Source organism: Equus caballus, chromosome 15, assembly GCF_041296265.1.
Source record: "Equus caballus isolate H_3958 breed thoroughbred chromosome 15, TB-T2T, whole genome shotgun sequence".
Lineage (NCBI taxonomy): Eukaryota > Metazoa > Chordata > Mammalia > Perissodactyla > Equidae > Equus > Equus caballus.
The window spans coordinates 102,059,451-102,131,539 of record NC_091698.1 but is presented as its reverse complement, the minus strand read 5'-3'; the positions used below and the strand labels follow the sequence as shown (position 1 = coordinate 102,131,539).

The 72,089-nt window shown below is 40.8% G+C and overlaps 3 long non-coding RNA genes across 4 annotated transcripts in view; 1 reads left to right on the top strand and 2 right to left on the bottom strand.

Moving 5' to 3' along the window:
• Positions 1-32,979: 32,979 nt before the first annotated feature.
• On the bottom strand, positions 32,980-39,133 carry LOC138917768 (uncharacterized). Its single transcript, XR_011426216.1, has 2 exons — positions 38,942-39,133; positions 32,980-35,176 (listed from the first exon to the last, which is right to left on the bottom strand). It is a non-coding gene; the product is annotated as an uncharacterized lncRNA (long non-coding RNA).
• Positions 39,134-47,945: 8,812 nt separating this feature from the next.
• Positions 47,946-65,308, bottom strand: LOC111768236 (uncharacterized). 2 transcript variants are annotated; one of them, XR_002800416.2, is made up of 4 exons: positions 65,127-65,308; positions 52,541-52,653; positions 52,353-52,429; positions 47,946-50,060 (listed from the first exon to the last, which is right to left on the bottom strand). It is a non-coding gene; the product is annotated as an uncharacterized lncRNA (long non-coding RNA). The 2 variants fall into 2 exon arrangements; XR_011426625.1 differs by lacking the exon at positions 65,127-65,308 and adding an exon at positions 53,315-53,766.
• A 2,105-nt stretch (positions 65,309-67,413) lies between these two features.
• LOC138917767 (uncharacterized) overlaps positions 67,414-72,089 on the top strand; it is an 11,206-nt gene continuing 6,530 nt past the window's right edge. Inside the window, exon 1 of the long non-coding RNA XR_011426215.1 lies at positions 67,414-67,540. This is a non-coding gene — a long non-coding RNA (uncharacterized lncRNA). The remainder of the gene's footprint in view (positions 67,541-72,089) is intronic.

Sequence of the window (72,089 nt, the reverse complement as noted above, 5' to 3'; positions counted from 1 at the left end):
TATGTTTTTGACATAATAATAATAATAATGTTATTATTAATTAATAATAATAATAATGTTTTGACATAATAAGGGGAATGGCCATCAGATTCTGGAAATCAAGTGAAAGATGATAATTAGTTAAGATCCTTAAGGAAGAAGTTATATAAGTGACAGTCAAAGGACAGAGAGGGGCTTCTTTGAGAAAAAGCTTATTTTTAAAGAGATAAGGCCAGGAAAGGGAGGACCCAAAACCAAGGGAATCATGCTTCTCCCTATGCACCCAAGTTTCCAAGGAACCCGTGGTCTCAACGTGAGATGCCGCACGTGTGTTGGGAAGAGGCAGGCGGTGATCAGTTACCTGCTGGACATTCATGCCTCTGTTCTCACACACATGTCCAATGAGGACAAGAACAGTCACAGAATTGCTATAAAGGTTAAACAAAATAATGTATATAAAGAGCTTAGCACAGTGCCTAGCCTGTTGTAAACTTTGAGAATGTTTTAACTCTTATTCTTTAACTCTTATGTAATAATTATTTGACAATTTTCTGCAGTAAAGTACTTGGCTCACTTATCTTTTTACCCTTAGTGCCTTGCAAGTAAAAAGTCCTTAGTAAAGATTTATTACATTGATTAGATAAAGTGTTATAAACCAAAATTTTCTTTGAAAAAGAAGAGGAAAAAAAGGCCCCAGTGTAGAGAGTGCTACTGATATAAACGGTAGAAAACCTGTTCAATAGCTAAGCGGGGAAAAAAAAAAAAAAACCCCACAGCATTCTCTAAAGTGACTTACTTTCAATTTTATGATCGACATTCTCTTTTCTCTTAATTCTTTAGAAAAATTCATTCTGAAGTTCATTAACCTGACTAGCACTGAGGGTCAGACGAAGGATCCGTAGATGCCTGTCCCCCAAAACTGAGATTTCTTTAAATGTTTGGTAGAATCTGCCAGTGAAGTCTTTGTGTTTTCCTTTGTGGGAAATTTTAATTGCTAATTTAATCTCTTTCCTTAATAGGTTTCTATTTAGACTTTCTATTTCTTCCTGAGTCAGTTTTAGTAGTTTGTGTCCCTCACAGAATTTGGATATTTCATCTAAGATATATGATTTGTGGGCACACAGTCGTTCATAGGATTTCCTTATAATCCATTTTATTTCTGTAAGATTAGTGTTAATGTCCTCAATTTCATTCCTGACTTTAGTAATTTGAGTCTTCTCTGTTTTTTCCTTGGTCAATCTGGTCAAAGTTTTGTAATTTTGCTGATCTTTTCAAAGAACCAACTTTAAAAAAATTTCTTGTTTCTCTGTTTTTCGTTCTATTAATTTCTGCACTAATCTGTAATATTTTCTTCTTTCTGTTTGCTTTAGGTTTCACTAACTCTCTTTCTCCCAACGTCTTCAGGTAGAATGTTATTGATTTGAGACAATTCTTTTTCACTGTAGGCATTTATGGTTATAAGTTTTCCTCATAAGCGCTGTTTTAGTTACATGCTGTAAGTTCTAGTATGTTGTATCTTCACTTTTATTCATCCCCAAGCTTTTTCTAATTTCCTTTGTGTGTGTTTTTTTTCCTTTGACTCATTGTTTGCTTGGGAGAGTCTGTTTAATTTCCACACATTTGTGATTTTTTTGAATTTCCTTCCATCATTGAATTTTAATTTTATTCCGTTAGGAGTGGAGAACATATTTTCTATGATTGTTCAGTTGTTTAAATTTCCCTTCAATTCTGCTTTTCTTGGAGCAATACTCCTGCTTTTCCAGAAGGATGTTAAATGGGAACTGCTGCCTCTGGTCTTCTCCACTTGTCTCTCCCAACATGCATTCTCTGCTCTACAGGCAATCTGGGCTCCAGTGATCTTAACCAGTTGAGCCTGGGTAGAGATTCTGCCTATGAGTAAGGGCTGGGTGGAAGAAGAGAGCCCAGACCTCTCGGCTGCCCTTGCTTGGAATTTAGCCTCTGCAACAAGGAACTAGGTTGAGAATAAAAATGCTGCCAGTCTGACCCTCTTTTGTCTGGGAACTGGGAGACAGAGCCTTTTCTTTCTGTTCACACCCACCTTGAATAGAGTTTCTGTCATGGTGAGCTGGTGGGAGAGGGGGTACAGTAGGAAGGGAGTCATAACTCAAATGCCAGAGACTTCCACTGTTCTTGCCAAGCTTTAGCAGATTTTATTGAATAAATGTTGCTTCATTCGCTGCATATCCTTAGGACAATTTCCCATGACTTTAAAGTTCTTTTTTAAAAAATAACTTTTACAAATTATGGCTATTCCACTGGGGATTGTGTCCATGGAGGGAGCTCCTCATGCCACTGTAATATACACTATCCTCCTGACACAACATATTATATACTATCCACATTTTCCTTAGGAGTAAATGGGAGAGAGAAGAAGAATTTGATGCTAATGTTATTGTTCATAGTGAGGGGTAGTATACTGAGTAATATTATAGGCCAGGAATTGTGCTCATAAGTATGTTTTACTCCCATGATTTCTAATTCCTGTGCACAGTGACCTGTTCTTGCTTTATGACAATTTCTTTATTGTGGACGCTAGTCTCTCCAATCTCATTTTGAGGATCTTCAACCTTCTTATTTCAGGTCGCTTTCTTATTTTCAGAGACTGAATTCTCCCATTTAATTGATAGGGGGGTTTTTTCTCCTCTTAGATCTCAGCGCATGCTTTACGTTTGAATGACTATCTTAGGGAGGTCCCTCTCTTACTCACTCCCATCTTAACTTCTCCATGAAGTCACACGTCTTGTGGTTGTCTTCCCAGTTTAGACATGTTTTGTAATGCAGTTTGGGGTTCCGTCTGTAGGAAGTATTTTAGTTCAATACCCGATTGAGGCTGCAGCTTGGGCGGCTTGCAGTTCGTGCAACTCTTCCTCTCTCTCCTTTCACACTAAGCAAGCAGCTCGTTCACAGCCACACTAACGGTTACAATTATTTCCAGCCTTGATTTAGGAATAAAAAACCCATTCACCACCCATTCAACCAATGAACAGATTACGTATTCATTTGAGAGACCTGTAGACCCACTTTAGTTGAATTCCTGGCCACCATTGACTGGCTCTAGTTTCCACATTCAGAGCCTAATAACCTCAGAGCTCCAAACCAAGCTCCCCAGTGTGTTTCCATTCTTTTCCTGGTTGGGAAGTTGTGTGTCACTTCGTTGAGTTGTTTTGTGCTCATATGTGCTTTTTTTGGTATATATGTATGTGTGTGTGCTTGTACATATACATATAGACACACACATATTCATGTATAGTAACATGTTTTATTGAAAATTGTTATATGTTTGGAGTGTGGTAGAGTTCATACCTTTCCTATGAACTTATATGTCATCTTGACTGGAATTTTCATAAGCACTCTAAATTATTGTTTTCTGTAATGTTTGTTAAAAAACACTTTGAAGTAGGTAATAATCCGCCACTTTTACAATTGGACAAAATGAGTCTAGACGAGATTATGTAACTTGCCTGGAGTTATAATGCTAGTTTTTGCTAGAGCCACTATTTGATACCCAGTAGGTTTTGATCAATTATCCATGATCTTTCCATTTCACTATGCTGAGGAGGAGTCCAAAAATAATCTTTCAAATTAATACATATTTACATTTAAATATTTTCAAACCAAATTGCAAAACATGCTTTTTCCTGTATAGGTAAAAAATTGTTATTTCAGATCTCATTTTTATGAATTGTTTCATTCATAATTTATTTGCTTTCTCAGGTAGTCAGTATAGCTCTCTCTAGACAAAGCAGAAGAAAGCCTACAGCTGTCTCCTTGACACCTACTGAAGAAGACAAATAAAATTAATAGTCATCTCTCGCCCAGGGAAGGTTAGTTTTAACTGGTGCAGAAAAGAAGAATCTTGCAAAGAAAAGGCATCAGTATTTACAACTGTCAAAGCCACAGGAGCAGTAATTTAAACAGCGTGAGCTGCATCTCTTGCACACAATTTGTGCACCTCTCTATTCCTGCAATTCTCTGATCCCCATGGTTTCAGCACCAAACCCAAATGGAAATGGTAAGGAATTTTAAGGTAGAATCCAACTCATTCCTTCAGTGACTCACCTCCAGCATGAACTAAGTCTCTTGTTTAATCAAGGTGTTAAAGTTAAGGAAACACGAAGAGCCAATGCCTCATGCATTTCAAAATCCTCTCTGGGGTGAAGTGGCCAGGTGTGGGCTCACTGACAGGTCGCTATGATTCAGGCTCACAGCAATGACACTGGGCACAATATTCAAGGTGGCAATTAATGCCTAGCACTGGCTTCATAGCTGAGAAACCACAGCTTTAAGCCAGATTCAGCAGTGATTAGCTGTGGACAGAAGACAAGTTACTGAATCTGGCTGACCCTCCGTGAACTTACCTAGGAAAGGACAAAAGCAGGTCACACGGTTATCCAGAAGGTTAAGAGTCATTGCAGCTCCAACAAGACTGGCACTTGAAGGGACTCAGTAAATGGTAGCTCTACCACAATGACTATTTTCACTTAAGAGGAAAAGATTTATCCTTCTGCCTACACTTGTTCCTGGATATTTTGTGGAAAGAGGTAAGATATGTTTATATGTCTGTCCAAGAGTAATCTCAAAGATGTGCTACTTGTTATTTTCATGACATAATAAAAGTGGAAGTTAAAAAGGGGAAATGCCATCTCATTGCTATGATAAAAATGGGTAGATTATTTCAGAGAAGGGAAGACTATCAGACTAACCAGAACACACACACACACACACACACAAGGTGATGAAGACCAGTTTTCAGTGGCTTCTTGGATAAAGGTCATACCCAGTTCATAATCTATTGGCTACCAAGGCCATTTCTGTGTAGCTTCTTTAAAGGTGACAAGTTTTATTTTAGGTTACTTTCAAATGAGCATGGGTATTCCTTGTGTGTAAGAGGGCTGGGATGTGATAATTATGTGGACATCTCTGGACTGAGTTACAGTTACTTCCAGGTAGGTAAAGGGAAATGGCCAAGGGAGCTGGCATATACTAACAAGGCGCACCTTCCATTCCAGCTACAAGTTCGGAGCCCACCAACGTGGTGCAAGGGACCCACACATGCAGACAGGTCACCTGAGCCAGAGCCACCTCGCTGATTCCTGCTGAGCCAGGATCGCCAAATGCACAAACTGAGCCTCCTCTCCTTGGAGAGAGCCCTCCAGGGCACAAAACGTTTTGCTGAAATCTTCCAAGAGAAAGGAGCTATTCTGCTGAAATTGTTGCCACTTGCCTGTCCCTATCCAGGAATCCTTCTCTGAAGGATTGCAAGCTACTAGGAGTCATGCAAGGCAATGAGAAAATGCAAGTGAATGTTTTTCTATATGTCCTGTGACAAGCCATCATATGCATTCTTGTGTTTTAACATCAAAACAAAAGAAACATGCTATGGCAGGGGGAAGATATCCATAACTTTTTATTTCCCAGATGTACAAAATTCGACATTGTAGATTTTTTTGCTAAAACATGGAAATTAATTTCGAGATTGTGAGAGAAAAAAAATCAACACAAGCTACTTTGAAAGGAAGAATTTGGCCAGGATACACATTGTTTCTCCCTTTTCATGGGCTGCTTTCTCGGTTTTTAGAGTGCAATGAGCAAAAAGGGTTTTAAATATCATCTAAATAACAACATACCACATTGAAACCCCCCCTCATTCTCAACACATATGACTTTTACACAAGTCCATATTGTCAATCAAATGCTACCAGGAAATCAGTCTGAGTAACAGCAGTTTTATATACCACATTTTCACAAGTCACACCATTTTATGATTACATATCAAAGACATACACGATGCCAACCAATCTGTCAGCATTTAAATGAGGCATTTTGGAAAAAAAGTCAGACCCAGCGTAAATGCGCCTAATGCTGCACCATCATAAACCATGCTCTGGTAGGAGTTTAATGTACCTGTGGCCCCATCAGCTGCGTGCGGTTTCTTTTGATGAAGCAAGATTAATTCCTCAGCATTACCTGTGGAGGGCAGATTGCAGCCCCTTCTAAGAACGTAAGCTAGACGTATCTCTCAAATCTTGCCCACTTCCTTCTCCTTTTTAAATACCTATATCCAGGGCTTGCTTCAGGCAAAATTGTGAAGAGGACAACTTTGATTTCCAGGACTGTGTTTTGAAAGCAAGTGGCATTGTGTTTGGGAAAGAATTTTGGAGACAGACAGATCTAGGTTCTATCTGGCTCTATCACACACTAAATAAGTGACTTAAGGCAACTAACTCACTGGAGCTCTCAGAGCCTCAATTTCCCCTTCTGTAAAGTGGAAATTGTTCTGTCAGCTCACGGGGCGGGCATGTCTAAATTCCCTTATCCTATTTATCATTGAATAAGACTCTTAAAATCAAAATTGTAACACACAGATGCCTTTTTTTAGGTAACACCTTTCTTCATTTTGATTAGTCTTTTTTACGTTTATCATTACTTTCCACATTTTAAATGTATTTATTTCACCGTGTTACCAAATTTTATTGTAGCTTCATCAAATCCATGTGGAAAGGGAGAATGTGTAAATAAATGTAGACGAAATGCCCATGGGTTCTTAATTCTCATGATGGTGTAATGAGCTGCTAACTCAGAGTTGTACGTTTTTCCACTGGGATATTCATTTTCACTGATTGTTACACCTAAGGGCTAAAACTCTCATGGCCAAACTTCAGACAAAAGCAGAAAACACAAAACCTTACTGGCCATGTGGGGGAGGGATGGAGCGGGAGAGGCGCTTGATCCCCCCCACTGCCTCTGAAATCAGACCAGATGGGAGAGCGTTTGCTCCATCCTAGAATTCGGCCGACCCTGCCAGTATGTGATAATGAAACCACTGAGATTTCATCTGCCCAATTGAATCAAAACTGAAAGGATCAGTTCAGACCAGATGGACTGGGATGCTGCACCAATTGCCCATGAGGACTCTGGATTTAAAGAGCCCTGTACCTCCAGGGTTTAGGGGGCAGCATAATCCCAAATCCGGCACTCTAGCTCACCAGTCACCACCGCAACCTAAGCTGCACTTTGGTCAGCCGCCCTGCTGCCTCCCGAGGCTGGATTCACAGCTTCTGGAGCTGGACTGGGCTCAGGGCAGTTTTAGAGCTGGAGCAGGAGTGGAGAGATGCATGGTTGATGAAAACTTGGTGGCAGCTAAGTCCAGTACTTTCAGGGAAATGTAAGACTCAGATGTTGAAGAGATTAAATACAAATGCCAAGCTCATTGACTGGAGACGAAAGAGGAGTCATGGAATTTGGACCTAGTGGAGAATCCAGGGGCTAGAACACCAGGAAGAAGAAGTGCATTCCAGACCCCACAGCGTCATAGCCACCATGGGAGTTGCAGTCTCTCGGGTGTTAGCAGCTGTCCCTGTAGGGCTGTGTGTGTATGACCTGGGTGGAGCTGATGTCAGAACCTAAGAAAGCACAGGTCTTACTGCATGCTCTCCTTTCCTGGGTGGAGGATGAGAGTGTGGCCCATGAATAGAGCCCAGAAACTTGGGAGTGAGGGTGGTCAGAAATAACTTACAACTGCAGAGCAATGAGGAAGGAGCAGTTTGAAATTCCAGACATGGGATTAAAGCATTGTATCTAACGGCTGGGAGGCAGCATGGGGTCTGTTATGGACTGAATGCTTGTGTCCTCCTCGATCTCACATGTTGAAGCCCTGACCCCCAGTGTAATGGCATTAGGAGTCAAGGCCTCTGGGAAATAGTTAGGTCCTGAAGGCAGGAGCCTCATGTGGGGATTAGTGCTCTTATAAGAAAAGGAAGAGAGAAAGACCTCTCTCCGAGTATGCACCGAGGAAAGGCCATGTGAGGACACAGCACGAAGGCGGCCATCTACAAGCCAGGAAGTGGGCTCTTACCAGGATCCAACCCCGCAGACACTTTGATCTTGGACTTCCAGCCTCTGTATCTGTGAGAAATAAGTGTCCGTTGTTTAGACCACCCAGTCTGTGGTATTTTGTTATAGCAACCCAAGCTGACTAAGATAGGATCACAGGCAAAGAGTCAGCAAATCTAATAGGTCAGATGGGGACCGTGGGTTGGAGACTTGGGGCTGAGTCAACATCTCTCTTGGAGAAGAACACGTTCTGTGTATCTTCCATGGATGACGAGGCTGCATGAACAGTAGAAGACACACCTTTTGAGATGCAGAATACAAAGCCAAGTGTTTATGGCAAAGCAGCGGAGAGAGGGCTCTGCCACCTCTACCTGGGAGAGGCTTACTGGACAAGGATGAGACGCCCAATGCAAAGAGATTTGGGTGGACTGAATTTAAAGATTATAAACAGAAATACATGAGGCCAGATGAAGAGAGCGGCTCCACGTGAGGAGGGGATTGGGAGAAATTGAGCCTCATCACAGCTCTGCAAAGATGAAGTGGGAGGAGAAGCCACTCAAATGATGTGAAGGAAAGCAAGACACAGCACAATTAATGCAGGAAGGCCAGTGTGGGGCCGAGGAGATGTGAATCCAGTGGGTACCCCTATGCATGAGGAGAGGAACAGAAGGACAGGCAGGGAGGCAATGAGTGATGATCAAGTCTCTTGGAGAGGAACCGGAATGGGGCTGAGGACTTAGAGTGAGGGGGTGGCAGAATTCAACTAGAGGGAGAATGAGGAAATGTCAGGCTAAAAAGAGAACCGAAGATGATTTCAAAGAAGGGATATTCTGCCCTGTACACAGAGTTAGAGATTCATTCCAAAATGAACTGAAATCTCTAGCAATGGTTTCAGGAAAAGAAATATGCTAATTATGATCAAAGAGAATGGCTTTGAGTGAAAATACAGATAGTGTGCTGCATTTATTTGTTTATTCTTTCACACGTGTGGAGCCCCACAAGACTGCAGGCCCGTGGTCATTGTCTCGTATCAAATATAGAAAAATATAGAGACTTCAGGCTCAGAGAGGCTGAGGTACTTACTCAAATACCCACAGCAAGTTAGGAATGGGCCTGGTACAATGGCTGGTACTTAATAGTCCCTTAATAAGCATGTTGATTTGAATTTGTTTACTACTGGAGCATGCTGAAAATTTACCATTAAGTTAACATTTTTCAGAAAATATAAAATTGTACTTCTTTAAATTCCATATTTTATGAAAGCATCAAAATAAAGATATTATTTCAAAATATATTATGTAGAAAGAAAAGTAAATAAATATATTTGTGGTCAGTGTCCATAAACAAATTGTTCCTAAGTTATCCGAACTCATCCAGTTTCTGTTACAGATCTTTTTGTATATTTCATATTATAATAAATTTCTAAATGTTTCATTTGTTATCAGAAACTTATCTTTATATCAGTCTCACTAAAGTGAGCTTTTGGTAAGTTATTTAATTCTAAATGTCTACATTCTTCTTTAATATATCTTATTAATAGTAGATGAGTTTAGTAGATTTTTTAATTTAATGAAATATTGTGGAAACCAGTAAAACCCTGAGTGATAAAGGGTAATAAAATGCATTTATTGTAAATCATGTTATCCAAATAAAGTATCTGGTTTCATATATCAAACCAAACACCCATAATCATAAATTTAAGAGTGATAAACTTTATTACCTGGTTTTAGAGATATCAGTTAAAACTTAGCATTGTTCATATGGCTATATTTTCCTTTATTACGTCATTCTCCTAATATTTACTATCTAGGGTATGTAGCATTTCAGAAGTGATGTTGTGTTCTTCTGGTTATTGTCAAAAGCTGGTTTTCTCATGGCTTTACTGAGTCAAATAAGCTGGATGACACTAACGTACAAAATGTATGTCATATGATTTCGTTCTCATCTCACGTTGGAAAAAATTTATATTATGATGTAAGTGAGACTTTGGTAAAGCTTTTGGGAGAGGACTCCTGGCCGCCACGTCTGCGCCTGGGCACCCTATCACTGGCTCGCCCACGTGCGTGCTCCTCTGGGACAGCGGCAGCCCTTTCTCCTCCTCCATTTACATCACCTTCCTAACAACCTGTGGAGACCTTACGGATTTCCTCAACCACCTTGTTGTGCCAACAAAATGTCATTTTTTACTTTTTCTGTAATTTCTCTAATCTTCTCTGCAAACCCCAGCCCTGATGAGTAGCATAAGGAAATTACAAAGTTCAGGCCAATTCTGATTTCAATCTTCTTATGCTTCATTTACATAACTCCATGTAGATTATAGATTTAGGTGAAGGTTCTGTGTGTTACACCACCCTCCTTTTCCCCACGCTCTCTTCCGAGAGGGGGCCGAAGCCCACTTATGCTTAACCACCTCGCTTGTCACCAACTCTCTGATACCATTTTTCTTCTGATCTTGACTTTCCCTCTGCTGACCTCGGCTGCTACCCCATCCTCCCTTTGTCTCAGGGGATCTGAAAATATCTTCTCCTTGTTTCCTTCATCTCACTCATTGTCCCTAACCTTTCCTTTACTTCCTCACAGCAGAGAACAGACTTTAACTTTTAGTGAAAGTTTACTAAAAATCTGTGTTTAATAGAGACCAGAGTAAGAGAAAATAATTTGCATGGATTTCATAGCTCCAAATTTCCCCTAAGCTTCTTACTGGAGTCTGCTCTATCTCACCACTGCCTTCCAGAGACAGCAGAGAGTAGCTCATAACCCACCACTACAGGGGCCCCGTCACACCTGCCTCCACATCCAGAGAAGCCTGGTTCCCTGTCCCCAGAAATGGCAGGGAGGGGATTGTGCTCCCCCAACCCCACATATCATAGGTAGTCTGCTTCCTTTTGCTCTATTTCCTGTCCCTGGTTGTTTTGTTTCTTCTTTCTCAGGATAACTGACATTGAGATCATCTGGGGGAAAATTATTAATGTACGTAGAGAACAGCCTGGCCTTTGGGGCTCACCAAGAACATGGTGCTGGTTTGAGATCTCCAAGAAGCATGAAAAAAGATGGGATTGCATAAGCAAGAAATTTATCGAGAGAACTGTCTGTGAAGGGTAGAGGAGGAAGGAACAGGCAGGACAGCCGCCAGGCCTGGCGCAGGTCTAACACCTGTGAAAGGAGAGAGAGGAGGAAGGCCGGGGTAGGAGGAGTCTCAGCACACAGCGGAGCTCTGAGAAAACCTCCACCAAGCCAGTGTAGGGCCCCCGAACATAATGAGCCTGTTGGAGGGATCCCAACCATGCTCGGTCGGTGGCCAGGAACAGCCTACAAGGAGCATGGCTCAGCATGCACCGGTGCAGTGGTTACCGGCCTTCATTCAGCTCTGTCTCCTGCAGCAGGTTTTCCTGATGATCTAAGTGGCCATCTCCATGGCTACCACACAGTCCATATCAGAGTAAAATTAGCACATTCCCCAAACTCTGAATTAGTCAGTCTTAGTATTGCAGCACATTGGCTCTCAACAGCCTGGTCTAGGGTTTCTGTGTCAAACTCACTCCATATAACTTTCAGTCTCTCTTCATTGAATGTATATATTAGTCAGGTTATAGGTGGTAACACACAAGCCGCACAAGCTCAGTGCTTATCAAAATTAATATTATTTCTGGTTTATGAAGAGTTAATTTCAGCTCAGGCAACTCCCCAGGGTGACTGTCCTCTAGTTGGGCCTTAGCAGTCCAGGCCGTGTTGGCTGTGACGTCTCGTTCTCTGTCCGGTCCTCCACGGATTACCATGGCAGGAAAAAGTGCACAGGAAGGTCTTCGGCTCAGGAGGGCACAGACAACTTTTACGCACATTCTATTTTCCAGAACTCACCAAATAACTAGTATGGAAACATAGGGTCAAGATGTACCTCTGCCCTTAGAAGGAGATGAGAACTGTTACGGCTTGGAAGTCTTTACCCCTAGACGCAAACAGTTGCAAGATTCAGTTGATCCCCAGAGTGACCTTACAGACCTTAAATGGGAGTTATGAGGAAGTCATACCCTGCCAACTACAGTGGATCCAGCTTTTCTAGAATATATCTAGAAATTTCTGGAAACACCTGTCCTGCTAGTGCTAGGAGGGTTACCTGGAGGTGCTTCAGGGTGAACAACGCACACACTTAAAGTGATCGGTGGAGAGTATTGCAAAAACATATTATTGGAGAGCTAAGAGGAATCAAAATCTCCATCCCAAATGCTTACTATATACAAAAATATTTTCATAAACTTGTCCTGCTTTTAATTTTGAGAAAGTTAATTGGTATTTATACAGTCAAAACACTTCTCAAAAGACCCCCACTAATAATGGTGATGTAAACTGGAGAAAAGTGTGCTGTGTTAGGAAAACCAACCATATGTTTCATATTAAAAAAAATCCTAAATATATCTCTTTCCATTTGCATTTCCACTGCAGTCCCTGAAGAAAGAGGCGAGAAAACAAATGGTGTACCTGGTGAATACCCAATTAAGCTATCTCTTCTCCACCTATCAAGTGGTGGCTCAGACCGCCCACCCAGCTGGAAAACGCACCCTGGTTAGTGTCCGATGCCACCTTGTTTCAGCTCCCCGTGGCCCAACGTGTCAGCACCTCCTTCCACTCGCCCCCCAACCATCATCAGCACCCCGCGGCACCTATTGCCTGACTGCTTTACAAGCTGCTGTCAGGAATTTAGTACCTTAAGGCTGACTTCAACACCTTTCTTTCATGTTTTATGTTTTTTCCAGTTTTATAGTCATTACCCAGCTGCAGAAAATGGCTACAAATCAGGTGAGTGACTTAAAGTGCTGGAGGAGGGGAGGATGCTGCTAGGCCTTTCTGTGCTGCACTTTCAGAAATACTTCCACGTTTATTAAAGCAATAAGTAACATTTTGGCCTGCAGTAGGATGCATATTCTGCTTTCTCTGCTGCATGTTTATTGTAAATAAAATGAATGTCTCTTTCCTCGGTGTGGTTGGAGGGCAGGCGGTCGGTGCCGCCAGCCAGGCTCAGCGATGCTTCAGTCCCCGGCAGAGCCTCTGGCCGAGGGGGCTGCTCCTCCATCTGCAAGGATGGTTGGTTCTCTTAAACACATCCCTCACTGCTTAGCAAGAGCACTGATGCAACATTTCCACTGAAATATTAATAGGAACCTTACCCTTCAAAAATTTACATTTTCTCATCTCAGTATCTTACCTGTAGCGTGTCTAAAATCCCTCCCCTCTTTTTTCTTTTTTTTTTAAAGAACGTGGGATTAGGAGGTGAGGACGCACTGCCGGAGCCTGGGGAGCAGCCTCAGGCAGCTTATTTGCCTGGGGATTTAAGAGCTCCTGGGGAGAAATCCTGAAGAAAGAGGAGCCATACATAAAATATTCTGAGAGAGAAGGCAGTTCTGAGTGCAGCTTGGTCTCCGCCAATTGAATTTATAACTTTGCCAGCGCCCCGTCTGAAGGTGCAGACTGCAGGAAAAACACGGAGCTGCTTCAGTAAAAACTGAACACCGCTGTGCTGCACGTCCATATAGGAGAGGGGGAAGTGGGGACACCAGTGGCACTCTGCGTCCCTCAGTACGGGTGCAAGTGTAAGAGCAAAGATGCCCAGCTGGGTCCTCAATGTCCGGGGAAGCAGTGCCAAGGTGAAAGGGACAGAACGTGACTAGATGGGGCATTTATATTCCTAGGGCCTCGGCCGAGATGGGGTGCATGTGAAGAGAGCACATAAAATTCAGCCATCACTGCACGCACGATGTTGAAAACTCTAGAAGAGAAAAGCACAGGATGTGAGGAGAGGAACGGCTCCAGGTGGTGTTCAGGGGTGGAGAATCAGGAAATGCTTCTGAAGACGTGACCTGACAGCCAAGGCCTGATGGATGAGTAGAAGTTTGCAGGGTGAAGAGTGAGGAGAAGACCTTTTTGAGTAGACGGGTAGAATTTGGGAGTCTCAGGGCCAGGAAAGGCCTCCTGTGTGGTCAGGTTCCGTGTTTTCTCCTTTCCTGCTCTTTCTCCTCCTTTTTCTTTCTCCCCCCAACAGGAATCCACCAAAGGCTTGGAAGCAGGAGAGGGGACGTGACTGAACCCACTCCTGCGGCTCTTTTCTGTCTAACTATATGCACAGTGAAGCTTGGGGATGCATCGGCAGTGGCAGGATGTGCGTGAGTTTCCCAGGGCTGCTGTAACAGGTCACCACAAACTTAGTGCCAGAAAACAACCCAAACTCATCCTGATGGTTCTGGAAATCAGAGTCTAAAATCAAGGTGTCAGCAGGGCTGTGTTCCTTCGGAGGCTTCCAAAAATCTTAAGCTATTTTAGAAAAACGTGTATCACACAAAATTGTATAGAAAACATATTTAGTGTTTACCTAATAATGGCAAACTCAATAGCCATGAGCCCGTCTTCAACCTTAAGAAATAAAAAATTGCCAGCAGATTTAAAATCTCTTATTTGCACTTCCCATAACTTCCCTCCCTCTCTCATAATCTGGAATAATTACTTCCCTCTATTTTGTGTGAATACCTCCCTTATTTTTTCCTTACAGATTTATTACACAAAAAAATAATAATATTGTTAATTTTCCAAGGCATTGACCTTCATGCAAATGGAATCATGCCATATGTGTTATCCTTTCTTGCTTTTTTTACCCAATGTTTCATTTTCTCAATTCATCTATATTGGTGCGTGTACAAGTAATTGATTCACTGTCACTCAGTATTACATTCCATAATACAAATAGTTCACAATTTACTGATCTTTTCTAAATTTGATAGACTTTTGGGTGATTTCCAGTTTTTTGCTATTAAAAACAAAGGCTTGAATACTCTTTTGCACATCTTTATTCTCATGAGCTAAGGCTTCTCTAGGGTGTACGCGTAGAAGTGAAATCTCTGGATCTTAGATATGCACTTCTTCAGCTGTGTAGCTGGTGGGAGAACTGATCTGTACTTCCTTAGGAAGAGGATGAGAGTTCCCGCTGCTCAGTCTCTCATCAGCTCTTAACATTGTCACACTGTAGTTTTCCTCTCCTGGGTGTTAAATAGTAACACATTTAGGATTTTAATTAGCATTTTCACGATTACTCATGAGCTCATACATTTATTCATTATTGTATTTGCTCTTATGTGAAATGACTGTATCCTTTGCCTATTTTTCCGATGAGTTTTGTCTTTTTCTCATCCATTAATAGAAATTTTAAATATATATTTTGATAATAAATCTCTTTGGTTGTATGTGTCATAATCATTTTCTCCCAAGTTATAGCTTGTCTTTTGTGTGCTTTCTTTAACAAAAGTTACTAATTTTAATGTCTTGAAATACATTTTTTATTCCTTTTATGACTTAGTATCATAAAGATAGTCAAAAGGTTTAAACATTTTTGCCTTTCCTATTGACGGTTTTATCCATCTTGAATTGATTTGTATGTGCAGTACGAGGTGGGGATACAATCCTATTTATCTTTCATATAATTAATCAATATTCCCAGCACTAGTTGTCAAATATTTCATCCTTTGTCCCACTCTCCATCAATGCTAGCTCTATAAAATATTGCTTCATATATGAAAGAGTTTTTGGATGTATCTCCACTGTGTTTCATTAATCTTTGTATCAGTATTAACGTCAATTAATGAAACTATCACCTTATAGTAAATCTCAATACTGAATGGAGAAAGCAAAGCATCTCTTTTCTTCCAACTATTTCTTTTTTTAGCTACATTGTAGCTAATCCTTTTGGTAGCAAGACATACCTGATGGAAAGAGCCACCGAGTTGGAAAGGCGTACATTTGAATTCTAGTTTTTCCACTTGCCAGATGAGTAACGTTGGGAAGTTGAATTGAATCCTTGGATTTTACTGTTTCTTCCATTGAAAAATGAAGAAATTATGCTTACCTATCCAGGATTGAAAGTACAAAACTCCTGGAGCAGCATCTGTCGTATAGATTGGACACACGCTATGACAATTTCCTTTTGTCTCCTTATCAGATGTAGCATTTTTCTGTTGACAAAGACACATAGGATCATAATATCACTGCAAAAATAAGTATATAAGGGTTTTATTGAGCCGTTTCCATGGAATAAGCCAGGCCCTTGTTGGAACTGTTCTGAAGCAGTTCCTGATTGCTTTTTATCCTTTTATGCAGCCTCTGCCTACATAACCACATTGATGCAATTATTTAAATATTTTAAAAATAAACTTAGAGTTGACCGAATAGGAAAGGTTTAGTTAATTAAATACATACACATGCTGTACTTTTCAGGAAGACAAAGTCTTCTTGCAATCACTATGAATTTTTCAGAAAGGCAAAATTATTGAAGGTTAAAACACGACAAAAAAAATAATTGAAGACATAGTCTTGCTGTGAATGTTTCAGCTACAAAGCACTCCTGGGAAATATACAACAAATGTACATTGGAGAGTGGAGAGGACATTCACTACCAAGTCTTTGTGAAACTAGAGTCAGTCGCTGCTCTTCCTGTCACCTTCCCAGATGGAGAGTGGGCTGCTGTAAACCCACGAAGGGAACCTCTATCAGTGCAGGGGACTAGAGCCCTCTGCATGGCCCCTCCACTCCCGCAGTCTGTAGGCAGGAGAGGGAGAGCTAACACTCACTGAGTCAGATTCTGTGTGTTAAGGCTAGTGTGAGATGCTTTGCATATGTTATTTCCTTTACTCCTCATAACCGCAATGTATGTTCATTCCCATTTTCAGAGATGATCCAAGTGGCCCGGGAGAGGTGAACTTGTCCAAGCCCCAGAGTTCATTGATTAGTTTCCTAAGGCTGCCATAGCAAACTACCACAGACCTGTTGGCTTACAACAATAGAAATGTATTCTCTCGCAGTTTTGGAGGCCAGAAGTGTGACATCAAGCCGTCAGCAGGGTGATGTTCCCTCTGGAATTTTTAGGGGAGGATCCTTCCTTGCTTCTTCGTTGCTTCTGGTGTTGCTGGCAATCCTTGGTGTTCCTTGGATTGCGGACACGTCACTTCAGTCTCTCCCTCCACCAGGACGTGGCATTCTCCCTGTGTGTCTGTGTGTCAAAATTTCCCTCTTCTTTATTAGAAGGAAGCCATTGGATTAGTGCTCATGCTAATCAGGTATGACCTCATCTTAACTTCACTTGATTACATCTCTAAAGACCATTTCCAAGTAAGGTCACACTCACAGCTACTAGGGGTTAGGACTTGAACCTATCTTTTGGGAGGACACAAAACCACAGCACTTAGTAAAGGTTTTTTTTTTTTTTTTCCTGGGTGTGAATCAGACAGTTCCAGAGATATTTTTTACAGTGAACTATGAGATAATGTGCATCTGTTTTCCCATTTCTTTGAGAAGCAGGGAAGAGAGAGTAACTAAGCCCTTCCAAATAGCAAACCATTCTAAAAATGACTAATGTGAGAGCTATCCAATGCCAATTTGCAGAAGTCCAAAAATCCAAGACTACAATACTCTAGTGGAGAAAATTTTATATAGTAGTAACTTTTGATGGGCAGGCTTATGGATTTAGTCAACAGCAAGCTTAGCAGGGATCAACAGTGTGACACAACTCTCTCCACAAAGTTAATGTGATGCTAACGTTAATAGAGTAGCTTCTACTATTATAACTCAAGTGGGAATTGTCCTACTCTGTCCTACGCTGAGTAAACCCTATCTGGAGCAATATGCTCATTTTTGAGCATGTTCCATGTAGAAAATAAGCTAAGCTCTTACAACAAATAGATGCAAATATGCATTATCTCATACATAATAAAAGTTTATTCTCTATCATACAACGAGTCACGATGTTATGGACTGAATGTTTGTGTCCGTCTCCCCTCCCCCACCAGTTTTATATATTGAAACCCTAACCTCAATATGATGCTATTTGGAGGTGAGGCCTTAGGGAGAAATTAGGTTTAGATGAGGTCATGAGGGTGGAGCCCTCATGATGGGATTAGTGTCCTTCATAAGAAGAGCGAGAGAATCCAGAGCTTTCTCCCCCTTTCTACCACGTGAGGACACAGTGAGCCGAGTAGAGAGTTCTCACCAGGAACCAAACCCTGGACCTTGATCTTGGACTTTCCAGCCTCCAGCACCATGAGAAAACTTTCTGTTGTGTAAGCTACCCAGTGTCTGGTATTGAGTTGTGGCAACCTGAGCCCAGTAAGATACAAAGGTCATAAGATGCTGCAGAGCCAATAGGCAACTCTGCTCCACGTGGAAGGACAGGGACCCAGGGTCTCTTTCTCATGTTGCTCTATTATTTCCAAGAGCATGACACATTCTTCATGGTCGGGGCGGAGATTTTGACTGTTCTCCAGAAACTATTCTTCCCTTATTACTTTTAGTAATATAATCCTGCACACTTCAGGAGGGCAGTGACCATCTAGCCACAGCCTTCATTTCCAAGCTCCAAGCCAAATTTCTGCCAATGGCATGTGAGCACCAGTGATGTGGGCAACATCTGTGTCTCCTTGTGAAAACACATTCCTCACCCCTTCTCTGCTGGAGCACGAAGGCAGCGTTAGTGAATCAGCTTTGCCCATGCAAATTGCAGCACTTTAATAATATATTGAGATCAATTAAGTATGGTTGGGACAGTAGGGTATCATCTTTCAGAAAGAAGGGCTACAGAAAATTGACCACCGTCTGTTTTTAGAAAGGAATGCTTCTTTTCAAAGCATTTCAAAGATAGCTACAAACCAGTCTCCCCTTTGGTCACCCCCTTTATGGTATCATTGCACATCGTGCTCTGGGTAGACTTTCTCTTCCAACAAATTGAAAAAGTAATAAATTAACTGATGGCTGACTAATGTGGTTTTTATGACTTCCCCTACCCTCCTTCTACAAAGTGATATCAAAAATTGAACATTTAACTTAAAATACAAATAAACCAATATGGTTTATTGAAGAAAGAAAAGAAAATCTTTGCTTTTCCTAAATCATTATGAGAAATAATTCATATTTATGGGGGAAAGCTTAAAAAGACAAAGAGAGAAAGAGAAAAGGAGAGAGAGAACCAAACCTTAGTTAAATGTATAGAAATGCTGCATTTGACCAGGCAAAGAGCCAGCAGGGAATATTCTGCTTATCCTTGTCTTCCAAGAATGAGGAACGATTCTGAAAAGACCACTCTTCCATTTTTCCACCCGGGGCAGAAGACTAGTTATCAAATTAGTTCGTCCCTAAATCTTTTTTACATTTGCAATGAAAGCATAATGTCCAGCATGGAATATGTGTCCTTTGAACTCTTTTTAGTCACACTGCTAGGAAATACTGATGTTCTCAGCGGACAATTTTCCCTGCAACAGTTAGTCCAATGGGTTTGCTATGACCTTGACTAGGACTCAGCAAAGACAATCACTTTGACCATCTTGGATCAAGAAGGGGGAAAGTTGACATCTAATGCCAAGGAGGACTCAGCCAGAAACATGCTCCCTATCCCTCACCCTCCAGACAAAATAAAGTGCTGGACGCAGAGTCCCATCTGAGGAGAATATCTGTTGCTCTTCTGTTGAATGAGGTTTTCTGTGGCCTAGGTAGACTGTGAAAACAATTTCAGAATCTTAGCTTTCAGTGAAAAACAAGCAGAAATAATGGATAGGAGAAGAGGTATCCAAATGTTGCAATTAATAAAATTATACATTCCTTTCTCCACTTAAATACTTATTCTTTAGACACTGATGTTTACTTTCACAAATAGGTGAGCTAAAATTCCATCTAGACCTAGAGGTACTATGATGTTTAAGAAACTATAGTCACCATTCAAGTTACTGTTGCCTCATAACAAAATCCCCCCAAAATTTAGTGACAAGCTGGCCACTTCGTTTTACTCTCCTTTTTGACAAGGACTTGCACGGGCTGTTCTTATATGGGATCTTTCATGCAGTGGTGGTCAGATCAAGGGGAGGACAAACCAATCCCACCTCTCGACGGGAAGGATGTCACAGGATTTGTAGCCGTCCTTTGAAACCATCTGTCACTTTCGATAAAGATCTTCCAAGAAGTAGACCTTTCATCTTTGCCCACATTGGACTATATTTTTCTTAAGTCGTTTGGCCACAGCCCAAGAAAAAAATAATATTAACTCATTTGTCAGAAACACACATGCCCCACAAAAATTCCACTCCCTTCTTCCTGGACATTAGTTTTATAAGAATCCTTCTATAAAGTTGTAAGTAGGAAAAGTCAAAAACAAACAATCAGCCAATAAAAGAAAAACTCACAAAATTGTTTCCATGTCTTTGTATCTGATGGAGATAATCATGATGAGATGTTGCCCAGGTTAGAATATAGTTTAAGCAAGACCCCTGATTTGGATCTTCCCAGAGTCTATTCTAGAGAAACGAGAGGAGAAAATACACTTGAAAAGTTGATGTGTTTGTTTGCCAGATTCTATCCATAACAGCAGCTTAAAACTTGAGATCTGTTTGACTGAGGGCATGGCCTGTCTCCCTATGCGTCATTTTCACGTCTGTAAAGTGGAAATTCTGAGAACTGTCTTAACCAAGTCACAGGGCACTGAGATGAAGGGAACAGACACAATGAAGACTGCTTTGCAAAGGCAAAGATTCATTTATTTACCTTGTTAATGAAAGTCCACCAATATGTACTTCAGTTCCCGACTAGATCTCATTTCAGCAAATATCAAAGCAAAAGTTATTCTGGAATTAATTCTTCAATTCTGAAATCTTCTAAACTCCTTCCAAAAATTCATCCCCATGAATTGCATCTTTCTTCCCTTTGAGAAGACAAGTAAAAAGAAATTAACATTTATTGGGCATCAACTGTGTGCTCAGTTCTCCATGTGTCTGATCTCGTATACTCACTGCTCCGTGGGGTAGAGGAGGAACCAAGTGTGAAACTGGCTCAGTAACTTGTCCAGTGTCCTAAGGTCAATAAGTGGCAGGACCAGGTTTCAAACAGTCACCTGATTACAAAACCCAAGCCTTCATTTAGTATGACTTAAATTAGTATCACTCATGGAAGGTGAGGCTCATTATTCCCTGAGACACCAGAGAGAAAGATGAAAACACTTTTTTGGAGTAAGTTTGGTGTAGGATGAAAAGGTGCATCTCTCTCCACATCTATATTAACCAAACAGCATCAAGATAGAAGTATCACAGAATAAGTCGACCTTCTTGGCCCCTACCTAAGAGATGCCACAATGGAACAAAGATAGCTTTCTACCCTGGCCCCGTCCCCTCGCTCGACATCACATGACCACCTGTAACCCTCAGAGCTGGTCTCGGCTGCTAAGCCCTTCTTCTTCCCAAGTGTTTTGCATCGGGGCTGTGCAGCTCTATTTATTGAAACCCTCTCCATGCCAGGCACTGTGGTGGCACCCAGGGGAGAGAAGGTGACACAGGCCTTGTTTTCCAAGAATGAGATAACTAAATTCAATGTGAACACTTCTGTGAGAGAGGCACATGCTATGTCATCTGGGAACACACATGGCCATGCTTGGGGGTCGTCAGGGCCACCGCTAGAATGTAGAGCTGGAGCTGAGTCTTGACAAATGAACAGGAGTTGACAAGGTGAAGAATGTACCTTGTGTGCTGTGACACAGGGTGGTGTGGTGTAATGCCATGTGGTAAGCAGTGTGATATGTTATGGCAACACGTGGCTTGGTATGGTGCCACATGTGGAGTGCTGTGGTGTGCCATGGTGGGACATGGTGGGGAGTGGTTGGCGGGAAAGCTAGTAGAGGTGAGAAGTAGTCCCAATGCAACAGAATTCCTCAAAATTTTTGCTCATATGCTACTAAAATTGCTTTAAAAATCTACAAAATTTGTTGTATATTTTAAGTTATGTTTGAATTTTTCATCATAAATTATAGAATTGCAAAGTATGCAGTGTCCAGTATATTGAAATATGGGTACTTTAAAATAAAATGATTACCTCACTCTACAAAGGATCCAATGGAATCGAAATCTCATAGAAATGTGGTCTCAACAAGCTCCTCATCGTCCGGTATTTAATCAGCCCCATTTCCCCCGGAGCTTGTATTTTCTCTCTACTTTTCGTGAAAATTTTATCGTAATATGATACACTTTTGTGCTTGACAGACTTTTATGGACACTTCTTTTCACACTTCATTTCAATAAAAATATACATGAGAACTAAAGTTAATATTCGCACGTACCTTTGATAATAGGCACCAAGGATTTAAAAATGTAGTCCGATTGAATTGTTATTAAAAGTGTTAGTAGTACACAAGTGACTAGCAAAGCATAAATGTATTAAAATTTTATAAGTAATTGTTAACACAAAAAGTAAACTTAAATTGCAAAAGCATCTCTTACTGAGATGGATTGGGTTGGGGAGAATCATGTGCCTCAATCAAAGGAATTATTGAATAATACTTTGTTAGGCTCTTTATGGGGTCAACGTCCTCCCAGGATCAGATTTGGGACGCAGGAGACTTTTCTCTTATAGAATGTGATAAGGGAATTATGAAAAGGGGAAGTTCTAGAGTAAAGTCTCCCCTCAGGTCCATTCTTGGGCAGATGAGCTTTAGGGAAGAGGAATCTGAAAGCTGAGGATGTGGGAAGGGATTCCCTTAACCTCCATGCACATTCCGTGGAAACTCCCGTTCATGTCCTTGGTTTGCAGGAAGCTGCAATGGAGAACCTGATCTGAGTAAAGGTCTATCCAAACCGCCCATTAGACACTGCCCCAGGTGGCCATTCTGGGCTGGGTGGGACACTAAGTTCTCCAGAGGGTCCACTGAAGTTCTTTTAGGGCTAAAGGTGAGGTTTAGAAAGAGCTGGGGTGAAGGCAGTGTCCCTGAACCGTGTTGGGGCCAGAGGCAAATATAGGAACCGAGGAAACAAAATATCAGTGGGGAAAGTAAGACAAAAGTGTTCCTGAGAAAGGGTAGGGTGGGGAGGCTGAGTGGAGAAGCTGCTTTCAAAGGTGCCAGCCAGTCATATGGCACCGAGGCATGAGCCACACAGTGGCCCTGCAAGCGTCTGAAATCATCGCCAGTCCAGCGCTAGTCTGAACAACTCTAAACCAGAGTTTTAGGAAGTACAACCCAGTAATTTAGGGAAAGGTGTGGTGATGGCTATATTATGTGTCGACTTGGAGAGACTGTGGTGCCAGCTGTGTGGTCAAACAGTAGACTGGAGGTTGCTGTGAAGATATTTCTTAAACATGACTAACATTTAAATCAGTAGACTGAGTAAAATGGATCACTCTTCATAATGGAGGTGGGCCTCACTCAATCTGCTGAAAGCCTTAAGAGCAAAGACTAAGTTTCCCCAGAGAAGATGGAATTCTCCTTGAGACTGCAACATAGAAACGCTGCCTGAGTTTCCAGCCTGCTGGCCTGCCCTGAAGATATTGGACTTGCCAGCCCCAAAATCGTATGAGCCAATGCCTTAAAATAAATCTCAATCTCTCTCTCTCTCTCCCTCTCTCTCATATATAAATATGTATGTGTGTGTGTGCGCATGTGTATGTGTGTTATATAGGTTCTATGTAACATATTTTATTTATATAATAATGTACATATATATCGTATTGATGCTATTTCACTATTACAGGTGTCTTGAATTATATTGCCTGATTTCAAACATTCTGCCACATGCTGATGGTTTGACCTTGGGCAAGTCACTGAATCTCTCTAAGCCTCACTTTCTCATCTTAAAATAGGAATACCTTGGATGCCCACCTCATTGTACTGTTGTAAATGACAAGTGAGGTCATGCAAATATAGGTCCTGGCACATAGGATGTGGTTGGAAAATGGCAGAACTTCCTATCCCATTTCGCCCTGTACAAAGAATTACTAAGGTCCCTATTGCCCCACTGGGTTTCTCAGATTGGCTCTTGGTGCATTTTGTAGAACACAGTGACAATTGTATGTTGAATTCCATCCTCTCGACTAAGACAATGTTAGTATGCCTTGAAAACAAAACAAGCACATGGTCCACAAAACACAACAATAAGGACGACAAAAAAAAACTGCCTAAATAACTTTCATGCATTATTTACAGTTTTTCATTAATATTCATTCGCAACTTGTTCATTCATTTGTCATCTGCTAGCACAGAGTGGTAGCAGGTGCCATGATTAAAAATATATTATGGAAGGGAAATCTAGAAGTGAGAAAATCCTCTCCATTCATTAAGTTTGTTTCTGCTGGTGGGAAAAGAGACTCAAACTCTCCCCTTAGCAGTAGAACATGTCCACTCGGCACAGCTCACACTGGGAAGGAGTTTGAGAACCCCTGTCCTCCTCCATAAAGTCCCGCTTCCTCCAAGAAGCCCTTCCTGGTGCTCCAGCCAAGGGTGGTCTGCTGAGTGTGCACAGCTCTGTCTTCACTGCGCTTATCACACTTGTAATAACAGAACTGCATGAGTAATCATTTCTTAGACGTCTATCTACCCACTAGAATATGAACTCATATGCTCGCTCATTCTTTTGTTTGAGAAGTTCCACGTTGTGCTTAAGTATTAAATAAATATTTTACAAATACATGAATCAAGTGTAGACTTCTCTGCTTGACTTCCAAATTATTTCTAACTCTATTTAATCACACATGGTTCCCTGGGCCTGTCACGTTTGCTGCAGCTGCATGGGTTTCCTCAGAAATTCCCTCTGCCCTCTGATTCCCTTTCCAAGATCCAGTCATCGCCCACACCCAGTGGGGCTGTTCGTGTGAACCCAACAGTCCTCTCCTGCTTTCAGAGAGCAGGAACTCCCTTCGGATCACGTTCTCTTACCTGGCTCTTGCTTCTTGTGGATGACGCTCCCTGATTCCAACAGCTAGAGTACGTGGATCTCTTCCTACAAATGATAGCCAGACTGCTCTGGCATCCCAACTCCGGCAGAGAACCGAGTGTAAAGTCCTAATTTGAATATCGATATTACTTTGTGATCTTGGGAAAGTCACCTCACCACTCTGAGCTTCGGTTTCCTTAATAAGACAGATGACTGTATCGGTCAGGATTCTCCAGAGAAACAGAACCAAGAGGATATAGCATGTGTGTGTGTGTGTGTATGTGTGTATGTGTAAAGGGGGAGAGATTTATTTTAAGGAATTGGCTCATGCAATTGTGAGAGCTGGCAAATCCAAATTTTTAGGGCATGTAGGTGGGCTGGAGATACAGAGAAGAGTTGATGGTGCAGCTCCAGTCCAAAGCAGTCTGGAGGCACAGTACCCTCTTCCTCAGGGAATGTCTATCTTTTTCACTTAAGGTCTTCACCTGATCAGATGAGGCCCACTCACATTGTGGAGAGTGATCTGTCTTACTCAAAATCTACTGATTTAACTGTTAATCTCATTTAAAAAATATTTCAGAGCAACATCTAGACTGGTGTTTGACCAAACAACTGGGCACCATAGTCTAGCCAAGTTGACATCTAAAATTTACCATCACGGTGACTGATAGGCTGACTGAGCACTAACGACGTGACAAGAAAGAGCATTTAGCATGTGCACATGATGGGCACTTAGTATGTAATATGCGCCCATTCCTTTCTCCACACTGATAAGACCTTTAAGCATTAAGGTGACTTTGTCTAGCTCACTGGTTTTGTCACAATTGGTAACCTCTGGATGGAATTCTTTCTCTAGGGAGATGGGAAAAAAAGTTTAGGGGGATTTGACCTAAACTAGAAAATTTTTCCTTCATCTATTATCACCAAACAAACAAACTTTCACCTTCTCTAGACAAGTCCTAAATCCTATGCATCTAATTTATATAAAGAGTGCTCCTATGAAATCTTCAAATGACATATGAGTATCTTCCGTTTGTCCAATGTGTTTCTATATTTGCATTTAGGTACTGTAAGTATAGTAGACCAAAATCAATAGTCTAAAGCCACAACACAACTTACAGTGTGCTATTTGGAAAGGATATGGAATGAGTTGCATTTAGATTTTGCAGCAAGCTGTCTGGTCTGTCTTCATCAAAGGGAGTGCTGATGCACTTTCAAAGATATCTATGACTCACATCCTCTGCTGTCCATTTCCTCTTCCATGTCACATAGTTAAAGTCAACACGTTCAGAGATTTCTCTCCACTTTGGCTAAAAATTGCTATAAGCATATATGGGTCTTGAGTCAAAATTAGAAACAGAAATAGTGGTCCAATTCTTTCTTCACACGTAACAATTGCTAATTTCCATTAAGGAAAGAAGCTCTGCTGCAATTTTCCTAGACCTGCAAATTAATGGTTGCTGAAACCTAGCAACAATTTTAGGAAAATGGACTTTAATTTTGTCAAGTGTCACTTGGCTGTCATTAGCCATGCTTCTATTCTGCTGTGCATAAGACCAGGCACCACAGTAGATTTTTTTTGAGAAAGCAGAAGTGTTAGTAACAGGAGCTCTTAGTGGTGTGCTTAGCTACTCAGCCTTTTTTGGGGGTTGGCTATTTGGCTTTTGGAAGAATTATAGGGTTTTTGTGTCAGTGAAAAGCAGTTTCTCTCATTTCCACTGTAAAATATGGCAGAATTATATATGATGGTGTCTATTCATGTACTTAGCAACACTATCAGCCATTATAAATTCCCGGGTGTTGAACTCACTCCAGGTGCCCTTAAAGTACCATTGTTGAATTAGGATAAAAATGGATGGCCATTTAAATATGGATATGGTCAAACAAGAGAATAGGAAAATAATCTAGTTAACCCAGAAAGGAGCACGTGAAATCCACAGAGAAGGAAGTTAAAGTTTGCTGTTTCAGTCTTTCCACTATGATCCACCCTATTGATAGCTGCACAACGGGACTCCTGGGTATCCTTAGTCCCTCACTTAAATTGTTTGAACTGGTGCCTCCAGCCCCCAGCAAGTCTCAAGCTGTATCGACCAGAAACAAAAACCCGTTTCAAGAAGAATTTGACATTCGATTTGCTGAATCTAAAGGCGATACTATCCGTAAACTCAAACACCTTTCTACGTCAGTCGTATCTCAACAAAGCTGTGAAATAAAGATAAATAGATAAAACGCCTCATGCTGGTGTTAAAAATATCAGCATCTATGTTTTTGACCATAAGCGGAAATATATTGAATGAATTGTTTTTCAAAATAACAACGGCAAAGCTATGTTTGTAAAAAGGATTTCAGAAGAAAAAATGAATTCTGCTCTCCCAAAGAGTGGGCCCCATCACATGTCCTTGAGCCCTCCCACACGAGGTCACAGCACCTCCAGCACTGCAGGGCTGAAGCCTGAGAGGGTAAACCGATCCCTGATAGAGGCGAGTGATGCATCTTCAGAAATGCTCTCTGTGGTCACTTCCTGTGTGTTTCTTTTCAGATCAGGTGCCATGAGCCTTGGTCCTCTCGGAAGGTTTCAAGAGCTTCCTATTTCATATGAGGAAATCTATGCCCCCACCAATGAAATTTAGCACACTCTTTTACAACTTGGTTTCCTGAGATGGAAGGAGTTGTGGACAAGGACAAGCCCCACATATTGAGATTGCTGTCCGGGTCTCCTACATTTATCAACTGCAAAAAAGGAAAAAAACTAGACAAATACCGGAAATAAAGGCTCAGTTTTCTTAAATGTTCCAGGGAGATTTCTGAGTGATTCTTCTGAAAGCTGCTAAGTGGTCTGTCTGTGGGAATCCTGCAGGGAGGGCTGGCGGCACTGTGGTGGGAGACCAAGAGAGGCACCAGACAGCAGCTACGGGCACGTGCTCTCTTTGTGAAGGCAGCGCTGAAATAAAGCCTCCGCCTGCCCCAGATCAGAGCATCAGGACTTCAGAACAGGTCCCGTTACTTAGTGACATGAGACATCTCTGAAATTACTTGACTCTCCAAACCCAGATACTCCTATTAGGCAAATGGCTACATGAATAAGTACCTAGTTGATGGAAATATTGTGAAAATCAAATAAAACACATAGGTAAAGATGCTTTAGATTGGAAATCCGTTTGGATAAATAGGGCTGTATAGTTATTACGATCAGTGTATCATTATCTACGGCCACAGTAATCGGGAGTAAAACAGAACCACAAAACCCAGTGGCTTAAAGTGACAAATATTTACTTAGCTCATAGGTCTGAGGTAGCTTGAGCCATTCTTCTCTCATTTGGGCTCCCCCATGAACCTGCCGTCAACCGTGTGTTTCCAGGCAGTTCCACGGGTGGGGCTGGGCTAGTTGGCTGGCTGACCAGCATATCTTGGTCCCAGGAGAGCCATCAGTCTCTTCTCCTCCATGTCATCTCTCACCCACCAGCAGGCAAGCCTGGGCTTGGTTTCAAGTTTCAGGTGGCTTTTCAGGACAGTGAGCAGAAGCAGCAAGGCCTCCTGAGGCTAGGCTAAGAGATAGCATGCTGTCATCTCTCTTGAATCCTCCTGGCCAAAGCAAGTCACAAGTCCAGCCCAGATTCAGGGAGTGTGAGAGAGAAGCCACCTCTTGATGGCATGACCTGCAAAGGTTGTGGATACTGGCGTGGGTTTGAAGAATTGTGGCTACCTTTCAATCCATCTACCACTGTTATGGACTGAATCATGTCTCCCCATTACGCAAGTGTTGAAGCCCTAACCCCTCAGTACCACAGAATGTGCCTGATTTGAAGATAAGCTCTTTAAAGAGGTAAAGTTAAAATGAAGGCTTACCGTGGGCCCTGATCCAATATGTCTAGTGTCCTTGTAAGAAGACGAGATGAGAGCACACAGAGAGACACCAGGGATGTGCACACACAGGAAAGGCCAGTTGAGGACACAGCGAGAAGGCAGCTGTCTGCAAGTCAAGGAGAGAGGCCTCTGAGAAATCAACGCTGCTGACACTTTGATCTTGAAATTCCAGCCCCCAGAATTGTGAGGAAGTAAACTTCTATTCTTTAAGCCACCCAGTCTGTGGGACTTTGGTATGTATGATGTGTACGTGGAACAATAATAGAATAATATGAATTCAAGTTGCATAGTAAATCTGGAGTTTTCCTTCCTGGCCTAGAAGTGAGGAGTTGAGAGTGAACACAGGAGCAGGAAAGAAAATAACATTTTGGAGCAGATAGATGATCTTGTATCTGACATGCCCCATTAAAACACCTGGGGAAATTTAAGGAACCAGCACACAAGTGGTTGGTGAAGGGTCAGAGTGCCTCATGGTTTTGTTACTGTATCTGGCACTTGAAAATTCTTTGGTTTCCACATTGAGCATACGGATGAGCGGTGACTGTTTAATGGTCTACATTTCTAGGAGTCTTAAACTCTAAGTAAACAGTATTTTTATTTGCTACTTCCCATGCTCATACGTGGCTACAACTATATTTCATAGAAAAGAAGTAGATTCATCCTTACAACGGTGTATGTCAGGATTGTTTAGTCTATGCTGTGGCAAAAAGTAAGCCCCAAATCTTAATGTGGGATTATAAAGAAGTACACTATTGCTCATATTAGTCCAACCAGGCCAGATGACCCTCTTCTGTCTTGCAGCCACGCCATCTGACCTCTGAAGCAACCGAGGGGAGAAGTGGAAAACGGCATAAGAGGAAAGGAAATGAAAGAAACGGGGTGGCAGATCAAACCCTCCAGTTTCTGTACTGTAATTGTAAGAAGTTCTCTTATGCTTTCATGTTTGTATCCTTGAAAGACACAGAATGCAAGGGTAACCTGTTTAGTTTGCCTTTGCCATACGGGAAGCAGATACTTAAGAGAAGAGAGAGGAGACCTTGGCTGCAGCTCTGCTGTGTATGGCGAGACTCCTACCCAGTGTCTGGAGCGTGGGGCAGACTTGACATAAAGGGAAGGGCCAGCCCGAGTGTCCCAATCAGAAAACGATCTCCATTTCCACTGCCCTCCCCTTACTCCTCCATCCGTCCCTGTGGAGAGGACTCTCAATTCCAGGCCTATGCTGTTTTCATGGGGTGTTAAGATGTTTGAGAGGTTTCTGAGTACAAGAAAACATATTTTGGTTCCAATGTCATCATATTAGTTCAAGTTCAGAGGCTTCCAATCTCTGCTGTCATCTATGGCCCCATCTTTGAAAAGTGTGAATGACTGAAGAACTGGACAAGAAGACAGATGCTGCCTGAAACTGTCCCCTCACCGAGCCCTCCCCTTCCATCTCACTGTGATTACATCAAATGCCACATGAGGGTACAGCAGGTCGTTTATCCATCCAAGCAAAGGACCTACCAGATTTATGAGCCTGAAGTCATACAACAAACATGTATCAAACACTAGCAACATCCAAGATCCCAGGTTCAGAGCTCCAAAAGTACTAGCATAGCTCATCCTTGAGATAATACTGTGAAGCAGGTTTTCTCATTGCCACTTTCAGGCCGCAGTCACTGAGCCTCAAGGCTGAGCCAGTGCTAGACGCTAAGGCGGACCTGCCTGCCCTGTGACTTTTCTGTTAGAACATTTACAAAAAGACAGCTGTATGGTCATGATGGGAGCTAATGATGAAGTCCTAAATGCTGCGAAAACAATGAAGGCAGCTTTTTGAATCCAGTCTCTCCGCCGAACTTCACATGCCCTTGCGCGCTTTGAAGGAGGAGTAACCTTTGAGCCACAGGAGCAAGTGAGCCCATCACTACATTAGCAGGGTGGACAGGCGGACGGGGGTCCACTGAGTTCATTAGCATTTCCCTGAATTGACTCTAATTCACCATTTAGTCCAGAAGGCAGCAATTTGCTAGAGTACAGTCTCCTCCAGGACATCCTCCCTACTCCATTACAGCAAGTCGGTGGCTGGGCCCAGGAGTAGTGTGCAGGCCAAGTGACTCATGCCTGCAGTGGTCACGACAATAAGGATTGATGCGTTCAAGGCAAGAACAAGATTTATGGATCTCCTTACTGATATGATTTACTGAAAGCCAGCTTTTATTACCGAAGAGCCGGCTGTGGACTCATGCTGGGTGTGCTCTGGATAAATGGCTGGGGTGCAGCTCTGCAGGCGGCTGCCAGGAACAAGGAAGAGGAAAAGGGTAAAATAGAGAAAGAATTTTACAGATGAGACACTTGTCGAAAATGTAGGGGCTCCAGGGCTCCAGGAATAGCTGGCTCTCGTGAGCTAAAAAAAAAAAAGGCACTGTTTGCAGGCAGTGGACAGTCGGAGGCCTTGTCACACTAACCACCGCATGGGCAAGACTGATTTATGGAAGGGCCAATAATGGGAAAGAAATAAAGATTGATTGGCTCTAGAGCACGTTTGGAGTGTAGTGGAGACCACGGAGAAATAAGGGGAGGGAGGCAGTGGATTCTGAGGAAAGCCTCATCTGCAGGTACACATGCAGGGCTGACTTGAAAATAAGGAGATGGGGGGAAAATTAATTATTGCGCAACTCAGCATCGCATGGGTGTGGATAGGTTGCCAGGGACACTGTGATGTCTGTCCTCCAAGCAACCAAACGTATGGCTGTCTTACTGTGAGCCCAGTGCTCTGCTACGTATCACATGGGAGAGAGGAGCTTAAGACTCAGGCTGCCTTCTTGGAAGATAGGAAAGATGACAGTGTTTCAGCACAGTGTTAGCTGTGCGTGTCTGGAAATAAGACATGCACCGCTAACAGACAGTGAACAGCCCTAAGGTCCAACACTTCTCCTTGGAGGGATCCTGGGCTCTTCTCTCCCTCAGTGGTTAAGGACTACTCTTCCTCAAGGTCTTAGCTCAGCAGCCTCTTCCTTGGGGAACCTATCGAAGACTCTGAAAGTTGTCATCCCACCTCATACGCTTTCATAGCAATGTGTCCTGCTCCTTAAACTATAACACACTGTTACTTCACATGGACACTTTTTGTTTGTTTGTCTGCCCCCTATACATTACACTGTATGTTCACTAAGAGCAAAGACTTTCTATCAATAGTGCCTTGCACATAGTAGATGCTGAATAAATATCTATGGAACGAATTATCTATTCTGTTCATTCATCCCATCATTCAAAAATATTTACCAAATGGCTACCCTGTGTTGAGTGCTAAAATAAAAATATATTCAACCGTGATATGTGCCTTGTAGAGAAGCAAAATACAGGCATGTAAAGGGAAATGGGGGGGGGGGCTATTTTAATTTAAGAAATCAGGAAATGCCTGTGATGTTTCTCCTGAGATTGTATAATAAGAGCCAGACATTCAAATATCAGACAGAACACTTCTGGCAGCGGGAAGTGGTAACCAAAATACCCAAAAATAGGAGCCATCTTTATCTGTTTGAAGAACAGAAAAATATAGTGCAGCTAGAACTGAGCTCACTTATTCATTTGTTTGCTCATTCATTTCTTCATTCACTGACTCAGTCTTTCATTCAACAACATGAGGCTCTGCGTTAGGTACACAGAATACAGACACAGGCAACGTTAATCCTCCTCTCAGGTTGCTGGCAGCCTTGTGAAATAGCTCACAGGGGCCAGAGAGAGCAGAGACAGTTTGGCTTCTCAAGGTGAGGCCCTTAGACCCCTTGGCATCCCTGAGACACTTTCACAATTTCAAGGGTCACTGTCATTTTCCTAAGACATTCATAGGTCAGCCGCCTTTTCACAGAATTAACGTTTGCACAGGTGGTTTCAAAGCAATGGAGGCAAAAATTTTTGGCACTTTAGCATGAATCAAGGCATTTGCAACACACTGGATCTATAGTCATGGAAAAATGCTATCAGTGAAAAAAAAGGCCTGTTTTGTTTAAGAAGGTACTTGATTAATTGGTTACATTATTAATTTTATTAAATTTCACCAGTGATTTCATGTCCTCTAAATATTCTTTATGGTGAAATGGGAAGTACTCATGAAGTGTTCTGCTACATATGGAGGTACACAGGCTGCCTCAAGGAAATCATGTGTGTGACTGTTGGAGTTGCGACCTGAACTAGTCAGTTCTTTTCGTGGAACACCATGTCTGCTTGAAAGAACCTCTGACAGCAAACTAATCACTCAGGCTTGACTGGCGGACGCATTCTTAAAAATGAACAGCATCAACTTGTCAATTTAAGGAAATCAATTGGCAATTTTTGTTGCCAATTATAAAGTTCAAGCTCTCAAGAGAAAAATTAGAATTTTGGAAAACGCAAATCTGCCACTGTGATCCTGATAGCTTTCCTATAAGTAAAGAATTTTCTGATGAAGTTGGTGTGAGAATAGTAAATGTGATTTCTTGACAATGTATAATAAAATGTGCTAACATTTGAAGAGCTGTATAACTCAAATGAGCCAATGATTTTTCAAATGACCGACGCGTGATGTTACAAAATCATGCATAGGGAACAGATACATTCAAACTGCAAGATAGACCAATGAATTTTAATGTGCAATACAATGGACATTTGTACAAAATAAAACTTTCCACATTTACCTGAAAAGATTACTAAAACGCTCTTCCCTTTTCCAACTACTTATCTGCATACTGCAACAGACTGAACACAAAAGCCGACGTGAGAATCCTGTGCTCTTCTGCGAAGAGAGACATTAATAAGAAACACAACCCGTAAAACCAATATCCCTTTTCTCGCTAACCTTGTGCCTTGAAAAAGTTATTTTTCATTAAAAACTGTCATTTATATTAGCATTGTTTTTCATTATCAACAATTTATTGATATTAATATTTTAATTTTGAATTTTATGTTAAAAACATTAACAATATTTTAAAAATTTCTGTTTTAATTTCTAATGCTGTATATATTGATAGATATAATTTGCATAAACAAAACACTAAGGATTCGTGAAACCAAAATGTTTGAGAGCCACTGTTCTAGGGTATATTGAGAGAAAAAAATTGGAACTAAATAAGAAGAGAAGTCTATGAAATTTGTAATTGTTTGGCTTCATAGGCAAATCTGATGATGAAAGTCACTCCCAGTGATATCCAAATAGGCTTAAAAAAATTTCCTCTAAAAATAACCAAAAAATTCTCATGAATTTTTCCTAATATAAAAGATGTTTTACTGGTATATGTATCATTCATTATTTTACTTGAAAACATACCTAGCGTTTGTCGATGGATTTCTATGTGCAAAGCTCTGTCCCAAGTGATTTATATGTATTAATTTGTTTAATTCTCAAATCAATCCTGTGAGGTATATATTATTATTTTCATATTTTACATTAGGAATTTAAAGTAAAAAGAGTTAAGTAATTTTCCCGAGGTTCCCTAATAGATGGTAATAGGCACACCAAGTCAGAGGGCTCCAGAATCTACCACACAAAGATACAGTTAGTCAGCAGAATATAGTGAACACAAGTATAACATGTTGTTTGATGTATTTTCTTTTCAGAAATGTCATTTTTGCAGGTGGGTCGAAATTTCTAGTTACAGACAATGACACCTCTCTGCTGATGGTGAAAGCCTAAATCACCTCGGCTCCTGGGACCTCCCCTCTGATACTGGCCCACCCTCCATCATATCCACTCCACAGCTCACATGCTTACACAGACTGGAAGGGAAGAGATTTTCCTCTTTGTTTAAAAAATATTAAATCCATACATTTGTTATGTACGACCTGTTAGACGTTTCGCCATAAAGGAACATAATTCTCTAAGTAACATCGGAATATTCATTTTAATCTAATTATGCTTTAGTCTTCTGAATAATGAGCAACTAAAGTGCTTAGCAGTAATAGAGTCAGTGACGGCATCTGTAGAGGGGGAAGAGAGGGGTTGGCGAGGCCCTTCGGACCCTGCTGTCTGCCTCCCAGAACTACTCTGGTGCTTGAACTCTGGCCAGTCACCCAGGCTCCTGCTGCCCTTTCGGTCTGAGCACCACCCAGACGCCTCTGATTTGGAGACACTCAATTTATCAAAACAGTTTGTTATGGTAAAAACTATTTGATGTCAAGGAAGCCATGTGATCTTTTTTGCATGTACTTTTCCTGGAATAAGAAATCAATTTGCCCATATTCTCCCATTCCTGGACTCCCAGGGTGTTGGGACGGAGAGACGCGTCTTCTAAGGGCTCCCCTGGCAGGCAGGTCTTCTTCCTCAGCCCAAGTCGGGTTCACTTGGGGGTCTGATTCAAAAGACAGCTGGCTGAGCTTCACTTCCCACACGTTTGACGCAGCGAAGGCCTGACTTGTGATCCAGGAATCTGAATTTCTGTAAATACGCCCAGTGATTCTGATGCAAGTCTTTAGACCATGATTGGAGAACGAGCATTTTTACCTTGGCATTCTCTCCCAAGAATAATGTTCACTTAATATTTCAACCATCCTTTTCCTCCCACCCCACCCCTTAAAGGTGAATTTTGCATGGAGTCCTGTGCTCATAGACCCACGTTCTCACTGCATACCAAATGCACACTAATAACTCCCGAATATGGAATTCCAATTGTGAGTTCCCTGAACATTCATGTGTATTCTTCTCTCCTTCCCCGTGGCCATGTTCCCAGGCTTTCACAAGCCCTTACTGAGATCTTTGTGACAACTTCATAGTTCGTTTCTCTGGATTATCTTCTTCAAATTTCTTGCTCTTCTTTCTCTATCTCCTATTGAGAAGATATGTCATAGTGAGTGCAACGTTATAATTTCGTATTAATTCTTCACTTGGGTAATCGTATTTTGATTGTTTAATTATATTTTAAGTTGCAACTACTTTTTTTTTTTTTTACGATTATTACTATTATTACCAAGTTCCAATAGTTAGAGAAAACAAACAACTTAGCGGTTGATCAGGGCACTACTGCATTCAAATTGACTGAATTTATTTATGGTCTCATTTGTCTGCATTTTGTTTGGTTCTATTGGCCCTAAACAAATACCTGAATATGTGCACTTTAATGACTTCTTTAAGTAAAAATGCTCCCTAAAAGTACTGGAAATTCTTAATAATAGATAATTTCTACAGAAGATACTCGTGTATAAATGGAGCTTCTAAGGCCCCTTACTATGATTTGTTGAGCCCAGTTTATCCCCCTGGGCTGAGACCTGGGTTTATTGTGTGTGGAGAGTGTTGCCACCAGCTTCAGAGATGCACATGGCCATCATCTGCCTGTCTCTTCCAGGTGCGTATTCCAAGGTGCATCCCCCAGAGTTCCCGGTTCAGTCGTTTTGGAGTTGTGCCCGGGCATGCGTATTGGGGGAAGCATCCACAGATGATCCCAATATGCACCTCTGCTTCAGAAACCCCTGAGGCCCAGGCAGGGCTGAGGCCACCCCTAGCTCTGCTTCAGAGACCTCCCGAGGTACAATGAATGGATCCTGCCATGAGTTTATGGGGACAATTCTTTATCAATGGTCCTAACTTCAAAAGTCATGCTAACTTCAAGGGCTTGTAACTCATTTGGCAGCAATTCCTGGCCTCGACTGACTTGAGACTATGAAAAATATTTATTTATCTCACTCACTGTGAATATTTTATGTTGCTGCAGATATAAAAAGTTAAGGGACTGGCCTGGTGGCAGAGCGCTTAAGTTCTCACGTTCTGCTTTGGTGGCCGGGGGTTGGACGGTTAGGATCCCAGGTGCAGACAGGGCACTACTTGTCAAGCCATGCTGTGGTAGGCGTCCCACATTTAAAGTAGAGGAAGATGGGCATGGATGTTAGCTCAGGGCCAGTCTTCCTCAGCAAAAAGAGGAGGATTGGCAGCAGATGTTAGCTCAGGGTTAATCATCCTCAATAAATAAATAATAAAAATTTAAAATTCTTTTAAAACAAAATAAAATGTTTGAATACAGAATGTTGCACCAAAACCCACTGAGGAGTGTTTCAAAATATAGGATATGATGTCTGGATTATCTGTCCGGGATTACAGCTAAGTGATTCTGGACTGGTGTATGCTAATGAAATGGAGCTCTGTTCTCCAGATTAAGATAATCCACTGTCTGAGAAAATTCACGGATAATCTTGAAAAGATCAGTTAGTGTAGCTGACTGTTCCCAGAGGGCCGCTGCTCTGGGAGGGGCCCTCAGGGGATGCTCACAATTTTTGGAATCAGATGGGTTTTGTTTTGTTTTGTTTGTTTGTCTAATGACAAAACAAAAAGAATTCCAGATGCCTCATAAAAGCAGTTTCTATTTTAAATAAAAGTTTTAATAATGATTGGTTTGACCAGGTGTGTATTTTGAGATCCAAAGTAATATGGTTTGTAGACTCAAGAGAAAAAAAAAAATCCTTCCAAACTAAATGGAAAACAGAAAGAAACGTTTCAGTTTACATTATTAGTCTAGACAATCTCTAGGATTTCTTTTCTTCAACAGTCACTTGAGTAAAATGTGTACGTTTATGATTTGGAAACTAATTAAACCACGCGCAAGGCAGCCCCCCCATGGCCGTCTGTCTGCAGCGCAGAGAGCTTCCAACCGCTCCACTTTAAAGACGGCCTTTTAAAAATTCAAATGCAAATCCACTTCCTGGGATGTGCTTAAAGCATTCTCCTTTGCTCAGTGAAGGGTGAGAATAAAAAGAAAGCCCCAGGGTGACACTGGAAAAGATGCTAATATAAGGTTTATGATTTGAAAACATAAATGAGCAGCAATTTGTTGAAGTTTCCTGGGGTTACTATTTTATATATATTTATACATATATATGTATATATTTGTAGTGTACATATTTATATGCTATATGGATACATATACTTGAACTGTAATCCAAACTCAGGGAATTGATGAGAGAGTGCCAAGTAAAACTTAACGTCTATTTTGCTTGTATTTTTAAGATTGATAAATTTTGTGGCTCAGTTTTAAGGCAACTTCAAGAATCGACCAAGACTAAATTGACGAAGCATAGCAAGTAAAATTAAAACATTTTACACCTGAAATTCAAATATTCCCTCAAAGCCTCGGAGACTGTACATTCAAGAGCCTCTGGGGCGCAGGTTCCAGGACCAGCTGAGGAGGCGTCACCAGCTGGGAAAATTAAGAGGGGGTGTCATCCATCTCAGCCTCATTCAAAGGGGAGCACCCCCTCTGGGTTTAGGTAAAACACACAAGGGCCTTATGCAATTAACCGCACCCCCGACCCCGATCCTAGGTCGGATACTGACACAATCACTCTCTCCTGGAGAAACACAGGTTATAACGAAAGACATTGCTGATACCTCCCACGTGAAGCATGGGTAAGTGGAAAAGATAAACAAAAATTCATCATTTTCAATAATGCTCCACCAAAACCCAATTGATCTTCTTTTTAGTTTCATTCATTCTTTCTTTTCTTCCTACCCTCCCCTGTCTTACCAGCTAACACAGCCTTTCGTAACCCTACCTGCATAATAAAACCATCCAGGGAGTTTTCAAAATACCAAGGCAGGACCCTACTCTAGAGCAAACGCTTTGGTGCTCTGCTGTGGGAGCTGGGCATCCTTCTTCAAGGGTTCCCCAGGTGATGCTAATGCACAGCCAAGGGGAACACCACTGGGACAGCTCGGCCCTCAACATCGCCCCTGCCAGCAGAGATGGCCGAGTGAGACAAGGAGGCCGGCACCTCCCTCAGGAGAGCTGCTGGTGAGGAAAAGGAATGATTGAGAAGAAAATCTTCCCTTGGTTTATACTTACTCGCTGATGCCTCAGCCTGTTCAGAAAAGGGAAAATAACCAATTCTACAGAGTACTATTCAAAACGGACACTATACTTAGTGGAGTTGTTACTTTCTTATTTTCTTTTACCTGTTTGTGATCATTTCATTTTATAAAAATGAGAGATACTTTAAGGAATTCATGACTTTTAGAATAATTGCTAATGTCAAAAATAGCACTTTTTTCTAAAATGAAAATTCTTTTTGTAGTACAAAGAAGGAAACACACTTCTTCCTCTTCAGCACGAAACCAGGAGGGCTCAAAATATAAGGAGCTTTGATTTTGAGTGAAAAATATATTATCTGCCAATAGTTATCATTTATTGAACTGAGAAGTGAAATGAGGTACTTTTTTTGGTCTGTTTTAATGATTTTGTAATTTTATACTAATTCATTCTGTCACCAGGCTCATATGCTGGTTGGTAATGCGTCCAGGCAGAAACATGTTGTTAACTGTATTCATTTCTATAATATATATAAATAATATTTTATGTAAGTTATCAACGGTACATTACATTGGGTATTAACTCATTTCGCCATCTCTATTCATGGATATGCCATTTTATAAAAGGTTTTTCTATTGACTTGGAACAGATTTCCTCTGTCTGAACCCAGAAGGGACACTAAAGAGACATGAAGTAAACTAACATTTATCAAACACCTAGTATTTTCCACACATTTTAAATAAAATATCTGATTAGACATTCACTATAGCCACATGAGGTCTTATCATTCTCACTCACAGATGAAGACAGTGGATCTCAGGAGAGAAAGATGACCGCTCCAAGCCAGGCGTCTCGTAAGTGCTTGCGACAGGATCAGAACCAAACTGGAAGACGGTACAGGGAGGCAGCTTCTCAGTTCAGCTGAGAAAGAACTTTCTTATAATTGGAGCTATCTGTCACTGGGATGACAGCCGCTCGCAAGGTCTGATCACATGGGAGATTTTCCAGCAGAGGGTTAACATATGTGTTTATTCTTGAGAAGCATCTTCTTTCCTGCCTCGTCTGATAAACATCCTCTCATTCTCGAGACCAAGCTCAAGCCCGCTCCTCTGGGAAAGCATCCTGACTTCTCCAGCCTTGTTTGTCTTGTAGTAAACAGAATTTTGTCCTCACCTTCTCTGCAGTTCGTGTCACATTACTCTGCGTGTGTTGACACTGTCAACACTCCTGCTAAGACACACACCATTTTTCTACTCCAATTGTCATAGTACAGTGTTTTATATATGGAAAGGACTTAAATAACACGAGTTAATAAAATGAATAACAGACTTTTCCAAAGAAACAGAAGCAATACGATGTGTGTTTATACATATATATGAAGAGAGAGTTTTGTTTATATATAAAGACATTTATTTTAAGGAATTGTCTCAGGTGATTGTACGGGGTGGCAAGTTTGAAATTTGCAGAGGAGAACAGCAGGATGGAAACTCTGGTGGGAGCTGATGTTGCAGTCTTAAGTCTGAAGGCAGACTGGAGGCAGAATTCCTTCTTCTTGGGGGGACCTCATTCTTTTCTCTGAGACCTTCAACTGATTAGATGAGGCCCACTCACATTATCGAGTGTAATCTGCTTTACTCACTGTCTACAGATTTAGATGTTAATCACATCTAAAAAGTACCTTCAAAACAACATCTAGACTGGTGTTTGAGCAGACAGCTGAGCACCATAGCCTAACCAAATTGGTGTGTAAAAGCAACCATCATGATCAGTAAACGATGTTGAACTCATTTGGCAATCTCCAGATCCTGAGTTTTCCAGACCAGTGAAATTTTAAATAATATAAAATTTGGAGCTAGCTAACGTGATATTAATCTCTTTATTTTGTCAAATTAAGAAATTAAACAAAAAATTTCTATCATTCAATAAAAGAATATGTAGCTTTGATACAAAAAAACCCCCCAAAAATGGAAAAGATATAATGGAATAAAATATATTTGATACATATGATTTTCAAAAACATGATACAGTGCTTATTTTAACCCAGTACCCGTTTGCAGACCATGTTTTAGTAGCCTTCCATGCTGAGATTCTGTGATTCTAACATCCTAACTGATACTTTGCACAAGGACTAATGCTAAGTTGTCAAAACACACATGCCCCTCCCACTATTCCTCCTCTGTCCTCCTGTCTTTCCTCCCTGGTAATGCTCTTCTTTTCTTCCCCTCACTCTTTCTACCAGTCATCTGTGGCTGTTGCAGGGGCAAATCTTTCACTAAAATCATATGACTTGCAATGCTTTTGTCTCCAAATAACAGTCAAACCAACTCAAACAGGCTCCTTGTATAAAGAACAGCATAATATGAAATCCAGAGGTAAGGTGGATTTCAATGTTAACTTGATCCAGTAACTCTGGCTAAGAACTCTCCTATCTTTGCCCTTCTCTGTAGGCCAGCTTTCTACATAGGCTGATAGCATGACATCGAAGTAATCTTTGGCCTTACATTTACATGGTACAACACCATGAAAAACTGAGAAGAGGTCACTTCCAGGAGATCTTAACAAGATAAGAAGAAACACCCATAAAAATTCCTAATTGTCATCACTGGCCCAAATTGGGTCTCATGCCTTTTCCTCTTAATAATTCAGGAAGTGGAATTACCCTTAAATCAATCAAGTTCATTCTTGAGACTGAGAAAATTGATTCATCTTCCTTTGAGACATAGGAGATCCTTGAAAAATGAGTGGATAAGGGGCCAGCCGGTTGGTGTAGTGGTTAAGTTCACACGCTCTGCTTTGGTGGCCCGGGGTTTGCAGGTTTGGATCCTGAATATGGACCTACACATCGCTTGTCAAGCCATGCTGTGGTGGCATCCCACATACAAAGTATAGGAAGATTGGCAACAGATGTTAGCTCAGGGCCAATCTTCCTCACCCAAAAATAAGTAAATAAATAAAAACAAGTCAAGATTCTGATTCTGATTGGAAGGAAGAGGAAGTGGTTGCTCCATCAGTAGCTAACCATATCTACTAGGTCTACCCCGTTATTCATCCAACATTCACATATGTGCTACTTTGCGTACATTTCCTTTCAAAAATGCTCACACCTATAAAAATACACTAACCTCTTTCCCAAAATTGCACAACCTGAAGTCTTATCTACTATGTCCAGTTCCAAGTCTAGGGCGGTTCAGTGATGTGCTTTCTTCTCTATCAGGTCCCAATGCCTGGAGATCCCTGATGATGATGAATTATGTGTCACTGAGACATTCCACACATGTGGTGGGAATGAACAGGAAAACTCTAAAAACAACCCCAAATCTCCTGTTTGGAAAGGGGAAGAAGGGAAACTGGCTACCTGTGGCCACTGACCCATAACACCTAACCCATAACACTGACCCGTGATCACTGTTGGGTGATTCTAGAAAGGACTCTTTGCCTGGTTAGAGAGCTCTTGGTCAGGTTCCAGGGATAATCTCCCTTTTCCTTTGCTTCTGTGGCCATATCCTTGATAACAAAGGAAGGTGTTCCTTTGGGGAACTTGCCCCATTGTCACAGTTTTGCAGACCTGGAGGTTGACTTAGAGTTGAGCAATCTTTGTAGCCAAGCTCTGGTTCCTATGGCAGGAGATCTCCTTTAAAGACTTGGTATTCTCTAGTCCGTTACACTTTCTGTTACTTCCGTGACCGAATACCATAACCTAAGATATTCCTTGATCAAGATTTTAAAAGTGGATATTTTTGTCTGTTAGTGATAATGTTCTGCTCACTGTCCATCCCTCGATGCCTTAGCATAATGTTTGCTGATTTAATCTTGGCCTCTGCCTCTTAGCCACTTGGAAGACTCTGGCCTCAAGCAAAAACATATGCCCATTGGACCCGGACCACATCTCAGGTGTATCTTCACAAAGAGTATGAGCATCAATTTTCTTTTAAAGCAGAGAACCCTAAATTGGGGGTTGGGGACTGAGATGAGAGATGGAGGGGATATAATTGCCTCTATTTATGTTATCTTTACCTTGTGATGGTTATTATTATTATTTTAATGTTTTCAATGAAAACAGATTCAAGATTTTGGATTGTGAGCCACAGACAAAGATGGTCTTATTTTGGAAAATCGTGGGGTTTTTACCCCCTTACTAAGATTACGTCTTTACATAGGTTCTTATTGATCACTGTAAGAGGCAACTCACACGGTCCAAAACCCAGATTTTTTTCCAGTTAAGTCTCTTAATGCTCAAGCATCAGTGGTCATCACAGATTAGAGTTTGGTAACTACATTGTTTTGCATAGGAAAGATTGCCAACGGCCCAGTCTAGAAAAATAGATTTCTCACTACCTTTTCTTTACCTCCTTCACATAGAATCTGCCTCCATTTTAGCATCTGTTACCTGTATCCACTCATTCCCAGGGATCAAATTTTGCTGATTGTAAGCAACAGAAAAATAGAATACGGATATTCTTTTCACCAAACATCTAGTAAGAGCCATTCTTTAAGAAACGTATTTTGGAAACATCGCTTGAACACAAAGGAGTAAATAGTGCAGAGATTTCTTAGGAGTGCTTTGAGCTTATAGCATAGAACTCTGCATATTCTTAATGAAGGCAGCTGTGCTCTCATGCCATCATTAACACAAAGATTTCCTTTTATAATGAGTTCAGTGGGTAATTGATTAAAATAGGGGAATTGGTTATTTTCTATCAAAAATACGTATAGTTAGAAGGTACAGAGATTCAGAATTAAAGAGTGTGTAAACACTAGAAACTTACAGCTTTTTTACTATTATTATTTTAAATAATAATTCTGACTGAATAATTCTCCTGAAGTCAACATAAATATCTCTTTTCTTTTTTCTCCAAGTCTTAGAATCTCAATTTATACATTTGTTCTAAATTCGAACTTAAGGCGTATTTTCTATTTTGAGTTTTTTTAAAGAGATTACAGTAACAATTCACAGCTCTGCCTTTTAAAATCCTATGCATATTTGCCCCTTTATACTATGATTTACTGGCAACTTGGACACTCTAAGCTTCATTGGAAAAGTCAGATGTACTGCGTTTAGAATCTGCCACGGACAGCTCTTTCTCATCTTCCCTCGTCAATTTTTCTAGGTCTTCCTTGCTGCATGGATCCGATTCTGCCGGAATATTTAAAATCCCTAAATATCCCCTAAAATATGGGAACCTAAGATTGTTCTTGGTAGAATTCATGAATTTTCCCTGGAAATTTATCTCACGGATGCATTTTTGAGACTTTTTATCCCTTTGGTTTGACTTTTCCTTGAGCCTTACCCTGAGTTCCCAGTGAATGTATTTATCTTAGTTTGTCTGAAAAGGCGCTCTGGGATCTGCAGTTTGAACCTGATGACAGATTGATAATTGAAACTGGCTTTTAAAAGTGACATTTTGGTTAAAAGTCATTTCAACAAAGAAAAACAGCTTTTAGAAAGTGTATATTCAATAAAATTCTAGAAGTAGGCCCTGTCTGGCTGTCGTTGAATCTCGCGCCAGTGATGTCTCTGAAATTCTCCAGCCTGGTTAATGCTAAGTGTCTTCTTATAGAGGAGCAGAGGCTGCTTTGCTCATGAACTCCTTTCTCTAGGATAAGAGGAAAGCAAGTCACATGACCACATACCCCATTTCAATGTGCAGTATAGACTGTCCCTGCAAAGATTCTCTCTCTGACTCGTAGTCTTCCTGTGTGAGATGTGAAAATAAACTCCACACAGTGTCGCAAAGATAAACACACCAATGATGGATCACCAACTGATTAATTTCAATAAACTTAAGCCTAAAAAGAAGCAGTTGTACCACAGAAGAAAGCCACTTTTCACTTTATATCTGCAGAACAAACGTCCTTAAGATCACGGCTCTACCTTGTAGAATAGAGTTAGCTTGTTGAAAGAGTCCCCAAAATTCCTCTTAAAATATATACCTTTAGTTTTAATAACTTTGGGGATTGCCTTATATGCAGTCAACAGCTGTTTATTGAATGAGAATGGACAAGTTGTTTTATAAAACACCTTTTTAATAGAGACTCCTGCTAAGGCTTAGTCCAACATGGGAATGCATCCAGGCACACAATACAATCAGAATAGATGAGTGATCCCTGAGGCAGATATGGGAAGGAGACGTACACTTAGAGGCAGGAAAGAAGAATGGTGGCATAGAACTTATGCAGAGAGAATGTAAAAAGACGTGAAGGAGAAGGGATAACGGAGAAAGAAAGGAGAGGCGATGAAGAGCATTAAAAATAAGAGAAAGCAAGTTTCCATTAGACCGCTGGTCCCCAGCAGCCTCAGCACCTGCCTGGTACTTGACGTTAATTTTCTGACTAAACATCATTCACAGCTCTTGAACGGCTCCCTCTTCCTCTAAACCTGAGAGACTTTTATGATTAGAAGAACCAGAGCAGCCCCCAGGAAGGAAATTGTTCTCTATGCTCTGACATCAGTGACCAGAAATACGACCACCTAGAGACCAAGCCAAGGGCTGGACTGGCTCCCAGGTCAGAAGTTCAACGTCTCCATCCTGCTCTGTCGCAGATGTGGTCGATGAGAGGGCACACGCCACCTCCACAACCGCCAGGACTGCCGATGACCACCCGGACTGGAAACAGTCCTAAAAATGCCTCCCTCTCCGAACAAGAGGCATGGCTTTTCTCTAGTGCATTTGTTTTTCATGTTTAACAAGCTGACAGGAGCGATTACTCAAATGCTAACGGCCGACTTACTGGTTAGTCCAACACAAACAAATCGTCCCCAGGCTGTCAGGACCTCCACAGTGTCCACTCTGCTAAAAACCTTTCATACGTCTCCTGCGTCGCAGCAACGCCTGCAAAGGGAGCCACCCTTTCAAATCCTGCATCCCTCTCCCACCAAAAAAAAATATGTATTTGCAGTGTTTTTATTAAGAGGGGGGAGGAAAGAGTTTCCTCAAAGTTTGGGGTGGGAAACAATGAAGAAACACCATCAGGGTGAGTTTACAATGCTCATAACCGGGTCACCATCTGCTTCATTCCTTCATCAGATAAAAGAGCGCCTCTGAACCCTTTATGCTCCCAGCTACATTGTCTGCGAAGATGCTCATGCCTTCAAGCATTAGGCTTTCAGAAAAAGTAAATCCAATTGCAGCCTAGGTTAGGAAACTTTCTGAAACACGTCTCTGGATCAAACTGTTGCCCCACCCCACCCCACCCCATGCCCCCCACTGGAAGGAACATATTTTTTAAGTGTTCACTAAAACATTAGGCTAGTTCAAGTTTTCGATGATTTTTTGTTGATCCTTTAATATCTAGGATGGGTCTCCCAGCAGGATTTGACGCTGAGACAAAAGGGGAGTTGGGGTGCTGTGGTTTCACATCCGTGAAAGTCACTGAGGGAGTCATGTGTACCTTGTCATTTCTGACCCAACTGTGAGAGCTTGCCCCGCTCTGCCCTCTCAGGCTTTCCTGCGTCCCACGGCCCCCCTGAGATGCTAAACAGAGTCACCAAGCCCCTCTGAGGGGGAAGCAGCGTCTGACTTCACAGCTGTCACCGTGTGCTCAGAGTGTCACAACAGTTTAGGGCAGATTAGAGAAAGTCATTTTTGATGAGCATATTAGAAGAGTCGGTTGTCATTAGCATACTGAACTAGGTGGCCTAAACCCACTGGGTCACCAGTGAGCCCCAGGCCGGGCTCTCCAGCCTTTGATTAATGGATGGGGTTAGCAATTAAGAGACCCTCACAGGGTGGAAGTACCGCACCTTCCAAGGCAATTTTGTGTTTTGCTCAAAGGTAATGAAGAGTAAACAGGGAGTTGAGATAAACTCAGCCAGACAAGAATAAAATGCCGTCCATATCACCACGATCCTTCATTTCTGCAATTCTGAGAATTCGGCCCAGCTAGGGGGCCAACTAGCCCACTTGTTTGCGAGGATTGATTAATAATTCTGCACTTTTGACTCAGCCAAATGTTTTCCTTGCATTTGTCCAGGTATTTGAAGAAGATAAGAATTAAATGACAGCTTAAAAGGTATTAAATAGACACATATACAAACATACTCTATCCCATCTACATTAGATGTCCTTCGAATTGGCAGATGTCACACTGATGGAGGAAACAGATGATATGATTTACATTTCAAAAAATGTCCTGCAGTCATTAGGGTCTGTTAAATTATGACACTAAATTAGTGCATGTGATTCGGCCAAGGGAGAGAAAAATTTTAATATGTTAATCAAGGCTAACAGCCAGGTGGGTGTGCTTTGTCTTCCATTTGTCTTTCAATTGAGGGTCAGGATATTAAATTTTATCTCTCACAGTTAAGGTCAGACACCTCCCCCTTGTGGTTCAGTGTAACCGATTCAGTCCTGTTACAACCTGTGTTCAGGTGTTCTGCTTCCACAGGTAGGTCACTTGACAAGCAGAGTCAAATGGCATTTCTGTTATCGTCAATCACCTTGTCCTCAAGTGTGAATGAACTACAGCAAATATAGGACCTTGACACTATCAATAATTAGTTAAGAATGGAAAGAGAATTACACTCCACTCGTAGACATACACCATCACGCATCACTGAACGATGGGATATGTTGTGAGAAATGCATTATTAGGTGATTTTTGTGGCTGTGCGAACATCATAGAGTGTCCTTACACAAACTTACTTGATATAGCCTACTACCCACCTCAGCAATACGATGTTAATCTTATGGGACCTCTGTCATATATGCAGTCCATCATTGATCAAAATGTTATTTTACAGAGCATGACTATAACTAGTTTCCCCTGGAAAGGTCAGTGTTCCCATGCTAGCTATATTATCATAATGTGTTATTTGAATTATTTTTTAAAAACTGTGCAAAATATATAAGTAACGGAAAGGGTAAAATGATTTATTCAAGAATATATAAAGAGTACCTACAAATCAATAAAAGAAAATAGTCACAAGCTAATAAAAGTGAGCAAAGCAAATGAACAGGCAGTGCATGGAGAAGAAATTTTATGGCCAATTAATACAAAAAGAAGCTTAATGTCGTTAGCAGTCAAGTGAAAAGTAATTAAAACAATAAATGAACATTATTTTTCACCGGATAGATTGCAAAAGCTTTTAAAATGTTGCAAGAATGTGAGAAACTGGTAGTATCATATAACTTTGAAGAGAGTGTAAGTTAGTAAAACTTTTGCACACTAATTGTCAGTCTCCATCAAAAATTTAAATTTTGTTAGATCTCGTAATTGGATTTCTTGGAAAGTATTTTTTAAGGACATTCAAAAAAGTTAAAGTTTTAAGTATAAAAGTATTCATTGTCACACTTGGTAGAATAGTAAATATAAATGTCCATCAATAGGACAATGGTGAAAGAAATCACGCAAAGGTCCCCCATGGAACAAACACAGTTACTGAAAATGACGAGCTAATGCTACCGGAGCTGACTTGAAAATGCGTATTCACATTACTAAATAGAAAAGCAAATTTTAAGAAACATTTGTGCTTATATGAGCCTATTAATATTCTAAAATACGTAGCACATGTTTATATGTATGCGTATGTAAATGTATAATAATAGGGTAAAATATCCATGAAATGGGAATGTCAGTGGAAGGTGAAGGGGTCTCTCACGGTTTACTCAATAGACATGTGTGTTGACTGAACTCTGCTAGAATCTGTCACGTATTACACAACTAAACAAAGCAAAAATCAGAAAGAAATAAAACACCCTTACCAATGAAGGTTAAACACTCAATGTTTCTATGAGATCTGACCGCATGGACATCGTTAACCATTCAACTCAGAAGAGAAGGATGCAGTGAAGAGCAGAGCCACTTAGAGTTTTCTTCCTTCTTTGTCTTCTCTCTCCTGGTCTCCTCTCTTTCCACAATGTGAGCAATTACAATACGCCAAGAGCTAGATATACGTTAAAGAATAATTAAAGACAGTGCCTGCCCTTATGCTGTTTGTAAAATAACATTGAGAAAGAAATTTTTTAAAATTACAATTAGAAAATATCATGCATTCTATACAGGAGCCAAAGATGTTTCAGTAACGGAAACACTGGCAGAACCCTTTTGGGACCAGAGGATCCGTAAGGTATCTCTGAGAAGAGAGTGTTTTGGTTTCCTGTGGCTGTCATAAAAACTGCCACAAACCAGGTGTCTGAAAACAACAGGAATTGATTCTCTCACAGTTCTGGAGGCCAGAAGTCCAAAACTGAGGGGTAAGCAGAGCCCCACTCTCTCCAAAGTCTCTAGAAGACAATGCGTTCCTTGCATCTTCCAGCTTCTGGTGGCCGTAAGCTTTCCTTCTGGCCGCATCACTCCATCCTCCACCTCCGTCTCCACACGGTCTTCCCCTCCATGAGTGTCTTCTCTTCTGTGTCTCATAAAGAGATGTATAGTTTGTTTTAGGGCCCTCATCGCGCGATCTTTAACTTAATTGCATCTACAAAGACTCTTTTTGCAAATAAAGTCACACTCACGTGTTCTGGAGGCCAGGACAAGGACATATGTTTTGTGGGGCCATCATTAAACTCAGTACAGATGACTTTGGGATTAACAAATATGAGGAATCTAGAAGACAGACATTGTGAAGAGAGTGTGTGAGTGTGCATGCATAATGTATGCCTGTGCTTGGTGAATGCATTCCAAGCAGCTGGAACGCCACCTATGTGGAAGAGGAAGTGGAGACCAGGGAGGAGTCTGCAGCAGCCCAAATGAAAGATGAGGGTACTGTGGACCAGGGGGTGTAGTTAACATAATAATAAGAGTGATTGGAGGCATAATGTTGGCAGCCAGACTTCTAATGCTTAAAGATGGAGAGGAAGAGAGAGATGAAACCAACAATGATAGCCAAGTTCCTACCTTGAGCAGTGACATGCGGAATACAAGGCAGACCCAGGTTTTGTGAGAGGGAGAATGGGGGCAATCAAAATTTCACTTTGCACACAAAAATACAAAGACTAGTCTTAGCAAACTAACACACCAGAGGAAAATGTAATTGCAACAGACATGGCAGATGAAGATAAATAGTCAAAATACATTTTTAAAAACCTTCAAATGAATAACGAATGAAACACATTAACAGATAATCCACAAAAGCAAAAATACAAACGATGGATATTATTTGAAAACATATTCAATATCACTCATAAATAAAAGAACTATAAATCAAAATATTTAATATTATCTTACTACATAAGCAAAGATCTTTAAAACAGACACAGTCATGACTGGAATGTAACAGAACAAATGGACTCCTTCCTGCACGCACTAATTGTGGCGCTGGGCGCAAACTTTCCAAAAGCAATTTGATGCAATGATTCCATTTTTCGAAATCTTCTTCCAAATACTCAGAAATATAGTCAAGAAATTCTGAACAGAGATATTTGCCTCAACATTATGAAGAATCAGAAAGACCTTTATACCAATATCAGAGACACAGTTATGTAAATTATCATATACGTTGAAACATTGTTCAGCATTAAAAGGCATTTTATAAAGAATTTTAAATGAATGGGAACATTGTACAAGGTTTAGCAGAAAGTAGAATATAGACTCTTATATACAAAAAAAAATGCCCACTGTTTGAGAAGTACATCAGCAAAAGATGGGAAGAAAACCTGACGATATGACACCAATGGTCACGTCATTGTATTTTTCTATGCTTTCCTAATTTCTTTCAATGACAGATGGCAGACCAAAGCAGAGGAAGGAGAAGATTCATGCTTAGAAGCAGGTCTCCACTTAATGACCTGCTGTGGGAATGATTCTTACAACTGGAAATGCTCTGGAAGTGGACCTCTCGCCAGAGTGGTTCTTTTGTTTTTTTCCTCAGATTTCTTTGGCATCGAAATACTTCACAGAGTCAGGCCTCCAAATCACTCTCAGCCTTCATTCACTGCCCCTTCAGCCTCCGAACAAACCGCCCATCCTCTTCAGAACTCTGTGGAGAAAAACAAGTAAATTAACTTCATATCTGAATAAAGCAAACTCTGAAAACCAAAGAGCAATTCCCAGTTGAGAAATGATCTTGTCTTTGCAATGTTTCCCACAACTGTTTAACCGGATCCTAAGAATAGCTTATCTCATAAAAAACTTTAAAGTCACTTTGCCTGTCGTCAAAATTGAGAGGAGAGTCTGCCAACTCTGTGGTGTGAGAAGCAATTGTCAAAGCAAAGGCAATATACGCATCCTTCCTATATTGTCCCTTCATAATTGTGGGTGGACCAAGATTCGGCAACAAGATTACTATATAAATCTGAATGCTAGCTGAGTGGTGCGCCCCATGGTACTTACAGTTCCTTTCTTGGAGGCTGTTTTGTGCCGTGAAATTCAATTCTCATTTTTGTATTAGCTTGGTTTCTATGTGTCTCTCAACTAACTCATCTCCAGATCTCCATACGAAACATAAAGCTCCGCTCAATACACTAGATCAATTTGGATGCTCTTCGACTCTTAGTTTTCCCTCTTGCTGGTGTAAATGGTCCTCCTTCTCTCATTTGGTCACACCCACAGATCCTTGTCCTGGCCTCTCTCTTCATCATCATCCTAGCAATCCCTGTTACCTTTCTTTTCTATGAACACTCTAGTTCTTGGAACTCACATATTCCTGTTTCTTAGTCTTCATGCTCATCTTGAGCAGCATATCCTATAGCAGTAAATTTCTGACACCTTGCATGTCTAGTAAATGTCTTTACTCTGTCCTCATACTTGCTCGATGGTTTCTCTGAATGTTGATGTAAATCGAAGATCAGTTTTTCTCAGAACTGTGAAGGCATTATTCTATTTTTCTGTAGCTTTCAGTGCTGCTGGTTCAAAATCCATTATGTTCTGAAGCCCCTTGCTTTGTAAGTGAATTATTTTTTTCCTCTCAAGGAGCTGTTGGGGTCCATGTCTCCAGTGTGTGAAATGCCATGGTAATGTGACTCAGTATGGAGCTTTTTCCTTCCATCGTGTGGATACTTTCAATTTCAGAATCCATGCCTTTCATTTCTGAGCAATGATATTCAAGTGTTTCGTGGAAAATGTTCTTCTCTCCTTTTCCTTTGGTTTCTCTGTCTGAAAACCCTAGTACCTGACTTCTGGGCTGAGCCTCTAATTTGATGAAATTTTTTATTATCTGTCTGTTGGTCTTTTTGTTCAACTTTCTGGGAAATCTCCTCAAATTTGTCTTCCATTCCTTCTACAGAATTACTAAGTATTTATTTAGAAAAGTTACTCTTGATTCCTCCTTTAATGCCTCCTGTTTATGCGAACATGTTAGCAGTTGTCTTTGGAGTATTAGCACCACTTCTCTCCTCCCAAAAAGTCCTTTTCGTTTTGATCCAGGAGGACCTCACAACATAAATAACACTCCAAGAATTGTTTTCCTGCCACTTCTTGTGAGAAACAACACAGCAAGTTTGAGAACTGGCCTATCACGTGAGCCCCCTTTCTCATGTGTCTGCTTGCTGATTTACATATTCAGCTCAGTCTTCCCCCAAAGTCCAAAGACGTGCCAGAGACAGCGGTGCTTCTCTCTTGTTGTTGGAACTCACAGTTAGATTGGAAGAGTCACTCACCACTGTCTGGTCGAATTTCCTTAATGAGATTCACACCAAATGCCTTGGATAAACACAACTTACACACTTTGGGCAAAGGGAAGTAGATCAAGTATGGGCTGTGTGGGACTGTGAAGGAATGACTTGTAGAAGCGGAAAACGTGGCTGCTCCCTACTGCCCTGTATTAATGAGGATTGGTATGAAGGGACCTTTAAGAGTAGAAAGAATAAACATCCTCCAGAAAAGACAGAGCCCCTCAGCAACAAAGAATAGCAGTGGATTCAAGGTTAGAACAGGAAAGAAATGTCAATACGGGCCCTGTCCCTCTTGATTCTCAATCACCGCTTCTCAGACATTGCGGGCCCAGGCGGATACGCTGACCTGGCTGACCACAGAAAATAAATTAAACCTGACTCCTCAAGCTATTTAGCTTTATTCTCCAGGCTGTGGCGGCCTTTCCTTTTCTGTCTTCATTTTGGTTTGGATCATTGTCAGGGCTCCTTAACCCCTCATAGTGTAGATAAAAGTAATCATAATAAAAGATATCAATTTGAACATTCATGATACACCAGACACTGTGAGCACTATGCTTAAAGAGTTTTGATTGATTCAGAAAATAATCTATTCGAGGTAGATGATATTATATTTATTTTATAAATTATAATTTGAAGCTCAGAGTATTTAAATGACTTACCCATAGTCACACACTTCTGTATGTTTTCCATCTGTTCCAACTTCTCTTTATTTCCATTTCCAAAGCCTCAGCTCTGTCTAATATGGTAAGATAACAAAATCAGAAGATTAATGGGAAATCCCATACCCAATATGGCTGAGAAGTCCAAAGAAAACAAGGAGCGTAATTTTTAAAGGGTCACAATTTACCTATTTGCATCCTTCAGACTCTATTTCAGTGGGACTGAAGCTCATTTCATGTGACTCTCGCTGGAGCAAAACGCAGAGAATTGGCATTGCAGATTACCCAAGATGATAGCTCCCTGTAGACACGAAAGCCTTCTTTATTGGAAGAAATAAAGGGAAAACAACCCAAAATCACAACCCTAGAATTACAACCTTATTCAAAAGCTATAAAGCAGTACCAACTATCTGTTAAATTCACACATACTTAAAAATTCCATAATGACCGTGTTGTGAATACTAACTTCAGAAAATGATCATACTTGTATGTAATGAATATGTTTTCATGCAAAAGGGAAAATAATTGTCAGTTTTTGCAATGAATTAGAATTTATTTCTATGAAGATTTTCCAGAAGATTCCTGATTTAAAACAGCTTATCCCACTGCCAGAATATAGCTTAATAATTTTATTTAAAGAATATGGTTACTATAAGCTTATAAACTGAAGATCTTTCTATCTGCAAAGCACCCCTATCAAGGAAGAGAGACCACTGTTACCACCTTCATTTTAATGCGAAAGAAACAGAGAAAGAAGATAATTGCTCACTTAGATTACTTGCCAGTAAGAACAGAGGAAATAGACCCAGACTTTTCTACTGGCTTCCAGTACTTTTCTGCCAGAGTTCTCCATGCCCACAACGTGTAAAGTTGCACTAATAAAAAGAGCTATTGATTTTGGGTTGCAGAATTGATATTATTGCCTTATCCTCACATTAAGCATAAAAATGATAAAAATGTACTTGAGGACTCTCTTTTCCTTCTGTTCTTCCTTCCTTCTTCTTAGCTTCTAGAGTAACGGAATCAGACACAAGAGTCAGAGAATGAGGAGGCTGTGAGTAGAGGTCATGACTGAGGAAACATGTGGAAAATCTAAAATATTAAAACACTGAAATACCATTTTTCACGCAATTAAATAATTAGTTATAAAAGTGTACATCATAGAACTGAAATAATTTGATCTAAGACGTTTTTGTTCTTATTCCTGTTTGAAAATGTGACCAGAGGAGGGCTAATCCACGAGACCCAGAGGTCTCAGGCACAAAACCATGAGCAGTTTCACACGCCGTCTATCAGAGACAGAAACACGCCATCTGACCGTGCTGCTCGCGTCAGCGTCCGCTGTGCAGCTGTCTCTAGATCACAGCACCCGGGCCAGCCCAGACTGCTCCAGGCCACATTCGGGGAAAGGTCCAAGCTGCCGCCTCCCCCTTCTCCCCAGGCAGCTGCTGAAGCAAAAACAGTCCCACCTCCCCAGGCTCCTCGAATAGGGAGATTGCGTTTCAGCCCAGTGTTCTGTGTAGACACTGATTAACCCTGCTGCATTTCGAGCCGGGATTACATCAATATCTATTGATCAGCAGTCAAAGTGCATTGAGTCTTCTGCTCGGATCAATGCAGCCTGCAGACTGGGCCCCCACCCAGCAGCACCCTTTCCCTGGCCTCTGACACTCGGCTGTTCTTGTTGGGACTTAGGAGACGCCGCAGGAAGGGGAGCAGGTGAGGTGTTGTGTTGAATACTACAGTTCCGGGAAATTCCTGGTAGAGGATTGATGCTTTCCGGATAACCTCTACTGGTCTGAGCGATGCTAAACAACTTTTAACAAACAGGAACACCGTATGAAACAAAAGTAGAATACTCTGAGCACCATTCCTGGAATGTAAATCACGGTAGCCCTCCAGCCAGGTAGGAATTAACATGGCCAACTCTGAGTCTGAGATCTGTCCAGGATCTGTGACATAATAACCTTTACACAATTTGGTTTCATTCTTGGACTTGACCTTTTACATTGCTACTTGCCTTGGTGAAATGGTTACCTTTGGTTTATTTGTACTGTGTCTGCCATTTTTCATTAACAGAAACATTCTTGAGAAGTAACCATTCTTGTATTTTATTTACATTGATCTATTTTTTCTTTTAGTTGTGCCTAAAACAATTAAATGTATTGATATATTTAGGGAATCCACATGGAAACTCACGATTTTTAAAGGAATATTAAACAAGTGTCGTCCAAATAAAATCAATTGCGACCTTGCAAAATTGAGGAGTTAAAATGCTTTAAAACTAAATGAAAGCCAGGAGAAGTGGATATCCCCGTGGAATTGTTGAGGGTCCACTCTGGATGGGGTCCAGTTTCTAGGAGGCAGAGGTTAGCGCTTCCTCTCATTTCCAGAGCCCTCCAGTCTCTTTCTGACGAGGAGGCGTCCATCCCCTCCCCACACATGGCTACACTTAGCACAGAAGCTCTGAAAGGAGAAGACAGAGTGATCCTGGCTCTCAGATTCAGGCTTTTGTGGTGCTTTTGTCAGAGGCCCTGCAGCTGGACCTGAGGCTCAGAAAGGATGGTCTGAGGGGTTCCCCTCCCGCTGCGCTCAGGAGGCCCCCCCCCCCCCCCGACACACACACACACGCCCCTTTGATGACCTGTGAGCCTCTGGAAGAAGCCCTCCCACGCATCTCTTTCAAAATCATGGCTGCATAAAATGAATTAAACAGTACTGAGCAGCGAGCAGTGCACGCGGAATGACAGGAGAAGTTTGAATAGCGATTTGTCCAACTAAAGCCCACGTGACCTGACCATTAAGTGTGTGTGCATTCACACCAGCATTCACACACACATCACACACACACCACTTACATACACACCATACCACACACACCATTCACAAACTCTCACACACATACAACACACACCACACCGCATCACACATACATCCCTGCATGCATTTACACATATGTATTCACACACACAGTATTACTCACTATGGGAGAATAATTAAATATATTTTTTAAATATAAAAGAAAAGTGTTAAAACACATTCAAATAATGTGAGCTTTGTTTCCAAATACTGTTCCATATAGATGTGAAATTTTAATATGTGCATGTGTGTTCTTTCAATGGTATGATCAGATATGTTCATTATTAAAATGACGCTCATCTCAGAGAGGTCCTGTGTGGAGTTTCTACAAAGGGCCTAGGAATCTAAGGTCCTTCTAGTAAATTTGGAAAATATATGCATTCCAAAATTCAAATGGAATCTAAAAAGGGAGGTTAGTTTTATTTAAAGTAAATATTTTATTTAATGGAAGTACAATATATGTTCTAGATTTATGTACATGCACACTGCGTAGATAAATTAATTTGAATAACAGCAGATTTCATTAAGAAAATGCTTGGATTATTTGCACATTGATTTGTTAGATTTTTAAGGTTATAGCATGCATTTTGCTTGGGAAAAAAACGTAAAATCTGGGACAAACTTGCAATATTCCTGAGCCTGGCTTAATTCCACATATAATTTGTCAATTCTAGATTGGTCCAAACCAGAGTCTTCCAATTTTTTCAAAGGGTCAGGAGCCAGCCTGTGTTTTCTGGAGTCCAGACAGTAATATCACAGCTACGGAAACCTCTTACAGCTGTTGGTGCCGGAACAAAAGCCGCTCCCTGTTGGGCCCCTTCCTTTCTCCCCTCTTTCCTTGTTTCCCTCTATCTTCCCTCCAATTCTTCCTTCCACCCTCCCTTCCCTCCTTTCTTGTCCCTCCTGTTCATCTGTACCTGCAGAACCAAGAGTATTTCCTAGTAAATAGAATTCACTCATTATGTCAGCTGAATGAAAAATCATCCCATTCCTTTATTCCTTTACTCCAGGAACATGTAGATTATCACTTACTGTGAGCCATATACTATACTGTGTCCCTCAGATACACAGATAATTCCTTCATGGTCCCTGCTTTTGAGAAATGCACAGCCTCCAGAAGCACATGGGCAAGCCATGGCCACTTACTCGACGTTACACCCAAAGTGGATCCTTCCACCCTCTCAACACGTTCTTCCTCTCTACAGCGAAGTTATTTTTCAGTAATAATCATTATTTTATTGATTTGTTCATTAGTTTTAAAACAACTAAAAATTAAGAAAAAGTTCCAATTTTATTTCTTTTAATTTTTATTTTTTTAAATTTTTTATTTTTGCAGTAACATTGGATTATAAACATTATATAGCTTTCAGGTGTACATTGTAATACATTTTGAATTCTGTGTAGATTATATCACGTTCACCACCCAAAAACTAATTATAAATATATCATTCAAATTTAATGAAATATTTATTATATGATCAAAAATTTGAATTTACAAACTAAAACCTCATGGCTTTCAGTTAGCAGTGTTTCACTGTTTTAAACTTTAGACAGACTTAAAACTCCAGTGATCGTATAGAATGGCAGAGTTGAAGGAACTGAGATTCTGTTTCTTTATCTGCAAAACCACTGAGTTATGATTGTCTATTTCAAAAGTACTATTTAAATATGGGAATGTGTATTAAATACAGGAAAGTGGAGTAACACAGGGTTCGTGATAAGAACTGCTCCTAAAGTGAACACCAACAATTCCGATTTCTTAAGAATTTATTCCCAAACAAACATATGTAGCTGAGTCCGTGTGTGATGGGGGGTAACTATATAACTGAGAGTTCTCTAAATTAACTTCTTGTGGACTATTATGTTTATTAAAGGATAAGTTATAAAAATGGGCCAGTTTTGGGGTTCGAATCCTGGGTGCGGACATGGCACTGCTCATCAGACCACTCTGAGGCAGCGTCCCACATGCCACAACTAGAAGGACCCACAACGAAGAATATACAACTATGTACTGGGGGGCTTTGGGGAGAAAAAGGAAAAAAATAAAATCTTTAAGGAAAAAAAAAAAGGGCTAGTTTGAAGTTTACAGATATATTATTAAAACTCAACAATAGCCAGAGCAGTTGTTTACAACTTAGACCAACAAATATATTATTTGTCAGAGAGGCATATTTTATCGCTGGCTTTCTTTAGAATTGCCAGCACATTTTGATAATGAAAAGAAGACTGAAAGTCAGTTTTATTACTGTTTTGAATGTTCTGTAGACAATGCCTGCACTGCCTTAAAACCTGTTCTGGTTGCCCCAAATTTGGCATGCCACCCCAAACAAGGGAACACAGAATCACAAAATAATATTATTTAATGCTAGCAAGGCTAACAGTCCCTTAGAGTCACTGCCATCTTTAAATATGGGGCTGGGAATCGGGACAAAAGAGGGGTTTTCCAGGGTATGTCCCCAGGGAGGACAAGGGCATATGACACCATCTTCTTCCCAACCACACCTGCAGGGGTCTGTCTGGAATCCGAGCTCACCCGGGTGATTTGGCCGGTTTTATATGCACACACGCCATGTGGGTGGGTCCAGGCCACGGAGAACCGTCCCGCTCAATTCCAAGGACCGAATGAAGTTGTGGAACCGTCCACACTAATCTCGTCGTTAGGGGTCTAATGAAAACTCTTGAGGGGGCTTAATTTTGTTCCATGTACTTAGAGATGATCCAAAAATACTCAGTGATATGAGGATATTATGCTACAAACTGCATGGTGGACAAATCATCTATATGATTGCATTGTTGCTAGGCACTGTTCTAGTTGCTTTCTCTCCGGTAACATTTTATATCCCCAATAACCCTATGAAGTAGGTACTCTCCATATCTTCACTTGCAGATCAGAAAACTGACGCACAGAGAGGCCAAATAACTTGTACAAGCTCACACAGCGTGCAAATGTCTGAGCCAGAATTCAAACTAAGGAGTCTGGCTCCAGAGTTGGTTCTTGACCAGCATCCTCTGCCATCCCCTAGCGCCCTGAGGTCCCCACCAGACATCGCCTTAAATTATCATGTGGAGAAAACGGTGCAAGACACCTAATCTCACGAAATGAAAATTATGTTTGCAGTTAAATTACTTAAGTTTATTATTCATTTCCTTATTTTTAGTGTCTAGTATAAAATCCCTTTAACTGTGTAAATGAGTTTTCTGAATGAAATTTTCATCTAGAGGAAGGAAATGACATTTTTGAGTCCCTACCATGTTGCAGGTACCAAGCCAAGAGATTTCCATATGTTGCTGCCCTTAATTATTATCTTGTAAGACAGATATTTTGAATCCCTCCTTTTTTCTGTTAGGAAAATCAAGACGCAAAAAAGGTAAGCGATTTGCACAGGGTTTCAATAGGTAGTAAGAAATAGAAATTACTCAAGAAACTAACTCAGTTCTTTCTGAGCAAAAAAAAATTCAGTTGTTCTGTCATCTCATTGCTCTGGAGTTCAAAGATACAGACTGGAGCCCACGCTGGTCATGATCATCATTTCTCTCCAAAACCTGGATACTGAAGCTGCCCCACCCTCAGCCTCCTCATAAAAGAAGCAGCATCAGCTATTATTTAAGACGCCACTGCTGACTGGAAACAATTGAAAGGTCACTCTTGGGTGGCCCACCTGCAAGCTGGCAGGTGACCAAGGAGGTGTTCCAATATGAAGGGCTTTGCCCCTGAGGTCCTATAGTCATGAGTTAGGTCAATCAGATGGGAACTTTCTGGATCCTACACTGGAGAATGCAAAGAGAATTCACCAATTCATAGCAAAAGGGAAGTGATGCACCCAAGTAAGGAAAGATGCCATGAAAATGACAGAATGTGAGTTGAGAGAAAACCCTCAGGCAGCAGGAAGTTCCCAGGCTGCCCGACCTGGAAGCTTTCCCAGTTCCTGATCCCGCCCATGGCTATCCTTCTAATTCTCTTTCTTATCCTATGTACTTATGGTGATTTTTTAAATTAAGAAAACAACAAGTTTGTGGCAACTTACCTAACGTTTTTCTGTATTTTGCACAACATGTTTACTTAATAACAGTTCCTAATTAGTTTTCAAATCAAAATGCATTCCTAAAACAATTTTCATTCTTATAACATTAGCCATAGAATGATTTCTCAAGGTTACACAGCCTGAAGGCTGTGTGTCAAAACTGAAAACACTGCATTTGAAGTCTGAAGACTCTGAATTCTGATATCATCTCTGTAACTTCCACCTGTGCAGGTTATTTAAGAAAACACCCATATATTTTCTGAAGTTCTGCCTCTCAGCTAAAAAGAGAGGACAGTATATATGTTCTAGCTAACACACAGAAGTGAAAAAAGAATGTCAAAATTTGTGTAAAAGTTCTTTATACATGGTAAATTTATCAAAATAAAAATTTGTTCTATCATCTGCAAAAACACACTTATAATCATATAGAACAAGATGGGGCAAAAATACAGTCCAGAAACTCAGAAAAGCCTTCCCTGACTAAGTAAAGTATGAGTTGGAGTGTGCAGGATAGACATCTAAGAATGAAGGGGTGAGAAGAGAATTCCAGACGTGGACCAGCAGACACAAAGGTCCTGTGTGGGAGCCACAGCGGGCTGGCATCAGCTGAGACTAGCTTAAGAGAGCTAATGATGAAATTGTCAGGAATCTTGCAAGCCAGTTGTTAAACACAGCCATTGTTAAAAAATAATTACAGTCAAATGAATTATATTAAAAACAAAGATGATAAACACTCAAAACTCACTTCCCAATTATTTTTCTATAGTTTAGTATCACGTATTTTCCTTAGATTGTTTACATCTGTTGTGTTTGTATGGTGGAAATACTATATAATGGGTGACTATGTGTGTTTACCAATTCTGCCTTCAGTGGTGTTACACTGGCAGATTAAAATCAGCCTTGACGGGAGTATTTGCATCATAAAAACAGGTAAACTCTACAAATAGGGCCTGATTTATAGTCCAGATTTAAGATTAGGTTGATTGTCTAGATTTAAGAAAGTGATGGAAAAAATCTTAATAATGCTGATGCAATTTATAAGTGTGTACATCTACAGCTGCTACATTGTGAGTAGCACAAAAAATTGCAGCCATATTCTTCCAATAATTGAAAAACCTTGTTCAGCAAAGAAGTCACCCTTTGGAGTGAATGGAAGAGAGGAGTTCCAAGAGAAATCTTTGGTGTTTTACTTGTTAATTAAAGTAAAACACCAACCAACATTCGTGTTGTAACTACATTCATTTGTCAACGTTGTGAGCAACTTCTTTGCTGAATCAGACAGTAATCAAACATTTATTGAAGTTCTGATTTTGTTAAATTATAGTTTGACTGCATCCGTAGGCTGATGATGAATACAGGAGTTTGGCAAATATCGGTGAACACACTCTGGGAGAAGCAACTGGCAAAATGGAAGTTACAACAAAGAATATTGTGTATTTTACTTATACACATACACAGTTTTTTTTCCAGAGAGCTAGTCATTAAACATTTAACAGAACACCATTGGGTAGGAGATCAACTTTTATCATGCTGTAATAGAAGAGCTGGAAGACAGATGTTATGAAAGAAATAGAGAGAGAGAAAGGGAGACAAGGAGGAGAGATGACACTGGTAGGAACCAGTTCCTAGGGGGAAGGTTTACCCTAAGAACTTTGGAAAGCTATTAAAAGATTTTAAGCAATGAGAGGTAGTTATCAAATTTTTGCTTTAAAAATATTTCTGATTACACCTAGAAATAGATTGGAGGAGGGCAAGAGAGCATGAGGAAGGATGAGTTGTCAGGTATTTCAGTATTCCAAAAGACAGATATGGTAGCAGGAAATAGATGCTGGCAGAAAAATTTAAGCTGTATTAGTCAGGGTATGTAAAGCTCAGATGCTGTAACAGCTAACTCCAAAATATCCATTGGATTATTAAAATAAAGGCTTCTTGCTCCCTCACAGTAGGGCAATGAAAGGTTTGTCAGGCAGTTGCCACGTGATGACTCAGGCAAGAGGCTTCCCACTGAGTGGATCCACCAACCTGTAGTATCTCCTTGTGCTGCCCATAATCTAGACCACAAAACAGGGAGGTGAGAGAGTGAAAGATAAAGTAAGTGGCCAGAAGTGGCTCAAATGCCACGGCCCCAACTAATCACATCGTCTTACATGGAGACAAGGACATGGGGAAGTGCAGCCTTCTTCCACGCCCAGAAGAGAAATAAAATGACTTCTCTCTGCTCAACTTCCCTCTGTAAATGTCTCATTTCCTGACAGCTAAGAGACCTTCAAATATTTGTTGAATGAATGCACAAAGATGAATCTTTCAACTTCTGCATTCTAGAGTTCACTAGAGAAACAGCAAGACTGGTCCTGGGAAGCTTACATTAGGAGCCAAACCTTAGGTGAAGATACAATGAGTTTTGATTGTAAAATATCCCTCTTGCTCCACTGGAGCAGCAAGGCAAAAAGCTGTTCCTTGGCTTGTCTCGTGGGAGCGTGGTGCAAAGATGGGCCTGCTCAGCACAGGCTGCATTTTCCACCGGCTGCATACCTCTGGGCACGTGATGCATATTACCAATAGGATTTCTGTAATTTCACTGAAATCAGACAACACATTAATTGGTACTTCCTAGACGCTGTAGATTCCTAGGTGATGGGTAGAGTAAAGTCCTGTCTAAATAAATCAACAAATAAATACAGATTTTACTTTTATATTTCTTCTAAGCAACATAAAATTTAGTTGGCAAATGGTCTTTATCCAATTAAAAAAAAAATAAGTACTAGTTTAAAAAACATCAGCAATGAATGTATCAATAGAGACAAACTACTGTGTCCTCGTGTACATAATGCTTTGTGGAGACACAGCAAAATTCAGAATTTTCATGACCCTTCTTCACCAAAAACAAAAGATGCACTTCCTTTTGTCTTCCAGATGTCTTCCACAAATCTGCCTTTCTCAGTTCCCTGCATCATTTCCATCACTTCCTCTCTATGGCCCTATTTCTAGCCTACCTCAAAATTAGTCTACACGCAGATTTTTTTAGTGCAAGCCTTAACCTCATGCCTTCTTCCTTTTTCCATAGTCCTCACTTGTACTCAGTCATCCGCAGGATATACAGTTCTATGCACAGCCTCCAAGGCTGTCGGAGAGTAGACCCCACACAGCTGTCTGGCAGCACTAACTGCCCTGCCCTCTTTATCCTCCAAATATGCAGAGCTACCGCTGGTTTGCTCACGGTTCTGGGTCACTGGATACATCTTTCTGCCTATTGGAAATATTTACTTATCTGCCTTATAAACAACAAACTCCTATTCTCCTTTCAAGCCTCGGTTTAAGTTTCTGATGACTTCACGGATTTCTCCAGGCTGATTTCCATAATCTCTCGCCACCTACTGCACTCACAAACTTTCGTCAGAGCAACCACACGACTAAATAGTTCAGTGTTTAAATGCATGTCTGACACTACTGCACTGTTCAGCACCCCCAGGGCAGGGACCGCGTCTTTTTTATCCCTGGATCCCTAGTTCCCAACACACGCCTGGCACATAGTTCATGCTTCATGAATGTTCATCGAGGGAAAGAAGGTCTCTAAGACTGAGGGGTCCATCTTTGGTGTATGGACCACCCACCCAGTAAGCATCTCCTTGGTGTTGCCCACCATCTCGGAACTTCACTGTAACCCAGTGTAACTTCACTCCTCTCCCCTGTTTTCTGGGACACACGTTAGGAACAACAGCCCGTTTTCATGCTGTATCAATCTGGGCATGGAACTCAGCTCCTTAGAATTTGCTAGAAAGAATCAACATACCAAATTTAGCAAGGAGTGAAGACGTTATAGAAGATTCTGTAAGGGTGATAGAAAGAGAGGTTTACACTGAAAATCTTTTCTAAAAAAAGCCTAAAATTCCCTTTTAACCAATTTCTATTTCCCCGAGCTGCTTCTACTTCTGTAGGGGCGCCACACCATGTTACTTGCTCTCCTCCTCCAGAATTGCCCTCCCAGTTGCACATGCCCCAAGGAACCTGAAAGGTGACCTCCCCTTGGGTTAGATCTGGCCCCAGGGTGATCAACTGTCCTGACTGGCAGGGATTGGGGCTTCCAAAGATATGGGACCTTCAGAGCTAAAACTGGGAGAGTCCAGGGCAAACTGAGAGGATTGGTCACCCAGGGGGTCCTGAGAAGCAGACGCCAAGATGGGGATAAATATGCAAGGATTTTATTAGGGGGGATATTTGTGGAGAAAAAAAAAGTGAATTGGGAGCTGGAAAAGGCTGGGAGAGTCTCAGACAGTGAAGCTAGCCAGGAATCTCGGGACTGGGAGCTCCAGAGCTCAGATCTGCCTGAGGAATGGTCCTGGAAAGAAGGGAGGGAGGGAGGAGATGAGAAGGGATTGCAGGTTTTACACAAGTCCTTGCTCTTCCCACTACACTCTGCCTCCCAGCTCCTGACTCTCCCTCAAATGAAACAAGATAAGAACGAGGAAGCTCAGATAAAACCTTGCCCAGGGCTGTCAGAGGCTAGTCCTCTGGTCTCTCTCTGCTCTAAGAGATAAGCTCAGAGTGGGACAGTAACCAGATTTCCACCCGTTCTTCAAGTCAGGAGTAAAATATCCACTGCAAATGGAAAACACAGGATTGGAGGGAAGGGAGCCTCTTTTCCAGAAAACTCTCCAGCAGAGATAGCTTTAGGGTCCTTTCCAGCTTTCAGAATAGCAATATAGATCAGTTTTGATGAGAAGTCCAAGAAAAGTTACTGATTACCACTATGGTGAAGAATTTATTCATTCTAAAGTGAGTTAAACATATATCCAAGGCTTTTTCACACCCTGCAATGGTTAGCTTTATGTGTCAATGTGGCTGGACTATGGTGCCCAATTGTTCAATCAAACAGTAGTCTCGGTGTCACTGTGAAGGCATTTCGTCAAACTGGTTAAAATGTACAATCAGTTCGCTGTAAGTAAAGGAGATTTTCAGTAATGATGTAAGCGGGCTTCCTCTAATATGTTGAAAGGGCTGAAGAGCAAAAACTGGACTTTCACACCAAAAAATAAACTCTGCCTCAAGACTGCAGTGTCAACTCTTTTTGAATTTCCAGCCACAGGCTGACTCTACAGATTTTAGACTTTCCACTCCCCCGTAATCATTGTGAGCCAGTTCTGTGAAACAAATCTCTTAGTGTGCATGCATGTGGGTGTGTGTAGACTACAGTAATGGTAGATTTCACATCGGGGTAAAACATAATATTTAAAAAATATTTTTAAAAAACACGCTTAAATCCTGCCCCCAAAGTTACTAAAATCAACATTCAGGGAATTTTAGATATTAAAGCAAGAAAGACGCTCAGGAGCAACCAGAACAAGCCCGTCACTCTAAGCAAGTGAAATTATGTAACTGCTATGTCACCTCTGACACCACGCCTGGTCAGTCCTACAGTCCCACAGCCAGCGATGTAGTACTGAGGGCAAAGCCTGAAACGCCCACAGCTATACGATTGAAATAGTACAGAATGGCCCCATCTCTCTGTCAGTAACAGAATTCATCGAGTCTCCGCTAGTCAGAAAGACTGTCCCAGAAAGATTTCTGTTCAGCAGAAGAGAGTTCAGTGGGACCTTCTAGGCTCTAGTTACAAACACATTGCTACTGATTATTGATAGTGATCAATCTTTGATACAGGATTGACATTATCACGGCATTACCATGAGGCCAAACTCAGATTATCTCCCTTTTCAAATAAATTTATCATCAGTAAACAAGATTTATGTTGCAAATTCCTCTGCCCAGACAATAGTAATTTTGCATCTCATTAACGTTTCTTTCTTCCTACTTGACAAACGCTTAGAGACTATTCAGGCTGCTATAACAAAATACCATAGACTGGGTAGCTTATAAACAAAAGAAATTTATTTCTCACAGTTTTGGAGGCTAGGAAGTCCAAGATCATGGTGCCAGCACGTCTAGTGACTGATGAGAGCCTGCTTCCTGGCTCAAAGACCGCCTTCTTCTCGATGTCCTCACATCCTGGAAGGGCTGAGGGAGCTCTCTGGGAGCTCCTTTAGAAGGGCACTAATCCCATCATGAGGACTCCACCTTCATGACCTGACCACCTCCCAAAGCCCCACCTCCTAATACCCGCATACTGGGGGTAAGGTTCTCAACATACGGATTTTGGAGGGACGCAAACATTCAGTCTATAGCAGAGACCATCAAAAAATCAAACCTTTGAATACACAATGATGGCAATAAACTGAGATACAAATTGATTTTGTGTATGCAGTTAGTCACCTTAAATGATTTCACTGTGTTGCTTCCAAAGCAGTCCTCAGACAGAGCCAGGATCAGGGCCTGCCAGGAGAGCTCCTTGGAGCTGACCTCCAGTTTCCTAATACTGCTGGAGGCACGATGCACTCCTGATTCTGTTGGAGTTGTTCCACATGAGTTATACACAGATCTGCAGAGGAGGCTCAGTCCCCAGAGCCACCAGGAGAAAATCAGAGTAGCTTTCAGAATAACAAAGATTCTTTTATCTGGCAAAATCCGCACTCCACAAGGGCAGTATCCTTAGCACTACCCTATCTAAAGGGAGCTTTGAGACAGCTTGGATTCCAACTCTGTGTGGGAGAATGCTGTGTCATCTCTGATTCTGTAATGATATTCTGAAGTTTCCACATCCTCTGCCATTAAAGAAACATTACACCCTCTAACTGTGTCTGTTGGCCGCTTTCCATCAACCATGTTACCATCCAAATGTGACAACCACACAGTTGATGCTATGGGGGACTGTTAGCAAAATATTTCTAAAGAGCTGTATTTGAGTGCTTTCGATGAAATTCTAACAGGCAGATGTTTTGGTTCACTGTCTTTGGTCTGTTTCACCTGTAAGTCAATCTCGTCAGTAGTTGGCATTTGCACGTTCAGACTCAGATCATTCATGTCTTCTGTTAGCATCTCTAAGTTCTATTAAGTTTTTTAACTTTTCGCAGATGTTATCTCTGCTTTTCTGAGAAGTGTTAAACCCAGTGGTTAGTGATGCATAAAGATATGCTGAGGAGGTAAAAAGCAAATTGACTATGAATGAGGAGCCGTCCAGGCAGAGTGAGACCATCCCGTCCACAACAAATTCCGATGAAGGAGAAGTGGAGACACATGGCAACCATGTTTGTCTCATTTGGTGCCTGGCCCCGACATAGTGGAAAGCAGGTGTGGTATGGTGGAAAGAGCACTAGGCTTCCAATCATGAGATCTGATCAGGAGACTTTGAAACACAATTAATCTCAGTTTTCTCATCTATAAAATGGAAATGATACCAACCCTGTAGGGTTGTCATGGGGAAATGAACAAAGCCTTTGTACAACGTTGAGTTTATATACAAGATGACACTTTATTATGATTTTTATTGTTAATAAAAGCACATTTGCAGTAACCTCAATTTGTCACCTGATGCTTCTTTTCTACTTCAGACACATCCTTTCTCAGTGCCCACGTTCATTCCCAAAATGCCAAAGTTACAGAATTCCCATAGCTAACATTTGGGAGGAGTGTGTCCTGTCCCTGGTAGGGAGAAACACAAAGCACTTGAGCTCATCTTTCCCCATCTGTAGGAATGCCTTTCTGAAGAGTCTGGATTTTTTACAGCAGTTTCCCTAAGAAAGACTGGAAAAGTTTGAAGTAGAAAACAACAAAGCTGAAGAAAATATTGAAATCTACCAAAAGAAAACAGTGCAAGCAGGAGCAAAGTGAGGAAGCCCAGCGCCCTGAGGTTTTAAATACGCCATTGCAGCTTTAGATGCAACAGGGAATCTCCCTACCATCAGAAGGATTACATTTTTCCTATTTCTTTTCCCTCCTTGCCCTTTCTTTCTTTTTTCTTTCTTTCTCTTTTTCTTTCTTCCTTCCTTTCTTCCTTCCTTCTTTCTTTCTTTCTTTCCCTTTCTTTCTTTCGTCTACTTTTCTTCCTTCTTTATTCTAACATACAACTAATCAATATTAGTTAGTTTTCAAATCATTAAGTCCATCAGCCAGGTTAAGAACTCGTCTGTGGATAGGATGAAGTAAAAGACCCTCTTGCAATGACTAGCTCAGCTGACAGGTCTACTCTGGATGTCATGAAATGAGCTTTGAACTTGCTGTGGAAAGATCTGGGGCTCTATTCAGGAATGTTGTTGCTGTTACATGAACGAGAGGCCACTTAAAATAGCTCAGGGAAAATGAGCTTGGTGGTGAGGACAGCAGGCTCTCGCAGGAATGGAACAGGACCTGAAACACACCTATATTTGCTCTGGAATGGAAGTCAACCTCCGGCGTAAACTAGAATCCTTCAAGAGCCAGGTAAATAATGCAAATGTTTGTCGAGATAGAAGACAATAGAGGATGGTAAGACTATGATGAAGAGGAGAATGCCACTCTTACCTAAAAGCACTAAGATTAAATATTTAAAGCACAGAGGTGACCAAGCAATATGAACCCAACGATATGAGAATTTTGCTAAAGAAATTGCTACCCAGTTCTGTCTCTCAGGGCAAATGTATCTCTACTCTTCTTTAGGATTCTTTTCCATTCTTCTCTATCCAAACACCTGCCTCTTCTGTACACTCATAATTTCTGATCCTTCATAACTCTTGCTTGTGCATGGCTCGTTAGAGATTCCTTCCCTCTTCTACATCATGACATTTCTCAGCATATTTTTGTTGTCAGTTTCTACCCCCACTAATAGCTACATTGTTCTCCCAATATCCAAGACAGAAATCTGACTAGTCTAGTTATTCTTTTGTGAATCGAAGTATAAGTTGACCATCTCATGGATTGGCTGCCCTAGAGTGAGGTTTTCACTTTTTGGTCCTTTCAACTATGGTGAGAGTACTTGAGTTTCATGAAACAGGGCATGTTAACCCAAGAAGAAAACATGGAACAGCTTAAGGATCTAGATGATTGGCTGCATAGTTGTATACCGTGCAAAATGGGGGTGCCACTAAAAAGGGTTGCAATATAAATGATGTACCCTGGAGTGTTTCAGTGCACAACCTGTGCAACAATGTTCAGTGGGCCCAAGCAGAGTCCCTTCTAAGGTAGTGAGGACAGTGCATTCCTAGTGATGTTTGCCTAACTCAGTTGGGATTTGATTCTGCATCTGTTTGGGAAAAGCATTCATATCTTTGGATCATATTTTCTCCCACAGTAAAATAATGTGAGGAGTGGGGGGATAGATGTTTGATAGTAGCATTTCCCGCCCAACCATTCTATGACATTGTGAAAGAACCAAGTCCCATTAAACACGGAAATTCCAGAGAAATATTACAAAAAAATGCAAATTATGCAAAGAGACAACAGAAAAATTAAAAAGCTATAATATTAATGGCTGTAATTCTTATAAAAGGCATTAACACATGATAGTAGTACATGGTCAACAATAGTAAAAACTGTATAGGATTTGCCACAATTGTGCAAAATAATTCATTCTTTCACAAAATATAGATAATCTTCGTAGAAAATAATGTAAATAAATGACACTATTTTACCCCAAATGCAGATTCAGGTACAATAAGACTTTGTAGCAATCAAAGCAAAAGTTTTCATTTGATTATTGCATGAATATTGTATGAGTTCAGTTAGTATTTTTCTATTTTGTGGTACTCCTGAAGAATGAGGAATGTATACTGGTACCACAGTCCAGATGAAGACACTTTTATTGAATGCCTGGTAGATGTCAAGAATTGTTTTAAGTCCTGGGGCCGCAGAGATAAACAGACATGGTTCCTGACTTGTTTCAATCTAGTTGCAGGTTAATCATCTTGTCTTCCACTGTATCCTGTGGAACCAATTGATGGACCATGAAATACGTTTTGTGTATCTTCCATGTATAAAATACTGTGTTGGGCCATCTAGAAATACATAAAGTAGGTGTCTCAGGCTTTTCAGGATACTCTGATAGAACCCCACAGACTGGATGGCTTATAAACAACAGAAATTTATTTTTCATGGTTCTGGAGGCTGGAAGTCTGAGATCAAGGTGCTGGCACAGCGGGTGTCTGGGGAGAACCCTCTTCCTGGGTCATAGACAGCATCTTCTCACTGTGTCCTCGCATGGCGGAAGGGGTAAAGGAGCTCTCTGGAGTATCCTTTATAAGGCCACTAATCCCATTCATGAGGGCCCCACTCTCATGACCTAAACAAAAGCCCCATCAGCTAATACCATCGCATTGGGCATTAGGTTATCAACGTATGCATTTTGGGGGGACACAAACATTCAGTCAATAACCATGGGTGTGATATGGCTCCAGTGATCAAGGGACTTGTAATCAAGTTGGTGAGATAAAATAAGCACATAAAAAGTAAAGGAATGACAGAAGCACTATTTCATAAAGTTATAATATTGTAGTAGACTAAATAAGATTAATTAATTACTAAGTAAGAATCTTAGGCAATCATTTAATTTACATAAAAATTATTCCATAATGCCCGTCTCCTTCAACATTTATACCTGCAAAATATCTCCAAAATATAATGTTTCATGTTCTTTTTTCACTGTGGCCGTTCTCAAGATATGTTATATAACTGAGAATATGAGCACGCATCTATCATACAGCACAAAAATATATTTAAAATTCTAATACTGTGAACGGCATTTTACAAATTAATTCAAAAAGCCTGGAACTGTTTTCAATCAAGAGAAAATATACTTCTACACTCAGAAAGCTTTTCTAAATTATCAATCAGAAAATAGATCCACACTAATTTAAGATTAGTGTTCAAATGAAAGATCTAATCAGGACATGGCTAATTCTATGTCAATGTGTATAATCAGCTTTAAAACTCTGTTTAAAAAAGCAAGTTCATTTGATAAGCATAAAATTATGTACTATATCATGTCCATGACAACTCATTTGATAGTGAATTTGGTAGGTTTAATCAGCAAATTTTATTTTATACTTTTAATGAAGAAAACTAGTATAAGGAATGTGTCATACAAACAGATGAATAATCTTTAATCCTGGTGATGAATCCATGAAATTGTAGAGATAATATACCTCAAAATTTGTGTTATCAACTGGATTATGGCCTTCTCCTTATGGAATATGGAGTTTTGGAGTTTTAGAAATTACTGAACACTGCAATGAAAAAAGGAAAATTAATGTATACAGCAAGTGTTTATTTAATAGCTGTTATGTGCAAGGCATTATTCTAGGTAGCAAGAATATGATCAAAAAATATCATTCTTTCAAGGATCGTAGATTTGGATGAAGAGAGATAGACAAGAAATAAATACATATATAACATGTCAGGTGTACTAAGGGCTGTACGAATAAAAAGCTGAGTAAATGATATGGATAGTGACATGATGGAGTTGCTTTTTTGGGGGGTGTTCTGTCTTGGCATTTTTCGTTAAGCAAAATTTGAGCAAAGCCAAAGAATTTGAAGGAAGAAGACACTGAGATATCTGGGGAAAGCATTCCTGGAGCCAATGCAAGGAAACCAGCACAGCTGGGTGTGTGTGCACAGAGTCTGGGCTGGGATTAAAAGGATGGGGATGGCGGTAGGAGAGGGAGAGAGAGAAGGGAGGCACTGAGTGTTTTTGAGAATAAAGGGGCCATAGCTAACTCTTTTCCCTGGACAACAATCTTCTACAAGAAGGCGAAGTGTGGAAGTTGGAGCCCAGTCCATAGTTTATTTAAATGGTCAAGATAGGAGACAACGATTCCTTGGACGAAGATTTAGTGATAATGTGGTTGAGATAGGGTCAGAAACTCAATATATTTTGGAGGTAAACACAGCAACAGGCTCTGCTCATGTCTTGCACGTGGGGTATGACACAGAAAAGTGGAGTGTCGCTCCAGGCTTTGGGGACTGAACATCTGGAAAAAGGGAGCTGCCATTTACTGAGATGAAGGAGACTGAGTGATGTGAGGCTTGAGTTTCAGGGAAGGGGGTGGAGCAGACAAAACATTCTCGCGTGTTAAGTTTCAGAGCCTAAGAAAGAGCCAAGTGACTGTGTCAGAATCTGGAGTTTTAGAAGTCAGAGAAGATGGGAGATATCAATTTGTGCACTTTCAGCATAACTGATGATATTTAAAGTCATGAGACTAGATATTCAAACACTATAAGGGATTTCCTTTAGTTCTGAAGTATTTTCTACAAGTCCGTATTAGAATGTATATTCCTGTATGAGTAATATTGGTTATATCAGCTGTAAAACAAGCATCTACATATCTTAACTTGTAAACCATATTTTAAATTTATTTGCAATACTTTGTTGTACAAATAACATTATGATAGCCTTAGCAGAAATTAAGTTAAAAGAAAAAAATTCTAACACCAAAAAACAAATATTTCCATTTATCTCTGCTCCTTTCCATATAACCTTGTACATACATTTTTTCAGAATTGTTATCATTCTTCTGATGAAATTATTTATTCTATTGTTGTTGTTGACTTGGTGTCCTAAGCATCACCCATAATTACATAAGACTGCTTCGTGTTTACCACATTTTGGTTTCAAACACACTAAGGGAATATGTCATAATCTGCTTGAACTTTATTCATGTGCCACACTATGTATTGCTAAAAAGAGTATCAATAATTACATTTTGGGGCCATTCTAGAAGACAGTAGGCAAATACCAGCAGTATGGCTCTATGATGGTTAATTTTATGTGTTAACTTGATTGGGCCACAGGATGCCCAGATATTTGGCTAAACACTATGTCTGGGTGTGTCTGTGGGGGTGGTTCTGGGTGAGATGAGCCTTTTAATAGGTGGACTGAATAAAGCAGGTTATCTTCCCTAATGTGGGTGGGCATCGTCCAATCCATCAAGGGCCTGAATAAAAAAAAAAGAAAAGACAAAGGAGGGGGTAATTTACCCTTCTTCTGACTGATTTGAGC